The sequence below is a fragment of the Carya illinoinensis genome, chromosome 3 (assembly GCF_018687715.1).
Source record: "Carya illinoinensis cultivar Pawnee chromosome 3, C.illinoinensisPawnee_v1, whole genome shotgun sequence".
In the NCBI taxonomy this organism is placed as follows: Eukaryota; Viridiplantae; Streptophyta; class Magnoliopsida; order Fagales; family Juglandaceae; genus Carya; species Carya illinoinensis.
Genome location: NC_056754.1, coordinates 14,126,172 through 14,187,119, shown reverse-complemented (window position 1 = coordinate 14,187,119; position 60,948 = coordinate 14,126,172). Strand labels below are relative to the sequence as shown.

The 60,948-nt window shown below is 34.2% G+C and overlaps 1 long non-coding RNA gene and 1 pseudogene across 1 annotated transcript; one reads left to right on the top strand and one right to left on the bottom strand.

Annotated features, from left to right (window-relative positions):
- The first annotated feature begins 994 nt into the window (after positions 1–994).
- LOC122304525 lies at positions 995–37,140 on the top strand (annotated as a pseudogene).
- LOC122303393 lies at positions 18,590–19,137 on the bottom strand. The gene is made up of 2 exons (XR_006240662.1): positions 18,891–19,137; positions 18,590–18,798 (listed from the first exon to the last, which is right to left on the bottom strand). It is a non-coding gene; the product is annotated as an uncharacterized LOC122303393 (long non-coding RNA).
- Positions 37,141–60,948: the final 23,808 nt, after the last annotated feature.

The following is a 60,948-nucleotide window of genomic DNA, read 5'->3' as shown; positions in this document are numbered from 1 at the left end:
CCCCCGAATGGTAGATCTTGTTACAGGACCTGAAGGAGGATCAGGAGCTGATCAACTAGACACAGTCGACTGAACGGCGGTGCGTCGTTAATATTAATATAGTAGTTAAATTACTACTTGTACGATGGAGTTGCTCTCCAGTACTTTTGGATCATAACTATTTTGGACTAGTGCTGTGATCTTAGTTATTCAATGGATTTTTATATATGAAGTATGTTTTAAGTATTTGAGATATTTTTAGTTTGGTGCATAGTATTGTTAAAGAAAAAAAATTATCCGCTGCGAATATTACATAATGTTAGATGCATGTTAGGAATATTGCATCTTATATGTCATGAACGGGGGCAGGTAACCTTGTATTGCATGTCTCGACGTTTCAAATGTCCGACCGATCCCAAACGGAATTTGGGGGCGTCACAGTTGGTCATGAATGGAGGCTCTGGTTAGACAGCAGAGGAACTCGTCTCATGCCATGTTTGATGTGGGGCTTCAAACATTCAGTTTGAGTTTGATTTTCTGGAAGTTTTTATTTTTGGTTGTTGGGTATCAATTTCACTAAATTTCTCGTCATTTTGATATGATTTTATGGATCTTTTGGATGTTGTTATTTTTGGTTGATAGATATGACTTTGAATGAATTTCTCCTCAGTGTCAGTTTGGTGTATACGAATTGGATGAGTCTCAGTTCTGCTTGTTGCACTGAATGATTGTTATTGTCTTATTGAAGTGAAAAAAATGGGAAGATATATTGTTCACTGTTTGGGGAATTTTTTTTCCTTCGTATATGTATATGTTTAGGTAATTCTTTTTTCATCGTCGTTGCATTTCATTTTTTGTGGTTGTTCACAAATTTAGATATCAAACCCATTGGTAGTAACTAATCAAACTCTGTTCTTTCTTGTTTCTTTTTGAGTAAAAATACTCAAATTAATGGTTTTCTAGATTCTGTTGGATGAACAGAAATACAGAGGACTTCTTGCCAAGTGCACGAGAAGCAATTACAAAACTCACAAATTGAATGAAAGTATTGCAAATAAAAAGTAAAGACAATTAAGAACAAATGAATGTGCTAGGTCTCTGTTATATCTGTACCAACACCGAACGACGTGGTTTTATTTGCCTCATTACATTTAAAAGCCGTCCACTTTCGATGATTTTCCAAACAAATCCCACATGGCGACTTTGTGTGGGACTTGTGTGTATCATTTTGTGGTGCCATGAACATCTTTGATCCTCCGTACCTTTGGAGTTCTTAGTGGACATGAAGACCGGCTCACAGACCCAAACCACTGATCCTAGTCCCAACCCCATCCCCAACAATCCAAACAACTGGAACCCTGGACCTAACCGGAGCGCAACAATATCGGGCTCTTCCCCGGTTTGGCCCACCATTGACAGTCTGCTAGGCCTGTTGGAGTAAGATTTGGTCAGCTATGCGAGGAGGTTCTATAAGTTCGGATTCACGATGTTGCCTTGGCTTTGGGCATTCAATTGCTTCTACTTCTAGCCTGTTCTCCTCCACGCTTGCACCTTTCCCCTCATCCGCCATTGTATTTCTCTTTCTTCTCTCGGTTGTTGTTGTTGTTTTTATTTTTTTATTTTGTGTTTTCGAATTATTTTTTGTTACTGAGCATGAATTTAGGAAGGGAGTAAAATAACAATTTAGACTTTGGGGGCGCATTCTTGGAAGGAGTTAGTTTTCAATTTTCAAGTTCTTCTTGTTGACATCTATGGCTATGTGACGTTATGGTTCCTGGTACTAGATCAGGTTGGTGTCTATGAAAAGTCTTTAGCTTGGTATTGATGATTAGTCGGCATAGAGATTTTAAAAAAATTTATGGAATATGTTGTCTAGATGACTAACACAAGAGGGGGGTGAATTGAGTTGTATTTAAAAAAATAACAATTATAAATCAAATATACAATATAAAATATAAAAAAAATACGAAATGGCAATAAATATAAAGAGTAAGGGTAAGAGAGAAGAAAACTCAGTATGTTAACGAGGTTCGGTCCTACTGCCTACGTCCTCACCTCAAGCTACCCTTTGAGGATCCCCAAATTTACTATTCAATCTCTTTCAGGTGGAGATAGAAACCTATTACACCTTTGAACAACACCGCTATAAAGGATCTGTGTAGAACACCCTCTATACTTGCAATCACTTTACACGTAGTGATTCAACTATTCCTTGTGTAGAACACTTTCTACACGCACAAGGGTTATACATACCCTTTTACTGATACAAGAGCTGATAGTGGATAGGTTATCAGAAAACACTCCTCAATGAGTGAAATAAGAACAATACAGCATAAACTATATCTCTCAAAATGAACAAGGGTTAAAGCTCAATGCTTAGAGAAGAGAGAATAAAAGTTTTGAATGAATGTTGTATGCTTTTGGTGTTGTAAATGTGAAACTCTCAAATAATCTATTTATAGGCATATGAGATTTCATATTCAAATTTAAAAAGATGCACATGTCAAAAACAATATCATTCACTTTTCAAAAATTTCAAACCTAATCTTTTTACTTTTTCCATATGACAAAAGGAGCACACTTTACTTTTTAAAATTTTTCAAACAAAATCATCTACCTTTTCCATAAGTCAAAAAAAGTATCAATCACTTTTGAAAATATTCAAATAAAGCATGCACATGTGAAAGATGACCATCAATCATCTTTAATATTTTCAAAGTTCAAACCTTTAATCATGTCATGCACATGTGAAATATGACAATCAATCATCTTTCAAAATTTTCAAATTTAATTTTCAAAATATTCATACACATATGGAAAAATTATTTTAATACTTTATGATAAAATATTAATTTTGAGCCTTAATCCTAATTTTGAATTTTTAAGAGATTTACAATATTACTCTATGACTTTAATGTGAACTTGTTCCCTTCTTGCTTATGCTTGGTTCCTTGATGTGCTTGATTACATTGTGTAGACAACTTGAGCTTGAGATTCCTTTATTCTTTGAATTTATTTGTTATCATCAAAATCCATGTGTACATATATAATTATACGAAACTTGAAATATTGGGTTCAACAATCTCCCCCTTTTTGATGATGACAAATACTTGATGGAACCTGAAACCTGTATTAATACTTAAGTTCTATATGAGAATGTGCGTTAGTTTTTCAAGCAAAAGTATAAATATAATTCAAAGCATAAATAACAAGTTTAGTAATTCAAACAATGTTAATGTTCTAGTTTAAAACTTCTCCCCCTTTTGGCATCATTAAAAAGGTTCCGCAACAAGTAAATGGACTGAAAAAAACAGTGTGTTAGTAGAAACTGTAGATAGTTAAAAAATTAGAGCCGCCCGTGACCCGACAAGTGTGGCTGGAGATTTGAACAATCGTCTGATGTTGTTGACAAACAAGATTGAGAGTTCTGAGTTACTATAAAAAAATGATCATTTTCACTCATTTGATACCTTATAAAATCAGTCTTAAAGTTCATCCAATTCGCATAAAATCTTATTCTCATCTCTATAACTCACATTTGCATTCCTTTAACATTCTAGATTTAAGCTTTCAATTCTTTTTTCAATGGCTCATTTTTCTAACATTTCTCTAGATCCATCCATGAGGTATTCTATACCTCAACCTCTTGTCCTTTCTATAGCTGCCATTAGTGTCATGTTGCAGTAAGAAAATAATAATTTGGCTAATAAGTCAGATTTTGATGCTATTTACGACTTGGTGAGTCTCGGGACTCGCTACTCATCTTCTATTGTTGCTTTTTCCCAGCGGCTACAAGTCAGAAACTATAAGGTTAAAAAGCTTAAAGAACAAATTATTGTACTTCGAATTTCAGATTCTCACACAAGGGAAGGAATCCTTCAGCAGAAGAATAAACAGTTGAAATCTTTATTGGATTTTTCATTCCACTTGCCAGTTCCCATGGATAGGAATGTCATGATATTGTATGAAGAGAATGAGCGTCTCAAACATGAGGCTAAGAACTTCAAGTTTATGTAAAAGTATTTAAAAAATCTCTCTAATTTTTATTGACTCTGGTGTGTCTTTTAAGAGATATTCATAGCATGCATCATACATATTTCTCTTCTAATCATACATACTCTATCTTCTGGTAAAGGTTTTGTGAAAATATCTGCTAACTGATTGTGTGTGTTTGTGAACTCTAGTACTATATCGCCTTTCTGCACATGATCTTGAAGAAAATAATATCTTAATTATTTCAATATGTTTAGTTCTAGAATGTTGTATTGGGTTTTTTGAAAGATTTATAGCACTTGTATTATCACATTTGAGTGGAATGTGATTACTGAGTTTAAAATTTTCAAGTTGTTGCTTTATGTAAAGAACTTGAGTACAACAACTACCCACAACAACATATTCTGCCTCAGCAGTAGATAGTGCAACATAATTTTATTTTTTACTAAACCAGGAAACTAGTGCATGACCTAAGAAATAACATGCTCAACTAGTGCTTTTTCGATCTATTTTATAACCAACATAATCTGTATCTGTGTAGCTGATTATATCGAAAGATGTGTACTTAGGGTACCATAACCTTAAGTTAATTGAACCACTAAGATATCTAAGAATGTGCTTAACTGCAATTAAATGATATTTTTTTGGAGATGATTGAAAGTGTGCACATAAGCACACGCTAAACATAATATCTAATTTACTAGCTGTCAAATATAATAAGCTACCAATCATTCCTCAATATACCTTCGAGTCAACTGGCTTACCGGTTTCATCTTTATCAATTTTAATGGATGAGCTCATTGGTGTTCCAATTTCCTTAGCACCTTCAATCTCAAACTTTTTCAGTAATTCCTTAATATATTTTGATTGATTGATAAATGTCTCACTTTTTGCTTATTTAATTTGCAATCCGAGAAAGAATGTAGAACACTTTATACACGCACAAGGGTTATACATACCATTTTACTGATACAAGAGCTGATAGTGGGTAGGTTATCAGAAAACACTCATCAATGAGTGAAATAAGAACAATACAGCGTAAACTATATCTCTCAAAATGAATAATGGTTAAGGATCAATGCTTAGAGAAGAGAAAATGAAAGTTTTGAATGAATGTTGTATGCTATTGGAGTTGTAAATGTGAAGTTCTCAAATGATCTATTTATAGGCATATAAGACTTCATATTCAAATTTAAAAAGATTCACATGTCAAAGACAACATCATTCACTTTTCAAAAATTTCAAACCTAATCGTTTTACTTTTTACATATGACAAAAGGAGCACACTTTACTTTTCAAAAATTTCAAATCTATTCTTTTTATTTTTTGCATATGACAAAAGAAGCACACTTTACTTTTCAAAATTTTCAAACAAAATCATCTACTTTTTACATAAGTAAAAAAAAAATCAATCATTTTTTAAAATATTTAAATAAAGCATTTACATGTGAAAGATGACAATCAATCATCTTTAATATTTTCAAATTTCAAACCTTTAATCATGTCATGCATATGTGAAAGATGACACTCAATCATCTTTCAAAATTTTCAAATTTAATTTTCAAAATATTCATGCACATGTGGAAAAAGTATTTTAATGCTTTATGATAAAATATTGATTTTGAATCTTAATCCTAATTTCTAATTTTTAAGAGATTTACAACATTACTCTATGACTTTAATGTAAACTTGTTCCCTTCTTGCTTATGCTTGGTTCCTTGATGTGCTTGATTCCATTGTGTAGACAACTTGAGCCTGAGACTCTTTTATTCTTTGAATTTATTTGTTATCATTAAAATCCATGTGTAGATATATAATTATCTGAAACTTGAAACCTTGAGTTTAACAGAATATATATTGCACATTTCATAGCAACTATACTTTTGGTGAGCCAACCTTAGATGAAGGAAAGGACTCGTATGGTTTGACCTAATTGGTGAAATGCGGTTTGCCCATTGGGGATTATTGATGTGTTTGGTGCTTGTTGGTGATCCACCTATTGTTGAAGTGGATCAAACTTTTGGTTTCAGTAATGGCATGAAGTTGAAATCTATAATACTTGTTAGTTGTTAGTTCAGGAAAATACTTCCAAGGAGGGTGTTGAATTAAGATTTCACTCCTACCTACAATTATTTATTTATTGGGGACCTCAAAGCACTACAAGAAAAAGCACTTTTTCCGGTGATTTTAAATAGCTGCAAAAAATTAAAAATTCACCGACAAATCTATTTACCAGCGATTATATAATCGCCAGATAATCGCCGTTACTATTAAGCCACTTTATCTATACTGCAGCGAAATTCTAAAATCGCCGCAGAATGTTCACTATTTGGCAGTGATTTTATACTCGCCGCCAAATAGTTAAAATATTAGAACTACATACCGGCGTTTCTGGAAACGCCGGTAAATAATTTAACGGCGATCAATAAAACGCCGGAAAATATATTATTTAGATACCGGCGTTTTCAGAATCGCCGCGAAATTATTTGACGGCGAATTATTTATCGCCGGAATATATTTCTAAAACAGATAAATTATATACCGGCGTTTACGAAATCGCTGTTAAATCAATAGGCAGCGATTTCTCAAACGCCGGTATAAATCACCAAACGATATTTTAGATACCGGCATTTTCCAAATCGCCGGAATATTAATTGGCGGCGTTTTAGAAATTGCCGTTAAATGATTTTACAGCGATTTGTTTAACGCCGGTGTCTATAGCAAGATTATGAAGTTATTTACCGGCGTTTTAAGAATCGCCGCTAGTTTATTTAACAGCGATTTATAAAACGCCGGGAAATAAATTTCCGAACAGTAATCTATGTTCCGGCGATTTCGTAAACGCCGCGAAATAACTTACCCGTTTTTAACGTATAGAACGGCGATAAATAATTCGCTGTTAAATAATGTAACGGCGAGTATAAAAACGCCGGTATCTAAAATATCGTTTGGTGATTTATATCCCGGCGTTTGAGAAATCACTGGAAGTTGATATAGCAGCGATGTCCTAATCGCTGGGTGTTAAAATAGTGGCATTAAACTATTTACCAGTGATTTTAATATCGCCGGAAATTGAATTACCAGCAATTTTTTTTTTGCAATTTTATTTATTCTGCTTTATAAGTTTTTGGCGGCGATTGAAAAATCGCTGGAAAATCCTAAAAATCAGAAATTTTAATAGCCCAGTATTCCTACAAAGGTCTCATTTAAATGAGACGAATGAGTTCTCATTTAAATGACACCTAATAAGAATACTGGGTCTCATTTTTCACTCATTAATTATGAAAATCAAATATTTTCCCTTCATTCATCCAAATGTACCTGATTGATATGAGTAGCTAATTAATTATCCATACATCAACAAATTTATCAAATATCATTTCTTTTGACCTGAAGTCGTCAATGAGACCAAAGTCATATATATTTTTACACTGGGTGGTGCATTATGTTGATCATATCAAGTACAAGCTGAGCTACATATTATGTGAAGAGATTAATCATCACTAATATTAATATAGTTCAAGCCTCTACTACATCCAAAATCAAAGAGCTACCAAGTTGTCTGTTGGTGCCTTCAGTGCACGCCAATGAACAACACTTAAGTTTTGAAGAATGTTCCCATTTGTTTAAAATAAGCGAAACAAAGACAAACTCATAAGCACCCTATATGACATAAATAGTTCTTTCTTGCAAAAAACTATAGTACAAATCTCTTAAATATCGATAAGTTGGAATATGACTGAACACTGAAGGCATATATCGATAAATAAAGTAGAAACTCTCAATTAAACTATTTGGGATGGAAGTACCTCAGAAACCTCAGAACTCTTACTTTCAATAATTCACACCATATTAAAAGCCTCATTCAAAATGTCATTAGGGGGCTTTGATATTGTATAGTTACCTAAAATTAAATTGTTTGGTCGATTTGAAATATGAGACTTACACTATGGACTGAGATGATCTTATTTAGGAGTTAGATTCCGTTTTTGCCCTTTTCTCCTCTGCTAGGGTTTTGCATTCTGCTTCACGTAAGGCTGCATGGTAGCCGCTGAAAACGTAGGTCGACGTTTCGTGGATCTCGTCTCAGCGGTGCCCCAGCCGCTTCCTGAGTTGTCTGTGGCTCACCGTCTGCCAAAGAGTAAGGATGGGGAATTGTTTTTTCAGTTTTCTAAGGAGAAAATCTCACGTTCGGCAGAACCGTTCAGGTTCTCTATTGTTCTGAAGTTCTTGAGGCAACGTCCTTCCTTGGATGCGATTCGGTCGTTCATTCGAAGTCGCTGGAGCCTAGATGGTTCTCCGGTGGTATCTACTATGAGGCGCCCAAGAAATGTATTTATTCGTATGTCTTCGGAGGAGGATTTCCTGAAGGCTTTGTCACGGGAGGCTTGCGATATTGATGGTATCCCTTACCGAGTCTTCCACTGGACACCAGAATTTAAGGAAGATGAAGAACCTTCCATTGTTCCGGTCTGGATTGTCTTACCAGGTTTGCCCCCAAACTTTTTTCATGAATCTTTTCTGAAAATATTTACAGCTCCGATTGGTAGATTTATTAGAAGAGATAACCCCACTCGGTGTGCAACTCGAACCGATGGAGCCCGAATATGTGTGGAGATGGATATCGCTAAGGCTCCTTTATCTCACTTCTGGATTGGGACCCTTGGGATGGTGAATAGCCGTAAGTAAGAAATTGTTTATGAAACTCTGCCAGCGTTCTGTTCTACGTGTAAAATACAGGGGCATAATGTGAGGACCTGCCGTGCTGGGAAAAAGAAATCTGAAACTCAAGTTTGGGTTCGGCAACCAAATCCCGTTATGGAGGAACCGAAAGATATTTCTAATCCTTCAGTTAACGTCGAGACAACAGATGTAGAGACGTTGGTACCAACAGAAAATTGTGATACAGGGGACCCGGCTTCATCGATTCGAATTGATGAGATAGAAGTGGAAAATGATAAAGGAGAGGATCCGTCACCTGAGAACGTTACAGAGAATGGTTTGCCATTGGAGTCTTCTCTTATGGAGGACGCATCTATGGGAATTCCTATAAGCTCAAGGGGGGCGGAGGTGGCCAATAACAACTCGGGTGATGGTGTTGATCTGACTAATGAAATCGTCAAAGAGCAGAGGCAAGATGTACACATTCAGGAGGATGTTTTTTACGTGGAAGAAGGTTCAAGGTCTGATCCGGAACCAGAATTACATGTTGATATTTTTCCACAGGACAAGGAATACCATACGGAAACAGAGGGGGATGTTGTGAAGAGGAAGTATACTAAAAGACAGTTTGAGAAAGTTAGAAGCTCCTCTCGGGTTCCCACTCGAGCCACTAAGTTCTCTCTATGATCAGTCCTCTTTTGGTTTGGAATATACGAGGGATTGGTACGTCGAAAAGTCGTTTAAATCAGCTCCTGGTCAAGTATAAGCCAAAGATGGTAGTCTTGATAGAACCGTTTCAGACCTTTGTTAAAGCTCAAAAATATATGCGGGCTTTTCGTTTTGATCATGTTATCTTCAATGAAGCGTCAGGTGGGAAAATCTGGATTTTCTGGATGAATGATATGGATGTTCAAGTCTCCCGTATGAGTTCGCAGTTTATTTCCTTACGTATAGCGGAGGGTCCCTTCCATTTTCTGGGCTGTTTTATTTACGCCAAATGCAATATGATGGAGAGACGGAATTTATGGGAAGAGTTACGTTTGTCTAGCACTGGTACAGAGCCTTGTTTGTTCGCCGGTGACTTTAATATTATTCGGTCTGAGCTGGAACGGAAGGGAGGTAGACCACGACCTCGGCTAGCCATGGACGATTTTAATAGTTGGATTCATCTGGGCGGCTTGATCGACGTGAAATCACAGGGAGGTAAGTTTTCTTGGTGTAATGGTCAACGAGGTTTCTCTAGAAGTTGGGCTAAATTGGACCGGGTGCTCATTGATCCTAACCTTCTTACTAAATGTCCCAACGTGACTTGTTCGTATCTGCCGAGGACCACTTCCGATCACTGTCCTATGTACATAGAGTTTCGAAAGGATCCTTTTTCCTATGGCCCCTCTCCATTTCGGTTCCAGCAAATGTGGGTGGAGCATCCCGACTTTATGGAGTTTGTTCAGAATGTTTGGGCTGCTCCTACTGTTGGTACAGGTCTGTTTAAACTTGCTAATAAACTTAAAAAGTTAAAAGTGGCTTTTCGGGAATGGAACAAGACAGTTTTTGGGAGGACAAATGTTCAGATTGATGCCCTTGAAAAGAAAGTTGAGGAACTTGAGGGTAGTCTTCAAAGGGATTGGAATGAAGATGTCGAGAGAGAGCTTGTTTCTTCCACTGTTGAGTTGTCATCTTGGAGGCGTAGAGAAGATACTAGATTGGCTCAAATGGCTAAGCTAAAGTGGAAAATGGAAGGAGACCGAAACACTAAATTTTTTCATGTTTGTTTAGCTAGTAAAAGGAACAAGAGAATTCAAGAGATGAGAACGTTGAATGGGGTAGAGTATTCTTCACCTGAAGACATTCATCAAGGTGCCGTTAATTATTTTTCTGGTTTTCTTCAAAATACCAACCAGTCAAGAGAGCTTCCGGATTTATCTTACTTAATATCCCCGGTTATTGATGAAGCGGATAGTATCCATATCTGTCGCATTCCTTCTCTGGATGAAGTTCATGAGGCTCTTTCTTCTATTCCTATAAATAGTTCACCAGGGTCGGATGGTTTTGGTGCGGGTTTCTTTAAAAGCTGCTGGGAGGTAGTGAAGATGGATGTCTTGTCTGCTATTTCAAAATTTTTTATCTCTAAATCTCTTCCGAGGTTCTATACGGCTTCTTTTATTGTGATCATTCCGAAGATGGATTCGCCTTCAGGGTTCGACAAATTTAGGCCTATCAGTCTTTGTTCGGTTTTCTATAAAATATACTCCAAAATTATTGTTAATCGTCTTACTGGCCTTCTTCCCAAGATGATTTCTCTTGAGCAAGGCGCTTTTATTCCTGAGCGTAGTATTTTTGAAAATATCAGTCTTACTCAGGAAATGGTCCATTCTCTTAACAAGCAATCTCATGGTGGTAATATCATGCTCAAAGTTGATATGGCTAAAGCGTATGATCGAGTGGATTGGAATTTTTTGTTGGAGGTGCTTCGTTGCTTTGGTTTTCCTCCTTCTTTCTGTGATTTAATTCATGCTTGTATTTCCAATATTTGGTATTCAGTGATGCTTAATGGTACGACAAAAGGATTCTTTCAAGGGGGTCGTGGTCTTCGTCAGGGGGATCCTCTCTCTCCTTATCTTTTTATTATTGTTCAAGAGGTCCTTTCGAGACTCTTGAAACATAGTGTGGCAGAAAAAAGGATTGGTCAATTTTCTCAAGCCCGAGGTACTCCCCTGATTTCTCATCTTATGTACGCTGATGACATTGTGATTTTTTTGAATGGCAGCAAGAATTCTATTAGGGAGCTATTACGGGTTTTTGAGAAGTATGAAAATTGGTCAGGGCATATGATCAATAAAGATAAAACTTCTATGTTCTTTTCTCGAAAAATCTCGCTGGCCCGTAAGAGAGCTCTCAAGCGGATGACAGGGTTTTCAGAAGGATCTTTTCCCTTTAAGTACTTAGGAGTTCCTATTGTTTTGGGGCGTCTCAAGCAAGGGCATTTGGAGGAGATGGTGAATAAAGTCTAGAAAAAAATTAGTGGCTGGAAAATGAAGATTCTCTCCTCGGGTGGTCGTCTGATTCTCCTTAGACATGTTCTTTCTAGTATGGCTTTACATTTGTTTGCTGTTTTGCAGGTTCCCAAATCTATTATCCAAGTCCTTAATCGTCTGATGAGCACCTTCTTTTGGGGTGAGGCGAATGGGAAAGGTAAAAAAAAAAAGGGTGGCTTGGACTAATATCTGTAAGCCAGTTGAGGAAGGTGGTCTGGGGTTGCGCAATTTGGATGATATGCAAAAAGCCTTGCACATGCGGTTTGCTTGGAATTTAATTCAAGGTAAATCTTTATGGGCAAGATTCTTTAAAGAAAAATATGTGGGATCTTCTCCGTGGTCCCTTCTTGACACCAAAAAAGGTACAAGGTTTTGGAAAATGATCGTTAAAAGTATTCCCAATATTCTCAATAATTCCAAGTGGCGTATTAGGGATGGGAACATTTTATTTTGGTATGATAAATGGAGGGAAGATGGTCCTTTAATTGATGATTTCCATATTGTGGGAAACCCGCTGCTTCAAATTAAGGATTGTAAAATGTCGAATAGCTGGGATGTAGATTTATTGACTAATTTAGTGGGTCAGAATAATGTGGATAACATAATTGAGGCTTTGGCTCGTTGTAAGGGGGGATCGGATGTGTTGATATGGACGAAGCATGATAGTGGTAATTTCAATACTAAATCGGCTTGGGATTGTATTCGAGTTCGAGGGTCTAGCATGGAATGGCATTCTTGGGTGTGGCATAAATCCCTTCCCCTTAAAATCTCTATTGCTATGTGGAAAGCTTGGAATATGGCTTTGAGTGTTGATGATCGTCTTCGTCGGATTGGTATTCCTATAGTTTCTCGTTGTGACTGTTGTGACAAAGGCAGTTATGAAGATCAAAACCATGTCTTGTTTGAAGGGGTCTTTGCTGCAAAGATTTGGCACTATTGTGGTACTATTTTTGGTCTTCCTATTGGTCGCTCCTGGATGGAGACAGTGAAAGCCTGGTTTCGACGTGCTTCTTCTTCTTCTCAAGTGGGGCGTTTGGTCGGTTTTCTTCCTTCCATCATTACTTGGCAACTCTGGCAAAGAAGATGTACGGCCCGTATAGAGGGGCGTTTTGAGCCTTTCAACTCGGTTTGGCATGCTATTAAATCCTGGATGACTTCTGTGTGTCAAGACATGAATAAGGTTAATACTTGCTCTCGGTATGATCTGGATATCTTGCAGGCTTTACAGATTCTGGCTTTGGCTCCAGTTAGACCTCATTTTCAGCTTGTGTCTTGGAAAAAACCTGTTCACGGGTGGTTCAAGTTGAATACAGATGGCAGTAGCCTTGGTAATCCAGGTTCTTCAGGGGTGGGTGGGATTATTAGAAATGATCGCGGTCATTTGGTTCATGCTTTTTCTTCTCATATTGATTTTGGTTCTAATAATAGAGCCGAATTGTTAGCTCTTCTGCAAGGTCTCAAAGCCTATAAACATTTGGGTATTCACTTGGTAGAAATTGAATTAGATTCTCAAGTGGTTATCTCGTGGTGGAATAGGAGGAGATGTGGTGTCTGGTATTTGGAGGATTTCTGGGAAGATATTCTTGATATTACTAACTCTATGGTTTGCGTGTTTCGGCATGTTTATAGAGAGGGCAATAAAGTTGCAGACTGGTTGGCTAAGAGAGGTGCTGCTGGTCACCATTCGGTTTGGAATGTTATTGGGGATATGCCTAGGATTCCTAGAGGTTTAATTTGTTTGGATAAATTGGGTTTACCTTCGTTGCGTTGAAGTCATCGGGTAGTGCTGGTTTGGTAAGGTTATTTCCTTTTTGTTTTATTTTTCTCCTGTGCTAATGTTTTTTTATTGCAGGTGGTTTCTGCTTTTTGGTTTGTTCCTTGTTGTCGTGTTTTTTTCTAGTTAGAGGCTTATAGGTTTTTTTTGATACCTGGTTTTGGGTTTTATTTGGTTTTATTTGTAACCCCAGGTGTCGGTCTGTAACCACGGTTTTCCTCCGCCATAAGTGAGGGTTTCTTAATAAAATTGGGACGGGGTCACTAATGGACAGGTGATCTTCGGCTCTTCTTAAAAAAAAAAAAAAAAAAAAAAAAAAAAAAAAGAAGAAGAGACTTACACTGTGCTAGTGTTGCCTATATTTGTGAAGCTGTTTTCCTGAATTATATATTTTTTATGGTATAGTGCTCAGCTCATATGAATAAATAAATTGCACTCCCCACCCTTCAAAGATTGTACAACAGAGAATTATTTACCTTAGTCTACAGTGATTTGTCACCTTGCCACAAGCTCACATTTTGAGAAAAATGTGGCATAAGCAGATTACAATAATTTCCGGGCATTTACACAGCCATCTCCATCAAAGACAGATGCAAGATTTGATTCTCTTCCACATCCAATTTCTGTATTAACAGCAAGACCAGCCTTATGGAACCCCTAAGTAACCTGCAGTTCAAACAGAGTATGTTTCAGTTTCTGTTGAAATATAGCTAAACTGCAGAATAGCCTCCAAATTTATATTTTTAGTGCAGGCCTTAAAATCACATCTTAGATACTATATTGTTTCCTTTCACAAAGTCTCCAATATATAAATATATTATTGAAACCAAGAGGCTAAAGACTCAATTTTGGCGTTGAGTTACAAGAAGTACACAACCTGATCCATTAAAAAACAACTAACTCTCAGAACATAGTCACATATGTCAACAATCTCTCTCATTTCAACTTAAAGCCCCCTTCTTCAAAAAAAAAAATAAGAAATTGTTTAATAATCTTTCTTGCAATTTAGTTCACCTGTCCATCACCAATCATTAACTCAAAACAACCAAATGTAATCCAATCGCAAACCATCTTCTCTTAATTTTTGCAGCAAAGCCAGTTATGAATTGAAACTCACTGATATCGCTGTCGTCGTCCTCGTCACCATTGACACCCTACAAGCAATATTAACATTAATATTGATGACCTGAAACAGAAACAAATATCAATGGAAATGCCACAGCCTGTTTAATGCTTATGCTCGCTCAAACAAAATCTAAAAATATAAGCAGTGCCTTAACGTGTTTAATGTTTCAGTGTTATGTATAATACAATAACAAAACAAAAACAAAAGCAACCTATATTTTAACTCATGCATGATAAAGCACTCAAAAGTTTTCCTACAACTCAAGTGAAACCTATAGCACTCTCACTAAGAGAATATATTTGGAGTATAAATCTGACAATGAAAAAAAACTTTTGAGGATAACTCCTTGACAATGATCAGCATGGTCCAGAAATTCTAAAGCAATGCGGCCAGCCCCATCTCTTACCCCAAGAAGGATCAACTCATCAACTAACTGTTTAACAAAATAAATTTAAGTCTCAATGGGAACTCCATAATTCATATAGACTAGAGAAGGAGTGTGCAAAGACACATGATAATCAAGAATCAACCTCCACTTCCAAAGTTGGTTCACTACAATTAACACATCATCATATGAACATTGGTTGTCTTTTAATTCCTTCACTTTCGCCTCAAGCTCTATTTCACATGTGGTTTCCACAGATTCAGAAGGTTCTGTAATGACTCTGGGAAAGCACAAACCTTGAGATCAAAGACAGGTAGCCATTCTTCTTCATCTGGCTCCCCAACACCAGAGTTTACATCAAGCGGAACAACATCCCTCTGCTTGTGAATTGCAGAGGGACGGGATTTCTTTGGTCATCATTATTTTCTCCTTGATAAGAGTAGGACAGAAATAAAATTTAAGGACCCATTTCCATCCTCATTTCTTTATTTGATAAGTAAAATTTTATTAAACCACATAATTTAACTAGCTCAAGTACACAATAAGTATACAAGAGAAAAACGCCTAATTACAAACTCAAGTGGAAATGAGCACAAGTCATTTAGACTATCTCCATTACAATAATTTATTTATTTTTTTATAGGTTCCATCCATTACAATAATCGAAGCCCAAAACAACAAAGTATGATTTAAGAAGTCTTTAATCCCTCCCACAGAGCATTCTAAATTGTCAAAACAGTGCCCATTCCTCTCATTCCAAATACAACATTCCAACTAAGAGGTACTATCTTCCAAACATTGCATTTATTCCCTTTCCAACATGCCAGGAGGTTCACCACCCTCTTAATCATCACCCAAGCAATGCCAAAAAGTTATCAAAAACCTTATCCCACAAAGCCTTCGACACATCACAATGGAGAAGAAGGTGATCCGCTGAATAACCACCCATTTTGCACATGAAACACCAGTCCATTACAGTAACAGGTTGCTTTCTCAATTTATCCATCCTCATTTATTTTCAACAAAATAGTTATTAGTTCACCAAAGAAGGGGAAAAAAGGGACCAAAATCATTAGAATCCCATTAATTTTTTGTCTCCTCGACTAAAAACAGGTAACAACACAAGATAAGTATATCCTTCATTCAAGAACATCATAAAGTGAGCAGCATAGAAACAACGAATCAAAAAGCATGGTGAAAAGCTTAGCATCAAGCACCAGCTCAAATTTGTAGTTCTTAATTTCTTTCCATCTATCCCTTTTTTCCCTTCAATTATCTTTAAATATTAAAGATAATATTTAAAGATATTAAATTAAACTGCTATAAAAAGAATTGCAAACCAACCTTCATCCATAGTAAGTTCAAAGGACGCTGCATCGTCAGTCTTCTTTTGTGCCCCATTGATGACATCATGGTTGCTGGACTTTTACAATCTCATGCTTACATCACTTACGATGATATTTCAAAGCTCCATATCTGGAAAAAATATATATTGTTATCTAGTAAAACAAATTTTTTACTAATACAACTTGGAGACATCATAAAATATTCTGATGTCTTAACAATTTAAAATGTGAGCAGCAAATAGTGAACAACCGATTAACAATAAAAATCAGTTGTCCACAAACAACTTGATATATATTAAATTGGATAAGATATATATCTAGTTACATTCAAGTACACTGGACTATAATAATACTCGGATATGCCTGTTAGTTATCAGTAAGTAACACAAATTATCACTTACTTATAACATGTCAATGGCTGACCAAAGATTTGGGGACAAAATTTTAATGGCTGTTGTTTTGCAATCACCCCTAAAATTCACCTATATAAAGAAATGTGACCTATATAGGTTAAACTGTTTTGTTGGTTGCTTCCGTGTCCTTCTGATTGTCAACTGGAACATCATGCTAGCATATCTCAGGAAATTTTATTTTGATCGCTAAAATCCTATATTTCTCTAAAACTTTTGAGGCCTTCCCTACAGAAAAATCCCCCAGCCAAGTAATTGGGCTATGCCTATGTACTTGTCTTAGTATAAATTTCTTATAAATTTTTTTAGCATATAATCAAAGGGCTATAAAGAAATCTGTGTTACCTATTTTATTTGTCTTAAAATTTATATTTCTTATCTATAAAGAAAGGGCTAGACCAACAAATAAACTTAAAATTAATTAGTGTGCAGAAAATTCACATTTAAATCCTTAAAACTAGGGTTGTGGCCAACTCGGCCAATTGAAGATTTGTATTTAGAGAGTACTTACCTCTAAATTTTGAAGTCTTTCGAAATTGCCAATCCATGAGGAACCGAAACCATTGAATAAATATCAATGTGTCTTGGAGTGTTAACCATTTCCTCAAAAACTTCTCACGATCCAATCGTCGGGCCAAACCTTCTCTATATCCCCAGTGTTGACATATACCCCTTAATATATATATATATATAGTAATATATATATAGATATATTGTCCAGCTGTCTTTTTGACTAACAAAAAAGCACCCAAAATGTCAAAAAACACTCGACCCCCCCTTATGGGTCGGGGGAATCATTACACTGAGTCTGGCGATATGACTCAGTGAATGTGGGATGATCCTTAAAGAAAGCTTGCAGCAGCCTGTCATTTTGAATCGCATGCTGCCTAAGAGCTTGCACCTCTGATCTCACTTCATCCAGCTGACTCTTATAGTCTTCGGCATCTTTCTTATGTTGTTCAGCATCTTTCTTGTATCTTTCAATCTCAGACTGGTAGCATTGCATTTTAGCTTGGTCACGTTGTCTACTTGACTCGGGGATGACCATCTCCCCGAGTCCTCGTGCATATCCAGGTCGATGTCCGAGGACCTCCCTAAAGACCGTCGCTGCTGCCTCACCACTTCGTTCCTCTGGTTCTAGGCCATCCAATCTACCTTGCATCTCCTTCTACACAAATGCAAAACCTTGGAGATTATTAACAATCTACACAACCTTATGCTCTTATTTATTATTATCAGAAATAAACATAGATCAAGTAGCCAGGACTATAAGTACAACTACTATTGTACTAGTACTAGGACTAGTGTACTACTCACGTAAGTATCTTCAGTAGCATCTGTCACAAACTTATTCTTTTTCTTCGACCAGCGTGTCTCCTTATAGAAGTCCACCAAATTTCCATTCTCAGCGCGCTACATGTGTGACATATGAAGATTCAAAATATGTTTGAAGTTTGGAAAATTAATTTATTGTGATTGTCATTTGCAAATTAATCTCAATATTATTAAAATGACACCACTACCCAATCAATTAGGAAATAATATTGGGAAAAAAAAGGAATCTAATTTGGTTGGATTTGATGACAATATTTATTGTGGCCTATGAGTTCGGATATTTGGACAAGTGTAGTGAAGTGTAGCTATTTATATAGGGCGGCATCCTCATACCTTTTGCTCAAGTATTTGGACGAATGATTTACGTCCCGAGGTGTGATTAATTGCCTGCTTCTTTCGGTTCTCCCGGTTCTGGAATGACATTTTCTGTGATGCACGCACACCCAATGTTAGCAATAATAAACAACCGGATTTGCCTCAACTATATTGCTCCATTATTTAATGGAATGATTTATGGTTTATATAGTTGAAGAGCATATATACCTTAAAGGCATCACTGCCCCACCTGCCACACAACTTGACCCATACAAGTGGGTCCACCAAGCTTGTGCCATTAGCTAAAGCTTCTTCATGGCTTCCAAAGGATTGATAAATCTTGTGCAAGTCATGATGGAAGGAGTTGAAGCGCTTATGAAGTGCCTTCGTCACCGTCAACCGGTGGTTTTCCCGTTCCCAGTCTAACACGAAGTCAGCCTACAATAATCGGTGAATTAGTATATGTGCTACGGTTATACTAGATAACACACTTCCATAGTAACATTTCACTAGTAACACATAAAACTTACCCGAACACGGTCAATTAGCTCCTCTTTCATGGCTTGTGGGACATCAGTCCATCGCGCATAACTCATGTCACAATATTGTTTAACAATCCATGATACACGTGTTGTGAACATAGAAGCATGATCACAACAAGGGGCAGTCTCACCATCGTTTATCTTTAAAAGTACTTTCCCGTTCTTTCTCACCTTCTCAAACTCAATGCATCGAGCGGGCCCACGTTTTCATTTCCTCTGTTGCTGTGTTAATACGGGCTCCGTGGGGGCGTCTGTGGCTGTATTGCAAAATGATCAACAGAGGATTAGTGCATGTAATTATAAATTACATGAACTCTTACAAATGGGTTTAAATATGTCAACCCATTAAATATGTATTGAAAAAACACCCACCAGTTTCGGGTATGCATGAGTCTTCCAATGGGGCATGTTCTCTAGTAGGTGATTGTTCCCGCACTGGTGAGGGTTCTCGAATAGGCGCTGGTGTGGGAATTGGGCTGGTGGATGGTGGGGGGCTTGGGGGCTGTGTGGAATCATCCGAGGACTCTTGATTACACTCCTCAGGGCTATGATATGAGGATATTTTCGCTCCCCGTGGTCGGTTGTGGCGAGCCGAGTACGGTACATGGCACCTTGCACGAATACCTCGGATTCTCCCTCCGCCTCTAGAACTGGGTCCCGCTCGGTCACCTACATGTGTATGAGTTATGAGGATTGTAATAAAAATCAATATCATTCCATAAAATAATCTGAATGTCACAGACAGGATTCGAATAACTCCAAATATCCTACATTTTTATTTACTTTTGGCTAGACTAACCCTTACATTATGAGCATAATATAGACATGAAATGAATAACTTATCGATCAAACATATATACCTTGATAATTAATAGTGCTCCTCATGCCTCCAGCGTCAAGATGGGATTGCATGATTAATTGTGCAGCTTGAAGATGGCAACACAGTTTTGTTTTCTTGTAACCTAACCAAGAATATAATCAAACACATCATAAGTCAAACAAGTTTATTAGGTATTAAACATAAGAAAACACTGATGTTATGTTCTACATATTAGTTCAGTCCTAGAATTGGCACATCTGATACTTGATGGTTTTAAGCAAGTAAAACAGAAATTGGTATTTCATACAAATGAATATTGACTTGTCTATGAACTAGCACCAATTTGGAATAGGTAAATGAATGTACCAACCTCGAGCCATGTTTAGTTTCTAGCTTTTGATTATAAATCTGACATAGACTCTTCGTCTGTTGATAGGTCATCCTCATCTGAATATTCCCCTTCACTATCCGCATTTCCAGAACCAGAAGTAAAAATCTCATCATTAATAAACCCGGATGAAGATGCCATTTGATCATCACTAGCCATGACTTCTCGTGCATCAATATGGATAGGTGGTATATCAAGCCTATCAATTGGAGTTGACACTGGATTTTCATTATCACTCTGCACTGGTTCATAATAATATGATGACTCATTTTCTTGATCGGCCTCATTAGTATTTGATTCGCCATCATTAATATCTTCTATAGTAATTGACACTAACGGAATGTTGTATACATTCCTATTTGTATAGTTCTGCACAACACCCCAATTCCCTTTCGCCTTTAAATCTCTTATGTAGAAACATTGATCAGCCTGACAGGCCAACACGAATGGTTCATCCTTATACCAAGTCTTGTTCATGTTGACACTAATCATATGGTCATCCACCCGCACCCCTCGTTTTTTATCACCAACGTCAAACCAATCACATTGAAATAGGTACACCCGACGCCACTCCATGTAGCGTAACTCTATGATATTATTAATAACACCGTAAAAGCCGGCGTTATTCGTGTCCTCGTCCCCAGTCACCAACACCCCAGAATTTTGTGTACGACGGCGAAGTTCACGCTGCTTCGTATGAAACCTTTTTCCATTTATTATGCTTGCAGCATATGATGCAACCCAACGGTCAGGCCCGCAAGCTAACGCATAAAGATCATTGGACACATCATGTGGATTCTTGATACGATGTTCCTGGATCTATACCAAAATTGTTGAAAATTCACAACGTATATTTTCATCGTTAAAAAACATATCAAGGAAACCTATATGTTCTCAGTACGTAGATAAGGTTGGAAAATAACTTACACGGTGCTTGAACCAAGTTGGAAAGTCAGCTTGATGCGTGCGATCGATGCAATTTGAGTGTTGTACCTTACATTTCTCGTAGTGTTCCCTACATATGGAGCACGAAATCGATGAGCAAAATATTTGAAGTTATGGGCATTGAATGTATAAAATTTTGTATATGGCGAAATGGAAGTAGATGATCAGGTAAATTAGTTGATTCTTACTGTATATAGGGTCCAATCTCCGGACAATTGTTGAGCACATACCAGCTGGCTACCTTAAAGAGTTTGTCTTCTAATTGCACATTAGAAGCTATACCCAAGGGACGGACTTTCTGGTTGAAAATTCGGAATCCATCTATAGTTCCCTCTTCGTCAGCATCAATGTTTCGGTCCATTCGATTGAACTTCGTCTCAACATCTTGGAGGTATATGGAGCAAAATGTCAGGCATTCAGCGTGAATGTAGGCCTCGGCTATTGAACCTTCTGGTCGGGCTTTATTCTTAAATGGACCTTGGCTTTGAATTTGCCGAGATATCTCTCAAATGGGTACATCCACCTATATTGTACTGGACCCCCAAGTATGGCCTCACGGGGCAAATGAACAGCTAGGTGGACCATGACATCGAAAAAAGATGGAGGGAATATCATCTCCAATTTGCATAGAATGGTCACGATATCAGTTTGGAGCTGGGTCAGGCGATTCACATCCAGTGTTCGAGTGCACAACTCTTTGAAGAAAGTGCTAAGTTCAGTCAAAGCCAAGGCAATGTCACTTCTTAAAAACCCCCCAGTAGCAATTGGGAGTAGTCTATGAAGGAAAACGTGACAGTCGTGGCTTTTCATCCCACTGATTTTGCAATCACGTAGAGAAACACAATTCGAGATATTGGAAGAGAACCCATCTGGAAATTTGATATCGGACAGCCACTCACAAAATTTTTTCCTTTCATCTCCGTGTAATGTGTACAGTGCATGTGGCATTGTTACATGATCACCTTCACGCCTCAAATGTAATTCTTTTCTATAGCCATAAATCTCAAGGTCACGCCTTGATTTGATATTATCCTTAGTTTTTCCTGGACTGTTCATTAAAGTGAATAAGATGTTTTCAGCAATATTCTTCTCAATATGCATAACATCTAAATTATGCCGAAGTCGAAGTGTTGACCAATAAGGTAACGTGAAGAATATGCTAGACTTTGTCCAGTTCAGCTCTTCAGTAGTACGTTTTCTCTTCCTACGAGATTTGCTAAATTGAACATCCTCAATCATCTGCAATTGACCTAGAATATCGTATCCTCCTATTTCCCTTGGTGGCATGCGATGATCTTCCTTGCCATTGAACAACCCTTTCCTCTTTCTCCACATGTGATCAGGTGGTAAGAAACGACGATGTCCCATATAACAATGTTTTCGGCTGTATTTCAACCAATTGGAGTCTGTGTCAGCATTACAAGACGGACAAGCTAATTTCCCCTTTGTTGACCAACCAGAAAGATTCCCGTAGGCAGGGAAGTCATTTATTGTCCACAACAATGCAGCATGCAACATAAACGTCTCCTTAGTTGCTGCATCATATGTAGGGATCCCATATTCCCAAAGTTCAAGCAATTCATCGAGTAACGGCTGCAAGTAAACATCAATCTCATTCCCTGGTGACTTTGGACCAGGAATAATCAAAGATGTCATAAAGAATTGATCTTTCATGCATGACCACGGCGGCAAGTTATATGGGATAAGGATCACTGGCCAAATGCTATGAGGTTTTGCCAAGTTGTTGAAGGGAGTGAAACCGTCATAGGCCAAACCGAGCCGAACATTGCGAGGATCCACAGCGAACCAACTATGATGTTCATCAAATTTCTTCCAACACTCAGAGTCAGCCGGATGTCTCAGGCTGCTATCGACTATCGGTTGTTGATCTTTATGCCATCTCATATCACCTGCTATCTTCGTAGACATAAAGAGACGCTGCAATCTTGGTTTCAATGGAAAATGGCGCAACACTTTTTGAGGTATAACTCGTGATCCGTGTGTATTTGGCATCCACCTCGAAGCCTTACATACAGGGCATTCATTAAGAGAGGCATTTTCCTTCCAGAATAAGATGCAGTCGTTGGGGCATGCATGGATTTTGTGATAATTGAAACCCAACCCGCGCTCCAAAGACTTTGACTCCTCATATGATTGTGGCAAGAGTGTATCAGGGAAGGCAGACCGCAGTAGATCAAGTAGCATGTCAAATGATTTAATTGACCATCCATTGATTGATTTGATGTGTAATAACTTGACAATGAATGACAACTTCGTGAATTTTGTACACCCCTCAAAAAGAGGACGTCGGGCATCCTCTAGTAGCTTGTCAAAAGTAGTTGCTGGTGAATCTTCAGGTACTGGTGGCATATTTGGCACAACAGTGTTGTCTTGGGCCACATCAATAAAGGTCCCTGCTCGGATGTCATCCAACATATGCTGCATGTCATCTATGTAATCATCTTCTGGTATAACCTCGTCACCAATATCATCGTCACTGTCGTACGAGGTTGTCTCCTCCTCCCCCATGAAATATCCACTGCGTGTAATTTGGATTGATCCCTTTGATAAACAAATGCGTTTCCATCTCAAATATAGGCAGCCACAGATTGTTCAGGCATGTATGGCATGGACACCGAATTCGATCCCGTCCACAAGCATGATTTCGTGCTTGTGTGAGGAAATTTTTAACACCCTCGGCATATACAGGTGATAAGAGTCTATTGGGCTCGTTCATCCAACTTTTATCCATCTAAGACAAGTAATATGGTGGGCAAGAGATTTCGATAAACAAAACTCCGTCAACTTCCCTAACATTTATTACCAGGGGATGCTAAAGGACACAGTCTTCATTTATAGTCATGTATGGTTCAAGGATAATTGACAGTCTAAATAGAAATGAACCAGATGAAGATAATCAAGCAATTGGGCAGTTAAAAATCTAAATGGGTCTTGTTTATGACATTGTTGTTATCACATGTCAAGGGTGGTATTGGATAAGTTGCCATCTGCATTAAGGTCAGTTAAAAAGTGTGAATAATGCTAGCTACGTAGTCTGTAGTTGTACATATAGGGGTTTTTTTTTTTAAAAATTCATGGAATGACATTTTTCCATGAATATAGTATATTCATGGCTGGTCAACCCTTAAGCTATGGCCAACACTACCGTGTATACACAAAATAATTAGTAATAGATAATAAGATAAAGTATTAACAAATGACAATTTAGATCAAGCCATGAAGTAAGATAATTCATCACATGTCAATACTAAGAAAATACATGTGGAAATGTGATAGTATAAACTATCTGAAACAACTACATGTCCACCACCCTCACGAGTAGGGATATACCGATATGTATATATATATATATATATATATGTATAACTATATATATATATATCTGTATATGTATAGTAATACATATCCTGGAACTTTTATAAACTATCATAAGTAATGAGTACAACTGTGAAACAATCCCTATATGAGAACTACAGGCCAATTCCCTTTCAAATTTGAGAAGCTTATTCGTTGTAGATAGAGAATTATGAGAAGAATTGACAACGTAGGTACCCCAATGTCAGTTATAACAAGGAAGCATGGTTCTATTTATTTCACAAAGGCAGCATACATCCATATATGAAATTAGAGTTCGTGGAAACGAAAGTAAAATGAGGAACTAGCAGATGCACATGCTGGCGTTACCTTCAATAACCAGTAGACTATGTTCAGTTTCGGCTCACCCCTGGTTGAAATGGATCAACAAATGACAATTCTCAAAGGCTCAATGAACGCCTTGTAGCCTCAAAAGCACTCGACGTCCAATTGCACCCTACAAGGGAAAATCCAAGTCATTTTCAGTTTCAAGGCGAACCAAAATATATTTATCACTTCATTCATAGGAAAAAAATACACTAGAAAACTATAGACAAAGATTGTTGTTATCACAATATGGACTACATAAACCAAGTTGGGAAAATCATCTGCCATTAATTTCCTTACCTACTCTTCACTTGGGGAAAATAAACAATGAATTTACAACCTCAACCCATTTAACTTTCTGTCCATACATTCAGCAGTAAGCCAAATGTTTAAAACTCCTTATAGGATATCATGGTAAAGGAATTGTGTGAGGAAATTAATAGCATGCTTGTTGTCCACTAAAGGACATTGAGTTTTAAACATTCCAGATTCATGATGAAAAGGACTATAAGAATGTTCTAATGATTGGAAATTAACATTATTATGTATGAAACAAAAGTAGAGAAAACACTTCTGTTTTACCTGTCAAAGATTTTTGGGAAATTTTTACTAGCTGGCTATTTGGATGCTCAATGAGATACGTGTCATGCATACTCTCTGGTTCTGACTGCTGAAACCTGATTCTAATAGCTATCTTTTGAGGTTTTCTAGCTTGTTATGGTTTTGTATTAAATGCCCTAATTTTTATTCTGAAGTGGGTAGTATAAGCATGTCTCTGTATTGTGGATCAAATTCGCATTTGATCACTGAGTATTATTCTCTTAACCAGTATTGCTTTTCTGTATGTTTCTTTTTCCCTCAATAACTACCTCCTTATTATGGTTATAACTTGTAATTTCTACATTCTATGATGATACCTCACCCTCCGGATATTTTATTCTTGTTTTTATAGTGTAGATGGTTATGTGCAGAGCTGTTTAGATCTGTAATTGCTGTAATTATAAAGCCATCTTGCGACAGCACTTATATTGATCTTAAAGGTTAATGTCCTTAAGCATTAGATTCGTGATGGACAAAATTGTTTTAGAGGCAAAAGGGTACTTGAGGTAATTCATTTAAAGAGGGAATTCCATGAGTAGCTATTTCATGCTTCAATGTTATTACATTCCTTGACCTGTCAAAAAGTTAACAAAAAAAAAAAAAATCATTCATTTCTTACATGTTTTTAATGTTCTGAAGCTTGAAGATTTTTTATCCCAAAAGTAACTGTTGTTTTAGGAGGAGGTTTTATTTTTATTTTTTTCCTGGGTAACATTCAGTCCTAATCCGGAAAATAATTTAAAGTATTTCTTCCATGGTGTTTTCTTACGGCAAAACATATGTATCAGTTGGGATTGTCTTATTCATGAACACATGCAAAGAAGCATGGTTACATTAATTCAATGTTCATGTATATATAGACAAGTAATCCAAATATGATTCTAAATGATGCTTAGTTTTTTATTTGGACTTCTTTTTCAATATTATTATTGTATGAAAGCTTATTACTTGCACTTATGCAATTGATAAGCACTTATTACTTGAATAAGTGCAAGTAATAAGCTTTCATACAATAATAATATTGATCTTAGAGGTTACTTGGACTTCTTTTTCAACATCTTGCGACAGCACTTATATTGATCTTAAAGGTTAATGTCCTTAAGCATGGTTACATTAACTTCCTTCACGTATGCGCTGTTGTTAATCGTATTTGATGTTAATATAGCAAAACTCTCCGATTCTTGCAGCTCGGCTGCAGTTATGGACTTCCTGGGATTTCCTGTATATGCTTGTAGGTAAATCCTATTTGTTGATCAAGACTGTGATCTTTACTTTTGCTGAATCTTGTTTATACATCTGCCTAGAAGTGCTTTAAAAAGGAGTAATTTTCGTTGTTTTGTCTCTCTCTCTTCTTCCAGCCATCACTTCTAAAATATTCAAATCATATTGCTGATTTGAATAAAGAAAAAAACTGATTTGAGGTTAGCTGATTATGAACCTTCTATACTACAGCTGAAAAACTTTCTATTTTGATGCTTAGTTTTCAATACAAGTTTGGGTTTTAACTATACTTAGGACCCATTTGCAGATGTGATATGTACTTAGTTTGATGCTTAATTTGGGTTTTAACTAATACTTAGAACCCATGTGCAGAAAACTATATGTGCTTAGTTTGATGACAAAGCCATTTTAAGCTGCAATTCATTTATAACAATTTTCTTATAAGCATGCTACACAACAGACATTTGTGTCTGGCTTTTTGCCCATTATTTTAACAGGCTTCGACTCACCTATATTATCCTTCATACTAAACCAATTCCAAATATCAAAGCAACCATTACAAGTAGGCCAAAAGTTGAAGTTTAAATAATGTAAAGCTTTGTTGAACATATTTGTAGTTGTAGAAAGAAAGATGAATCAAAATAGAAAGAAGAAGAGAAGCCAATGTATTTTATTTTGGAGGCAGGTAATGAAAAAATGCAAAGAAAAGAAAGAAAGAAAGTTATACACAGAACAAGACATCATGCAGATATTGGGAGAAAGTATTGATGCTTTTAAAAGATGGAGAGAAAGACATATTAATATTAAATCCATGAAGATTACGAATATAACTTGCATTTTGTCAGTAAAATTCACACGCCAATAGTTGTTAGTTGTGAACAACTTAGGTCCTTAACATTGTAGCCACACGTTTCCATTCTTAGAAGTCTAAAAACCAGTATCAAAGGTCAATTATGCTACAATAATTCTATCCATGAACATGCAGAAAAATAACCTGCAGTTCAATCCATATACCTGAACTGCCCACATATATGAGGGAGCTTGGGGACTTGAAGCCAAGAACCCATGTGGAGGTATAGGAGTGAAGAAGGAAATGAGAAAATCAAACCAATGAAAGAAGGAAACAAGCAAACAAACACAAGCTCATGAACATTAACCTAATTATTTGGGAACATGAGGGGTGTAAATCTCTGAAGTACCAAAAACAGAGTGCATAGCAAAATATTCACCACAATCATTATGACAGCTAGGTGCTTTAGTACTAAGCAATTCTCTTAAACATCCCTCATTTAACCTCAGTCTTCTCAACTACATAAACCAAGCATACTAAAGTTGAAGAAAACATGAGAAGAAACGTCTTGTGTTTGTGAAACTATAGCATAACCAGCAAGAGTAGCTCAAGGTTTCCCAAAAATTGCAATTGAACACCCTAGTATGTTAAAAATCCTTGGTTGATAACCCAAGGCTAGAATAATTGAAGAAAATAGTTGAAAAAATACAATCTCATCTCCAACCAGGTTTAACACATATAGATAAAGGGTTAAACATAGTCAAAAAATGATTCAAACCCAAGAAAAGGCAATCTTATATCCAATCAATTATATATCATCTGAATGTAATCCAAATTTTAATGGCAGCTGGCTATATACATATATATAAACAAACTCTAGCTGAAAGTGATCACTTAATGTGTTAATTCACTCACCAAAAAATTAAGTCTTCCAGATTGGTGAGACAATTTGTGACATCAAAGTAAAGCCTATGGATCTAAGTTGCTCCTCAATCAATCAAGTAAATCAAATATATATGAGTTATGCGATGTGGTAAGAAAGGTGTGGCACAAATCCCTAAAATAAATGAAGTTATTTTTATCAGGAAATGAAGAAATAGGAGCTGTTGATTCTTAAAGAGGCAAGAACCACTTGCAAAGGTAACCACTGGTTTTAAGTTACCTAGTTTAAAGTCATACATGATAGATTATCTGATCATATTAGGCTATATAATATAAAGTTGGCTCCTGCAGCAGTCCAGAATATATAAATTTGATCTCCACGACTGGAAGCATGATGCATGCATGGGATCATCGATTAATAGTTATGTACATATATTTATGACCAAAACGTATACACATATCAAGTGAAATTTGGTATGGCACAAAAATGAGGTATTTAACGTGGCTAGAGGTTTAAGCATCAATTAAAGTGGCCAGATACTATATTGTTGGTCTGTTGTATATGTTGTTTAATATAATTTGCGGTTAGATGTATTATTGTGAGCTGCGTGAGTTATTGTACATCTTTAAGTCTGATGAAGTTCATTTATTGTTTAGCTAGAGATATATCTTTGACAATATTGACATTCAATCATGTCAAGTCAACTACACAAAGTTAGAGTTCAGAATTCTAGTGGAATCAAATATTAGAATCCTAGCTGTTAGCATAAATCTTTCCATTTATTGTAGATTGCATTCTAGCATCATTAACAGCAAGACCGTATATATGTATTAGTTATATTCAATTGGTTCTCTCTATTGAATATGTCTTATTCAATAGATTAGAAAGGCAATAACAGTTTTGAGCCTATGATATAAGAGAGGAGAAAAGTTTAAAATCCTTTCCCCTCTCATTGCGTTTGATGATAAGAGAGGGAAAAATATACAAATTCAACCAACATCACAGTAAAACAAATTTCAAACATAATTACCTAGTTTTACCCGGATGAATCACGGCAGAATGTGCTCAAAGATGCAAAGGGCCCCGAATACTGACATTCAATTGCTGCGATGAAAACCAAATGCAAAGTAAAATGATCAGATTTTATTTCTTAGTGCAAGCAGATAATAATTTATGAAATATTAATAAAGCAGATGAAAAATGAATTTTCTGATCCATACAATCAATCTGATTATCATTCAAAATTAATCATAAACCAATTACATAACCACCAAATCAAGATGAAGCAAAATAAAATTAAATACCCACAAAGGGGGTCAAGAAAAATGAATGGAAAATACATGGAGTGTAACTTATAATGAGTTTCCACATTTAGACATGTTTGGCATTTCATGTTCACGAGGATGTTGCTTAAAATTAATTCCTCCACTTCTTGCATCCAATCTTTAGCGTGCAATTAGCAAAAGGACGTACTGCACTGGTTTAAAGATTACAATAATTTGCATCGCCCTGGATTTAATTAAAAAAATATTTAAATTAATCATAGATAGAAAGAAAATATAATAAAGATTTGTAATCAGATTAAATCATATGGATAAAGCTCACTATGAGAAAAGTTTCTGATGCTCCCACAAATATGAATTCTTTTTAGTGGCATTAAGAATCATATTTGTGGGAAAAATTCTAAACCCAGCAAATTTATTCCTTCGTAATCGCTTGTAAGATATAAGTTGATAAATAAGAAATATATTTATCCCACAAAAGGCCAAAGTCGTGGGAAAATGGGAAACACCAAAAATAATAATAAAAACTTGTCTAATATAAGACTAAAAATATATATACAAACCTTGGAGATTCAAATTGACACTAATAACAATTTCATTGAAAAATAACTAAAATTGTACTAACATGTTTACAAGAAAAACTCCTAATGAGAACCCATGAGCAAGAAAGAGTTTAGTGCAGCATGCTTTGGCACTAAGAGAGCAATATTCAAGTGGAAATGAAATATGTTGTAACTAACCTAATTAAGAATAGTAGACAAGTCAGATTTAGATAAAAAGAATTGATATTCATTTATTTAAGTTGAGAATAGCTAAAAGTAAATTAGCAATTTCCTTATCTATTACTAAGCAATCTCTAATTGATCCTATTACTAGTAATAAGCAATTCTTTTGCTAATAAGAAGGTTGGAAGAATGTTGAAATTTTCAATAACCATTCCATGCATCCAACAAGTTGCACTTCAGTGCATGTGAACGTGACTCAAGTTTCATACCAGAGTATATAACTGAGTTAGACTAGCTCTAGGACTCATCCAAATCTATGGAAGAGAAAAATATAGTAGGTATAGTTATAAGCAAACCTCATTGTCCAGATGTTCACGAGCCTTTGACACTTGGGGTTCTGTCCAGTTTTCAGATTGGGATGGCTACCAATCTGAAAACAAAAGTAACAAAAAAAAAAAATTACAAGGAGAGAAATGATCAGAGAATGAACAATTGCATCGTCTTGGATTTTATAACATAAAAATATATATTTACAATCATAGATAGGAAGAAAATATATCAAAAGATACTCCCATGAAATAAAATATATGATTTAACGTTCAATGAAGATGGAAAAAGCTGGAATAATTTAACATTCTAGGAACATGTGTTGCCTATCCCTTGATCAAATATTGTTCAACACGTGCTCATACAAATTGTAAATTTGTAAGTTAGAATGTATTCCATCTATGAAGAGTACTAATGAAGATGGATAATTTATACTAAACTCACTTCAAAACATAAATCTATATAATAAAAATGTGTATATATATATATATTGTTTCAGAGCTCGAAACAGAGAAAACAACTATATATGTATATAGTTGCTGGTGCATTATTTTTCTTGCAGTGAGATGGGAAAATTTTTATATTTCTCTCTTTTTCTTTCATGCTTATAAGAAAAGTATAAGGATAAAAGTATTGAACAGGTAGAGTGCAGTAAATGAAAGAAGGAAATTCTATTTGGTTGGATTCTCTTGTCATCCTCTATACATCCAAACAAGTAACCTATATATTTCTTAAAACCAGTAGGTGACAAAATTAAACTCCTATATCTGGCATCAAAGAATAAAACAAAAGATAATAAAGCCAAAAGTTCAGCTTTATGTACATTCTGCACAAACACAGTAGGCTAAGGGATGAGACGCTCTCTCCATCTTAGATTTTCAGTTTCCATTTAAGCTTTTCATCAAAACCTTCAAACTTGTGCTCCTTTGAGGATTGTATTTATGTGATTTTCTCACTTTGTTTTTATTAATTTCCTAGTCTCAGTTTGGTCTTTCGCAATTTGTTCTAATGCACGAGGTTCTCATTGATAGCAATTCTATGTTCTTTTTTGGGGTTGTGTAATATAAATTTTTTACTTTCCAACCTTGTCAAGAAAATAGATGGCTTCTAGGCTCCTGGAGATTATTGGACCTAATTGTTAACGCCAATTAGCGTTGCTGGATTGTTCTTTATGTAACAATTAATTAAATTTGCGGTTAGATGGTTTATTGTGCAAAAAGCTTGATTTATTGTACATCTCTAAGTCTGGTCTGACTTCATTTAGTGTTCAGCTAGAGAAATTATTTTTAAAGGAAATCATACAATCAAGAATCAACTCAATTACACAAAGTCCAAGTTGGGAGTTCTTTAATGCCAAGTTTAGAATCCTAGCTGTTACAATAAACTTTTCCAAACAATTGTGAATTGTATTATTGCCAAATTTTACAGCAAACCGTACATATGTAATTGTTTCCTAAAATAGGTTCTGTGATTGTATATGTCCTATTCAATAGTCAATAAAAAGACTTTACAGTTATGAGCCTATGAGCCTATAGTCAATAAAATCTTTTCCCCTCTCACTGCGTTTGATGACAGAATTGAGAAAAATATACAAATTCAACCAACATCACAATCCATCCAATTTGAAACATACTTACCAATCTAGGTTCCAGAATTACTAATAGGATGTGCATGTTGATGCAAATGGCTACGAATCCTTAGTCTTCAATTGCTGCGATGAAAACCAAATGCAAAGTGAAATGGGGCGATTTTATTAACAAGAAAGAAACAGAGCATAATTTATGAATTCCTAATAAACCAGATGAAATATGTGTTTTCTTATCCATACAATCAATCTGCCAAGCTTGAAAAATTAATCACAAGCAAATTACATAACTACCACTCAAGACCAGCAAAATTAAATTAAAAACCCACAAAGGGGGTAGATGTAGAATGATTTGAGGAAGAAAGGTGGGAGCTTTGGGGTTGGGAGGTCAACGAGAGAGGACTGTAAATGTTAATTTTGGGGGTCTTAACAGTAAGTGAGGAGGAGGGACTTACGAGTTTGGCCTCGGCTGCATTAAGGCGTCTCCATCTCTAAGCAGCTTCAATGGCTTCTCTTTGCCTTGAGTGGTGCTGCGTCAACGAGAAACGATTGGACTTCCCCTTGCTGAGAAGGTCATGTGCAAACGAGGGTCTTCTGATCTTGTTGAATTTTTGAGACTGTGAAAGCAGAATTACAAAGAACAGAAAGGAGAAGGCAGTGTGGGGAAATGATGAGTGGAAAATGGGCCAAAATGAGGCGGGGTTTCAGTCACCTGAGCTTGCCGGCGACGAGCTTGGTCACTATTGGTGCTCTGGTTCCAAGTGCCGAAGGTGGTCGTGTGTAGATTAGGGCGGGGGAAATAAGTTGGGGGGAAACTTAGAAGTGATTTTGGCGCCCTTCCCTCCTAAGTCGACACTAAATCAAATGGATGTCGAAAATAATAAAAGTTGCGGCGCGGATTGTCGTTGTAAAAGCCTCTTATAATCGCCGCTGAAAAGCTTTTAATTAGAAGGCGCCAGCTTATTTTTAGAACTGCTCGGCGTGTTTCTAATCGCAGCCAAATGTATATATATGGCAGCGTTTTATTTTGCGGCGATTATAAACTCGCCGGGAAAAATATGATTTCTTGTAGTGAAGGTGCCAGTTGCATTGTAACACTGAGTCTAGTATTATGCGAAAGGTGATGATAACCATTACCTAAGTTCCTCTACATCTGCGTTCCCACCCTGCACAACCCCCCTCCATCCCAACACCCCCCCAACCCCCCACCACAACCAAAAGAAAATAAAAACAAGAATTGAAAACTAAATAGTAATCCCCTCCAATGCATCAATAACTAGATATTAACAGTAAGTGTCTTTGACAGTAACACCTTGTCTCAGCCATACCTATCTTATTGTGTTTTGGACTAGTGATGAGTTGCTTTTATCCATTAAGGTGGTTAAGTTATTGCAGTTTGGTAAAAAAGAGATCTTCTGTCATTATTTGATGAATATAAAGATTCCATTTACTATCAATGCTCATTCACCTTCATTTAGTGGGGTTTAGATTGGATATCAAGTTGTTAAACCTTTCACCACAGCACAAGTGGCCGTCCTCTTAAGTAGAAATTGGTCTGTTGCACTCTCATTGTGAACGTAAGAAACATTTAACCTGCAATCACTAACTTCATTGTAATTGAGCTCATTTCGGCAAAGCTAGGACTGATCATTTTATGTGTAGGGTTTTGCATCAAACATTAAAGGAAATGGAATTCCCCACAATTCAATACTTAGCTTTGGCTTGTTTTATTCTACATTAGAGCATCCTATCTTTTATCCTATTGCAAGCGTAAGCAAATCCATAGGAAAGCCAAATTCAGAAAAAGCCTTTTTTTGCGAGCATGTGTTTTCATTCGAATTTTAAATGCTGTAGTGTTTTTCTGTTTCCCTTCTATTGGATCATTTCTTAAGCATGCGCATGTACTGAAATTCAATATAATTTATGTATTCCTTTTTCCTGCCGGACACATATGTCTATTACCCACATCCATCCAACTGAAATATACCTTTTACAACACATTCCAAGCAACTTGGTTATACAAAAACTGCCAAGGTCTTTTGGACCAGGTGGCATAAGGCCCTGATCTCTAAATGGAAGAACAGGTTCGAACCCCCCTACCCCATGTATTGAAAAAAAAAAGTTATACAAAAACTGCTATTTTATTTACGTTTCTTTCCTTTTTTTCGTTTCGTTGACACTTCTACGTCATATTTCCTATTTGGTTGTATTAATAAACATTACATCTTGTAGATGTTATCAGATTAGTAGTTGGGTTAGCTGTATTCACAGCTATTTTTTCGTCATGGGCCCTTACTTTTGCAATTGGAGGGGAGCGTCTCTTCGGACCTGTTTGGGATCAACTTGTAATGTACAATCTCGCTGAGAGATTAGGCTTGACTGGCCCTCTTCTCGTGAATTTCATCGGTCACACAGTTTGCATTAGCCTTTTTTTCCCTTTTTTGTTGGGTATTACAATTTACAGGTGTTCCTCTGGCTCTATTTTGAACACATGATTCATGTATATATGTTCTGATTGAGGCTTTCTAGAACCTTTTTGTTATGAAGTTGATATTGAAAGCCTTATTTTACCGCAAGTAATGTCCTTATAACTGCACTATCGTATTTGTCGGCCCTATCGTATTTATATGACGTTATATTACTTATAATATAACGTAGTAATTATAAACTTCGGTCATATTTACTCGGCTATTGGATATATGTTGATTTGTGAATTTGGAATGCTTGATATTGAGCTCCCAACGAAAGAGGATACATAGAACTTGTAATACAAAGAGCCACAAAAACTCTCATACAAGTTTTTGTTTTTCGGTTTTTTCGTTTCTATTTTGTGCAGATTTATTCAATTAAAAACTTTTTATCATGCATACTCTAATTCTACAGCTGGGATTTTAGTTGAAGCCAAGACATGAGACAATCATAGTTTAATCTCTCTACTCCATATCAAAATTTATTCTTCATTGCATCCAACAGCCAAACCAGAGACAATCGAGTCATACCCGTCGCAGGAGTGGATCAATGCAAATTGAGGCCTAAAGTGAAATTAAACTAAGTCATTCGTAATTATAAAACAATAAAATATAAGTTATTATATGGAATATTTTCAAAATTTTTAATAAAATGAAATTTTATTTAAAATCTTTAAATAAATTTTTTTTGAATTTATATTTAATACAATAACTTAAAATGAGGCTTCAATGTAAATTTTATACCTCAACTTAGCAAGATCTTAAAAAATTATTTACAATATAAATAATTCATTGTATTAAATATTAAATTTAGCATTTTAGAGCCTTGCACATTTTGAAAAATATAAAATTTATTAGAAATTTTATTTAATAAAATGGTTTTTATTTTTATTTTTTAAAAAATTTTAAAAAAATACCTTATTTTAAATTTTAGAAGCCTTACATAGGGTGGAGATTGGCCTTACCATTGAGCTGGCCCTGACCCATCAGAGCAGGGCATGATCACCTTCCAACTCCACAGATTGCTTTCCCAGCATCCCCAAATTTGCCTAGTTAGTTGCCTTAACAAACCGTTTGTTGATCATCCGCTAGCTGTCCAATCGATAAAGATTAAACAAATTGTCTGACTCTTCTGGAGATAAAACGTTGCCCTAGGCAAAACTTTCCCTCCCCTCCATCTGGACAACTCTTCATAACTAACATGCTCCTTTTGTGAATGCATGCAGCGTACCCAACCGTTCATGAATATTCTCACTATATATTATAGTATAGAAATTAAGCTAGCATAGAAATTGCTAGAAGTACTTGGAGATTGGATGAATATCGTTGAATTCAATTATTTCTTCTCCTTTTTATTTTCTTTTGTATATACTGTTCTGTTCTCTCCAAAAATAAAAAATAAAAAGATGATTTTTTGTGGTTAATATTAAAAAGGTGGTACAAAATCGATAGAAAAGATGCATGTGCCATATCTCTGTTATATTTGTACCAACACCGAACGACTTGGTTTTATTTGCCTCATTACATTTAAAGGCCATCCAGCGGTATGTGGGATACATGACCATTGATGAAAAGCAGCAGAGAGCTCTCTTTTACTACTTTGTTGAAGCAGAAACAGAGTGAGCTTCCAAACCTCTAGTTCTTTAGTTGAACGGAGGGTAAACATGGCTACAGATCCTGGGAGAGAAGGAGGACAGAGAGAGAGAGGGAGGGAGGCAGGGGTGGGGCTCGATGGGAGGGAGGGAGGGAGGGGAGGGAGTGAGTGGTTTCCTGAGGGAGGGGGAGGGAGGGGGGGCTCGACGGGAGTTGGAAAAAAAAATTATTCCTCTGCATGCAGTCACACGTTTGGTAATATGTGGTGTGTACGTGGCACACCTCGATTGGTGGCCGTTATTTGGGAGAAATTGGTTAAACCGGCCTGAAGTTATTCTCATACATCAATTCAAATACATCAACGTAACAAGGCAATAATACGGCATTATATATATAACTTAATTTAAAACAAAGAAAGGATACAGATCATAACCCAAACAAAAGAAAAAGGTCAAAAAAACAAAAAACAAACACAAGCATAGGATATCGCTAGGAGAACGAAGCGTAGTACTAGAACCGTAAGGAAACACACTAATTCCACGGTTAAAATTTCAAGGATAAGGATGCCTGCAACCCCGGTCGTAATTAGTACATGGTTTCTGTTTTTTACTAGGTTTAACATTAGTAGTGCAATATTGAACGGTATCTTGGGGTTTCCCACAAGTCTTAGCGGCTGGGTGATTAGGATCGCCGGTGCCGCTAGTCCCTTTTTGAACACCATCAAGAATCCGACTTACATAGGGGTTCATCAGGAACCCCAACTCCAACTCCAAGTCCTCCTCGATAAGGCATTCATCGAGGCGGCCGTCACTACATCGGAAACTGGTATTGCTCTTAGCAAGGACAGCAGGACTACAACAGTATGCGTTAAGGAGCATCATGATCATCAGCAGCAGCAACATTGCTAGGAATGCAGGAGTAGCTGGTCTCCCTCCCTTAGGATTACACATGACCTCCATTTCAGTATTCCTTGATCTTTATTCACTCCAGCATGTAGCTGATCTCCCTCCCTAGCCTTCTCCACTCACTCACAGTACACACTCTGTGAACATGGAGAGGGTAGAGTACTTATATATATAGTTGAATAAAGAAAAAGTGATGATGAGCAGATGACGAATTACGGGATGCGTCACAAAAGCATATATATTAGTAATTTTATTTGGTTTACTAAGGCTAACACATCCCACGCGCTTAAAATCTTGATTTTGGTTGAATAATAACAGAAGGTTAATTGTTTACGTTGGCCTTTTCGGAGGAAGATCAGCCAACAGCAAATTGGTTATTGTCATTGTGTGTTCAAAATTCAGATTAGTAACAAAGTGAAAGCGGATAATTAAGGACGTCTCTCGCTACAATAATTTAGCTCTAACAAATGGGTCCGGCTTGGCTTGTGTACCACCGCTTTTGGTCTGGACCCCTTTATTTATGCCAAAAGATAAAGTGCTATTCTTATTTTTTTAGAGTTTTGCTACGTACAAACACAGTCGCGTACTAATTTGTATACTAATACTGATTTATTCATACTTAAAATTTAAATTAACATTATTTTCAATAAAATCTACTTTTTAACTAATCACATCACATTAGTGCACAGATTAGTATACAATTATGCTTGTAACTATATTTTTCCATTTATTTAAGCTATTATAGATAAAATAAAAAAATTATGATTTTTTTTTAAGAATAATGACCATTTCTGTAGAAGTACTAGAATTAGATATTTTATAATTGGTACGTTTTGGTGTATCATTTTAAAATATTCATCTTCTATAAGTTTAGAATGCTTAAGTTGTCACTTGGACAGTGATTTGAGATAAAAAGTAAAAGTTGAATAAAATATTATTTTTTAATATTATTATTATTTTTTAATTTGAAAAAAATTTAATTATTTATTATATTTTATGACAAAATTTAAAAAAGATGTAATGATAAAATGAGTGAGATAAAATAAGATAAGGTAAAATATTTTTCCTATCTAAATGGAGCAGTCTATAGTAAATTTTCTTAAAAAAGAGTGAATCCATTGAAAAAAAGTGAAATGATTATAAATATTTAACATATAATTATATATATATATACACACACATTCTCGAAAGCATTTTATAGATGTGTTAGGGTGCGTATACGTAAAGTTTGGTCATTTTTTAATCTTATAGAAAAATAAAATATAATAAAAAGTGGTACATTTAGAAGCCCTACATGGAGGTTTTTTTTTTTTTTAAGAGCTTTGTTACTAATAAGTCTCACACACCATACATTTTATTTATTTTTTACTTTTTTAAATTTTTTAAATTTATTTTTAGATTTATTTTTTTAAATTAATTAAATTTTTCTACTCATTATCCATATGTCAAATATTTAATAAAAATAAAAAAAAATAAAAAAAAAATATGTAGTGTATGTTGTATGGATTTATGTTTAAAATTTATCTTTTTTTAATATTTTTAAATAATTTTTTTAAAAAAAATATTTATAATATTATTAAAAAATACTTCTTTATTTATTAAAAAAAACTGTCGGTAACCCATCGAAAACCATACGTAAGAGAAGCATTTCTTTATAATATTTAGTTTTGTCTTTTTATTTGTACTAGTCTGAGTAGTCGGCCCATGCTTTATGCCTTTTCGGACACTCAAATCCATCGTAAGATATTATGGGGGTAAAGTAAGAACGACCCAAGATGAGTGACTTTCTTAATTATTAAATAAAAAAAATATTAAAAATTTAAAAAATTAAAAAAAAAATAATAAAATAGTGATAAAGCTACGTTATTTTGAAATGAATATAAGTACGAGAACGACGACTCAGGCCAGGTTTGGTTAATGAGCCTTCTAAACTCATCTCTTGTGGTGTAGGAATTTTACAATTCCAACACATAAAAGATTAGTTTTTTTGTTGAACTTAATTCATCTTAAATAATATCGTGTATAAAGCAAAATTTAGGTGTACTGACAAAAGTAACACAGCCAGAAAAGCAAACCTCATCCGACCTCCTCCTGAAATATATTATTTTTTTACTATTTAAATATATTATTTAAATATATTTATTAATAATATTTAATCATTATAAATGCTATATAATAATTGATAGAATCTACAATTATTAAATTTAGAAAAAAAAGTTAAAATCATCTCATTTTATTTTAAAATTCAAACACATCAATTTTAAAAAATCAACGCATCTCATCTTAACTTATTATCAAAACCTCTCATTCAGTTAAAAGTCTGGTTTGATACCAAAGTCTTCTAACTTATCTCACTTATTTAATTTTATTATTATATATATATTTTTAAATTTTTATATAAAATATAATAAATAATTATTTTTTTAATTTTAAAATAATAAAAATATTAAAAAATAATATTTTATTTAATTTTATGAATTCAAATCAACTTATCTCATTTTAAATTACTATCTAAAATCTCTCTGACTCAAGAGCTTTGCAACCAAAAAACTGCAAACAATTCCGAGACTGGCTAGAATCTGGCCAAAATACAATCAATTCCGAGACTGGTTAGAATCTGGCCAAAATATGAAAATCCATCTGGAATAGACTGGAACAAGTAGAAAATGGCCAAAACTTAACCCGGAACGGAATACCTATCTAAGCGGTACCGGTTACTGTTCCGACATAAAAAATTCACGACGGAACGTATGGAAATAAAAATAGTGGTGTACAAACCAATCTCTTTACAAATTGGGACCAAACTTTCTTTAAGCTACAGTGTTAACAATTTGATTGGGACATTTTATATATCTCAGAATTCTAAGAATAATAGTAAAATGATATTTGAATAAAAGTAAAAAAAAATTGAATTAAGATGTTTTATTGAGTTACAAATTCACACTAATTTCGTACGGAAAACAAAGAGCGTCACTCTTGAATAAACCACTAACCATGGACGCCATCCTCAATTCAATTTAAAAAAAAAAAAAAAAAGACTGAAATGAAAAGCGGGAGTTATATAACAGATTTAAAAACTGGGCAATAAAGAGAATAAAGACCCAAATTAATATAAGAAAGGGTTTCCAGTAACTAGAAACATTAACACATGAGCCAGTAAGAACTTAAGTGACAAAATTAAAGAGAAAAAAAATTCAAACAGCTTGATTGAAAAACGGACGATAATGAGCAATTAAAATTGAGCAACGTTCAGCCACTTTAAAAAAATATTGAACAACTGAAATGTCATTAAATACAACCAATTGAAATGGATGAAGGTTAAGCCAGTTAATGAAAAACTGACGATTAAAAAACAACGTTAAACCCCACAATGATCAAACATAAATTTTCTTTTAAAAAAAAAAATGGTAGCTAATTCTGTAGTCATTATAGGATGATATTGCTTAGTAGAGCTATAAACGTAGAGTAACGCTTGAACCATTAAAACTATTAACAGATATTTTTATAATTTTATATTGTAGTTATGACACGTTAAGAAAGATAAAGTTATAATTATACCCTTTTACTTAAAAGTAAAATTATTAGAATTTTAATTTTGATATTTTTATTGTTTATATTGTAATTTTGGACTTGTAGTTAGTTTTATAATTTTTATAGATATTGTGATTTTAAAATTTATAAAAAATTATGTTAAATTTAATTAAGTCAAAGAGATTAATTTCAGGCATATTCAACTCATTTATATAAACAGTTTGAAACAGGTTGTATTGTTTCGTGTCAACCTATTTAGTAATATTCATTAATGGGTCAAAACGGATTGACACGATATGACGTGTTATGTTAATGGGTCGTGTTAGGGTTTGAGGTTTTGACACGATAAACTTAACGGATCAGATTAGGATTTACCTATATAATATAATATACATGCTTTGATACGATACGAATACGATCCGTTAACACGATTTGACACTTCTAATTTAAAATTTCGGAGTGAGGATGTGGGTGGAGGGTTGGGACAGAAAGAGTTTGAGTTGCTTCTAGTTTCTGAGTTCTGGGGCTCACTACTCATTGCCTTGGTCACCTTGATCAACAATTATCTTCTTTTATTAGACCAGTTGAGTATTACTTTCTGCTTCTTCTTTATTTTTTTGAGAAAATTATTACTTTCTGCTATGAGCTAAAAGAAACTAGTTGTTTGGAAGTGGAGGCTTTTAAGAAAACAGTCAACGGCAATGGCCAGTTTAGCTTCTGTACAAAGATTTAAACGATCAATGAATAAATAGAGTAATTAATGCTCAGAAAGGAGATGAAGAGAGCTTGGCTCATGAGGAAACTTCAGGAAGAGAATGGAGAACGTGCAGCTCATGCTTGAGCATTTAAGGTCCTCTTTCTTTTTGCAAGACCTATGGAAGAATGGGGTCCACAAACGAAATGGCTCACTTTGCAAAGAATGGGGTCCCTTTCTCTGATACCACGCAACCCCCATTAAATGAAGCCTACCCCAGCGACAAACAAAGAATCGACGATCTTCAACTTGAAGATAACTGCGTCGCACCCTCGAAGTGGGAAATCAAAAGTGAAATGGGGTTCATTGCTTTGCCTTTTGTTTTCGTTTTTTTTTTTTTTTTTAATAATAGCTGATGTGGCATGACTGACTGCATGGCGACTGTACCGTGCAACTGTGTATAAAAGAGCTGAAACTCTATAAATGATATTTATACTTCTAGAGTCTATTAACATAATGTAATGTTTTTAAAAATAATAAATAAATATGAGATTTATATAAAAAATATTAATTTTTAAATAATAAATCTTATTTTTTTAAAAAAAATTAAACAACACTTGCACATTATATATTTATATCTAATTTTAGATTTGACGTAATAATAAGTTAAAGAATAAAAAATATAACTTTTCTTTTGACATAAATAAAGGGGTTCAACTAGTAACCAAGCCGGACTCATTTGTCGGAAGTAAATTATCGAAGCTAAAGACGTTACCCACGTTCACTTTCTAATTAGCTACAGACCTTATCCACGTTCACTTTCTATTAAAGTGAGACCTTACCCACGTTTACTTCTGACAAATGGGTTCGGCTTGGTTACTTGCTTTTGGTTGGACCCCTTTATTTATGTCAAAAAGAATAGTTTTATTCTTGATCCTTTAACCTATTATCACGTCAAATGATTAAAATATATTTATGAATTTTATTTAAAAATATTAAAGAATAAATCTCACATTATATTTAAACAAATTCTTGAACATATTTATGAGATTAGAGTAAACTTTTTTCTTTTAACTGATTTTAAGATATGAGTTAGGCTCATAAATTTTTTTATAATATCAGAGTTAGGTTATAGACCGGTTTTATAACATGAGTTAGACTCATAAACTTTTTCATGATATCAGATCATACCACTAGACGAATAGGAGTTCATACTATTTATTCCGTGACAAGGACAAAAAAAAAATATAAATCTGCATGTGAAGAAGGGTGTTAAGAAATAAATCTCACATTACTCCTAAACAAAGTCATGTATATATTTATAAGATTACAATAAATTTCTCTCTTTAAACTAATTTTAAGAAATGAATTATATTCATAAATTTCTTGAAGGAACAGTATCCAAACCAAATTTATTTACAAAAAAAATTGTCGGTAGCCCCTCGAAAACTCATAAGTTGATGATGCTACGTCCACAAAGAATTTTTACATATACCGATCACTCCAAAACTTTGTTTTTAAATTTCTTTTTCTTTCACCATTTTTTAAAATTATTTAGATATTTTTAAAAATAAAAAACGATGTATTTATTTAAAAATGTTTACTTAATCACTAAGTAAAAATTAATTTTTTTAAAAAAAAAATTCGGTAGATGATTTCGGTGTGTATCTTCTTTTTAATATAGTTTTGTCTTTTTATTTCTACTATGACTAGTCTGGTCATGGCTTCTGCTTTTTCGGACACTCAAGTCCATCAGAAGATATACTGGGGGTAAAGTGGAGCACTATTTTTGTATTATATTATCTAAAACATAAAAATTATTTGAAAAATTATTCTAAGAAAGAGTTTTATTTAATTATGTAAAAAGAATTATAAAATAAAATTAATTACAATAACCCGATATATGTAGTGGATACTATTTATCTGGTAAAAACTTATAATTATTCTAAAAAGGAGTTTTTATCAAATTATATAAAAAGAATTATCAAATACAATTAACTACAATAACTCATTACATGTAATGGGTACTGTTCATCCTAAAATTTTTTCATTATTATTTATATTTCATTTTCTTTTATTTTGATTTTTACCATATGAGCAAGTTCATTTATTGTTCACCATTTAAGATGCATATATTTCAATTTCTGCTAACAAATATCTTGGAAATATTTTTATACTAATTTTTTCATATTTTGATTTTATTTTTAATTTTTATATATATTTTATTTTAAAGTTCATAAAAGTTGTAATAATTAGATAATAATTAGATAAAAAAAAGTTAAAAATTTAAAAGGAAAAAGTGTTAGGTGTTTCAAAAGAAAATAATGAAAAATTTTAATATTTTTATTTTTTAATTCATCTCATTATCCAAACGAAACTAATTCTCCCTGACTTGATCTTGTTTGATTCGAATGATCATACTGAAAAGAAATAATAGTGAAGGGAGGGAAAGGAGAATGCGTAGTGGCACAAAGCCTAGATAATAACGGCACGAGGAGTAATCAAGAACCATAAAACAATTAATCCGGGGTCTAAAGCCAAGAATTAACTCACTCCTGGTAGCATATTAGTAACTTTATTCTTTCCTTTACGATGGTTAATCACATCCCACAGTCCTAAAATCTTGTTTCTGGTTGAATGATAACACAAGCTTAATAGTTTATGGGCCTTTTCGGCGGAGAAGCCGATGGCAAATTGTCGGCAAAAAAGGCGTTGTCACGTGAGCTCAGAATCTACTTTATAAATGATATTTATAATTTTAAAATGTATAAATACAGTATAATCTAATGATGAATAAATATATTGTCTATACAAAAAAATATTAATTTTTTAATAATAAATCTTATTTTTTTAAAAAAAATTAAACAATATTTACACACTATACATCTATATCTAATTTTAGATTAGACGAAATAATAGGTTAAAAGAATCAAGAATATAACTTTTCTTTTGGCATAAATAAAGGGGTTCAACTAGCAAGCAAGCCGGATCCATTTGTCGGAAATAACAGCTTTGCTACATACAGTCGTCACATATAGTTGATGTGCAATCGATTGTATAGAATGAATAAAAAAAATTATAAAAAAATTTATTTATATTCAAGGAGACCTACATGAATTATAAAAAGTTATAAAAATAATTTTTTTTTATGTAGGTCTCGTATTAATTTTTTTTACAATTGACTACACGCAGACTGCATCTTTAGACTGTAAAAAGTATTTCTCCTTTATTAAAGTTAAGACTTTACCCACGTTTACTTCTGACAAATGGGTTCGGCTTGTTTACTCGCTTTTGGTTGGACCCCTTTATTTATGCTAAAAGAAAAGTTTTATTCTTGATTCTTTAACTTATTATCACGTCAAATGATTAAAATATATTTATAAATTTTATTTAAAAATATTAAAAGAATAAATCTTAAATTGTATGAAAATAAATTCTTGAGCATATTTATAAAATTAAAACAAAATTATTTCTTTAAATTAATTTTAAAAAAATATCATCAAATTGTAAAATCGCTTCATAAACATATTATAAATTATTTTATAATACCATAATTAGGTTATGAATAGATTTTATGAAATGAGTTAAGTTTATAAATTTTTTCATGATATTAATGATATTAGATCTGACAACAGGATGAATAGAAATTTATAATAAAGATAAAAAAATATTAATTTATACAGGAGAAAAGATATTAAAAAATAAATTTTACATTATTTCTAAACAAGATCACGAGCATGTCTATAAGATTGCAATAAATTTTTCTGTTTAAACTGATTTTAATAGAAGAATTATTCCATAAATTTCTTCAAGAAACGGTACCAAACCAAATTTATTTACAAATTGGAACCAAATTTAATCATTAAAACAAAACTGTCGGCACTCGGCAGTCCCCTCGAAAAAGCCAAACGTTAGTAGCATTTCTTTTTCATATAGTTTTGTCTTTTTCTCTGTACTAGTCTGGGTAGTCTGGTCATGGCCTGCGCTTTTTCGGACACTCAAATCTGTCAGAAGATATCATGGGGTAAAGTGGAGCACTACTTTTGTATCATATAAAGGGTCAGTCGGTAAATACAATCAGTATATAATTAATTGTATAGAATAAATAAAAAAAATTATAAAAATATTTTTTTTATAATTATATAAAATAAATAAAAAAAATTTATAAAAATAATTTTTTTATCATATAAGTCTCATATTAATTTATTTTTTTTTAAATAATTACACATCGATTATATTTATCTATTACACAAATTATTTCTCTTATATAAAACATATAAATTATTTGAAGAATTATATAAATGGAATTGTAAAATATAATTAATTACGATAACCCGTTTTATGTAAGGAATACTGTTTATCTGTTAAAAACTTGGAATTATTCTAAAAAGCAGTTTGATCAAATTATGTAAAAAGAATTATAAAATACAATTAACTACATTAACCCATTATATGGTACTGTTTATCCTGTAAATGTTTTTTGTATATATATATTTTATTTATGTTTTCATTTTCTTTTATTTTGATCTTAACCATATAAGCAAGTTTTTTTACTGTTCATCATTTAAAATACATATATTTCATTTTTTTTAAAAATATCTTGAAAATATTTTTAAACTAATTTTTTCATATTTTGATTTTATTTGTAATTTTTATGTATATTTTATTTTGAAGTTCGTAAAAATTATAATGATTAAATAATAATTAAATAAAAAATTTAAAAATTTAAAATAAAAAAGTGTTAGATGTTTGAGAAGTAAATAGTGAGAATTTTTTTTTTTAATTCATTTTATTATCCAAATAGAACTCTCCATGACTTGGTCTTATTTGGTTCGAATGATCATACTGAAAAGAAATAATAGTGAAGGGAGGGAAGGAGAATGAGTAGTGGCACAAAGCCTGGATAATAATGGCACGAGGAGTCGATCGAGAACCGTTAAACAGTTAATTCGGGGTCTAAAGCTAAGATTTTTGGTGCTAGTGTAAACTGGTGTTGGCTCTTAGCATGGACAGCAGCACCACAACAATATGCGTTCAGGAGCATCGAGATCATCGTCTACAGCATTGCTAGGAGTGAAGGAGTAGCTGTTCTCCCTCCCTTTGGATTTATTACACACCTCCATTTCAGTATTCCTTAATCTTTGAAAATACATAATAATATAATAAAAATTATTATATAATTAACACTTCAAACGAAATCTGTTTGGACTAAAATACGAAAATTTCATTCTCTACAAAGAGATTCAAGTCATCTATAATATAAAAAGTTCCAAATTAATCAGTGTAATAAAACTCCTCTTGATGCTCTTCCAAGATGCAACAACTCAACCCATCGTTATATATCTTGAACCAAATAGCACTTTAAAAAAAAAAAAAAAACGTTACAAAAACTCTATTTATTAAAAAAAATACAAACATTAACTCACTCTTGGGACCATATTAGTAACTTTATTCTTTCCTTTACGATGGCTAATCAGATCCCACATTCTTAAAATCTTGTTTCTGGTTGAATGATAACATAAGCTTAATACTTTATGGGCGGCCCTTTCGGAGGAGAAGCCAATGGCAAATTGTCGGCAAAAAAAAGTAGTAGTCATTGTGGGTTCAGAATTCAATTTACAAATGATATTTACATTTCTAAAATCTACCAACTTAAAGTAATCTTTTTAAAAATAATGAATACTTACGGAATTAATATAAAAATATTAATTTTTAATAATAAATTTTATTTTATTTTTTAAAATTACACGACAATTATATATTACACATTGATATATAATTTTAAATTTAACGTAATAATAGGTTAAAGAATCAAGAATGTAACTTTTCTTTTGGCATAAATAAAAGAGTTCAACTTCAACCAAAGGCCAGTAATCAAGCCGGACCCATTTTGGCATAACCTTTCTTCTGACAAATGGGTTCGGCTTGGCTACTTGCTTTTGGTTGGACCGCTTTATTTATGTCAAAAAAAAATTTTATTCTTGATTCTTTAATCTATTATCACGTCAAATGATAAAAATATATTTATGAATTTTATTTAAAAATGTTAAAAACTAAAACTCATATTACATATAAACAAACTCTTTAGCATATTTATAAATAATAGTGAAGGGAGGGAAGGAGAATGAGAAGTGGCATAAGGCCTGGATAATAATGGCACGAGGAGTCGATCGAGAACCACAAAACAATTAATCCGGGGTCTAAAGCTAAGATTTTTGGTGCTATTGTAAACTGGTGTTGGCTCTTAGCAAGGACAGCTGCACCACAACAATATGCGTTAAGGAGCATCATGATCATCGTCTGCAGCATAGGAATGGAGTAGCTGTTCTCCCTCCTTTGTAGCATTGGTTTATGTATATGCATACGTAAAATTATATTTTTTAGAGATTTAATTTATCATAAGTAAAACTCTCACACTTATGAAAATTTGAGACAAAATAATAAGAAAATATTAACTTTTATTATTTTTTTACCTTTTTTTTAATAGAGTTTGCAATTTCCATATATTAGGTTAATACATACAATTAGAATCTGTGAGAAAGAGGTGCACGAGTTTGACATTCAATATGTAAAATATGGGTAAAATGATTTTTAGACAGTGAATGAGTAAAATATGTCGTAAAATATGTAAAGGTAAAATATATAAAAAGAGGGTGGGTGGAGAGAGAAAATAAGTAAAATATGTTTTGAAGAGTGATTAGTAGGTCTTCAAATATGTAAATATACTGTTTATAATTATGTAAATATTTAAAGATGTATAATTCAATATAGATAAATTTAGACTCGTATTATGTAAATATGACTTTGCATATACATATACATATACCAATGTGGATGCTCTTAGGATTATTACACTCTTCCATTTCAATATTCTTTAATCTTAACTGGTGGTGAAAATACATAATAATATAATAAAAATTATAATAAAATTAACATTGAAACGAAATCAATTTAGATTGAGGTACGAAAATCTCACTCTCTGTAAATAGATTCAAGCCATCTGTGATATAGAAAATTTTAAATTAACTAGTGTAGTAAAACTAATCTTGACACTCCGATATAACAACTCAACTGATAATTGTATAACTCGAATTAATTCTATACAAATAGTTGAGTCCAAAGCTTCAGTAGTGAAAACACCTTACCTTTTTTTCTTTTTCTTTATTTAATTATATTTCTTCCTAAAAAGCTACACAATAGTTTGATACGGAAAAGAAAAAGCGTCACTCTGGAATAAACCACTAACTATGGACGCCAACCTCAATTTAATATAAGAAAAAAACTCATTAGGCATTAACAAATGAGCTAGTAAGAAATTAAGTGACAAAATTAAAGAGAAAATATTAAAACAGCTCGATTGAAAAACGGACGATAATGAGCAATTAAAATTGAGCAACGTTCAACCACTTAAAAGATATATGTTAATGACTATCCTCAATTTCAAAATGGCTCCGTAATATATAGCACTTAAAAAAAAAAGGGTTATAAAAACTCTATTTATTAAAAAATAAAAAATACGAACATTAACTCACTCCTGGTAGCATATTAGTAACTTTATTCTTTCCCTTACGATGGCTGATCACATCCCACAGTCTTAAAATCTTGTTTCTGGTTGAATAATAGCAGAAGCTTGCTAGTTTATGGGCCTTTTCGGCGGGTAAGCCGATGGCAAATTGTCGGCCAAAAAAAGTAGTTGTCATTATGGGTTCAGAATTCAATTTAGAAATAATATTTATAGTGTTTGAATTAAGCATAAATACTGTATAATTTTTTAAAAAAAAAATAATAAATATAAATTTATATAAATAAATAATTTTTTAATAATAAACTTCAACTTTTTAATAATAAACTCAACAAATTAATCTAACATTACTTCTCACTTTAATTAGAAAGTGAACGTGGGTAACAATTCTGACTCCAATAATTTATTTCTGACAAATGGATCCGGCTTGGTTGCTCGCATTTTAGTTCGAGCGCTTTATTTATGCCGAAAGACAAGTTATATTCTTAAACCTCGTGTAACTGATTCGGTTGGGTTTTTTTAAGATATATTTTAAAATTAAATTGAAATATATCAGTTTTGAAATTTAAAAATTCATACTATATTGATTATATTTTTAAATTGGTACTTCATAGGGATGTTCAATCGGGTTTCGGACCGGGTATACCTGGGTCGGAACCCGGGTTCAAAATCCGGACCGGGTTCGGGCCCATTTATACCCGGGTTATGACCCGGTCTGAAACCTAAATTAATCCGAATTTTTACAATCTAGAAATCTGGGTTCCGGATTAAACCCGGATTTTTTCTTTTGTAATGAAACCTTTCTGTTATTAATTTTTTTATGTTGAAAATATGATAACAAAAATCCAATATTTATTGCAATTTTTTCAAGAAATATTGTTGAAATGCAAAATTTTTTTGTTATATAAAAGTTTATATTTTTTATATCATTGTCCATGATGATAAAAATATCAACTAATTATAATTAACACATACATATCAGCTAATGCTATAAACAATTAATTAACCTAAAAAGAAAAATAAAAAATCCACTACATATTACATTGTTTGAACTGATTTGTTTAGAACATTACAAAATACATACATTGCTTTAATTAAACTCCAATACACAACAACAAAGATGAACTAATTTGATAAGAACATTCCTGCTACGACTACACCCAAAGGACTACAAAAATTGACATTGCTCTTCAAAAGCCCAATAATAGTAGAGAAAGATGTAGTCTCAAAATGTTGAAATGAATCTTTAAACCTGCAAAAGAACACAAAACATCCTCAAATCTTAAGAGAATTCTTCAGCATGCTGCATCTTGAAATATCCTACAGATCATGATCATCATGACAATACAAAAATCTAATATTTGAAAGGAATATGATGTTTCTATACTCGAGAATGATAGCTGCTTTTCATGTATTATCATAATCTCAGCTGATCACATGTCACTAAATCAGAGAGGGAACTAATCTCACTTGTGGGAATTACATCCCTTTGAAAGAGATAAAAATTCAATAATAATAAATAGGAAAGTCCTTATTTAAGGGGGAGCTTGGGAGGAGGCCCATGTGCATACCAAATTTTCAGCAGAAACAATTGCAGGAAGGCAGACAACTTACCCAACACGCTAGGTGCTTAGTTGCTGCATCACAGTAGTTGTGGGAGTATGCTTGGTTCACTGGGTGCACAATGCTTCCCAGACATATAACTTTTGACCTTAATTAAACAAAAAATCAGTCACTAGAACAGAGAACATATGAAAAGATGAAGAAACGAAAGGATATTCCTTTACCAGTGGAGCAGTCAACACCAATGTACCCTTTATCGCATTCATAAAGCCCATTAGAGAGACATTTGCCATAACCATTACAATTGTTGGGGCAAGAGCCTGCAAAAAGTTATACCCAGGTTATACCCAGCAGAAACAGAGAACAGAATTCAGCACCACGAACAAGGAAGAGTTTATATGTAATCATTTCTCTTTTTATGATCACAAAGAATTGCTAGCCATCTAATTAATACAAAGATAACTCGGAAGATCTTTGCCAAGGAAGAAAACAGGGGCGGGGAGAATGCACACAGTAAAAGAAGGTTATAAATCAACCCATATATCCAACAGTAAAATGAATTACAACGTGCTAGCAGTAAAATTCTTAAAAACCAGCCACTATGCAGTTAGAAAATCTTGTTATACTGGCCAGTGAGAGAATCCTTGAGATTTGAATAAAGACCATAAAGCGAGTACTGATGAAGTTTTTCCACTTCATACCATGAGTTGAGAGCTGAGAGGTGCTTATCTGTACCAGAGAATGCTAATTGTATCCCAAGACTGCAATCTACAGTGGATCCATGGTTCTTGCAGCTGGATGTTTTGATTGCACAATGCTGATTGTTGAGACAGACAAAGTTAGTGTTTCTTGAACATTTAGAGCAGCCATCCCTTTTTCAATACAAGTTTTGCAGCCTGCCCTTTTGAAACTCAAGCACCTGCACCACAAAATTTAATGGGTTTATATTTTTTCCAAGTATGTGAAGGAAAATTCAGATCTAAAAGAGTGAATGAAAGTTGGATCTCCTTACAAGAGTAAAGCTGGTTACAGTGTATGAACTATTTGCAACAAATGTAGGAACGGACCTTGCAGCATATTTCTGACCTTGCAGCATATTTGGGAGTTAGCACTTGAGACAGGCAAAAAAAAAAAGAAAAAAGAAAAAGTCTCAAACAACGCCAAAGTTCAAATTATTATGATCCACAAAGTAGTGAAAGAATTTGACGCTTGTTATGAAATCAAATCAAAGAAAAATTCTAAAACTCAAACACAATATGGCTAAGGAAGCGTCTGAACTCTACATACTGGAAAATAAGAGGGACTCACTATAAAAACTTGACTGGCACCGTAAGTTCCTAGTAAAGGATGAAAACAGAGAACTTCAAATTACATTTTTTTATGAGTAGCAAAAAAAATAACATTTTCCTCGAAGAGAGAGGAGGGCTTGATATTTCTAAATGAAGCATTGCGAGATTTGAAATGAAACATAATTCTCTGGCACAAAATCAAGGTTGAGTTACATAACCCAACACAACCCTAGTAATATTTACATATCAAACCCATTATAAGACCCTGTTTCTAGCACAAAATTAAGGGCGTGGAATAAGATCGGAATCCTAAAGTCTAAACACAACCCTAGTAATATTTACATATCAAACCCATTATAAACCCTAATGCTATCAGCAGTTTAAGCTAAACAAACACATTACAGAAGCATCTACTTACATATATCGGCACGAGGATGACGACGAGGCACGAGGATGAAGACGGCGGCTAGAGTTTCGGAGAGACTCAGAGAAGGACGATGACTATGGTTTCGGAGAGACTGAGAGAGGGTTCAGCGCGAGAGAGGTAGGAGACGGGTTCAGCACGAGTGAGGTGGGTTCAGAGGGTAGGGTTTTTTTTTTTTCACTTTATATACACCCGGTTAACCGGGTTTCGTATTATAACCTGGGTATCATAACCGGGTCCAGACCAGGTCGTACGGTCATATGAATGCGGGTTTCGGCCCGGGTCAAATCCGGGCCGAAACCCATAACCGGGAACCCGGTTATCCGGGTTCCGATCCGGACCGGATGAACAGTCCTAGTACTTCATGTTTTATCGGTTTAAATCTGGTTGGGTCTAGTTTTTTCGATATATTATATAGTATATATATTATAGTATATAATAATATAGTAATAATATATTATAGTATGTTATAATATATATTATAATTATATTATAGATTATAGTGATATATTATAATATAGTATATTATAATATATAATAATATAGTATTAGTATAACTACCAATACAATATAGACTATAGTGATAATATATAATTATTTATATAGGATTTTAAAATTTAATATTATATTAATTAATAATTTATCATATAATACAAAATTATTTTATATATAATTATAAATATTATATATAAAAATTATATATAATATAAAAATCATATAAAAAATTAAAATATATATTTATACATATATATATATATATATATGAACCGGTCTGGTTCGATGTTAGAAAAAAGAAAACTGGAACGAACCGATTTTGACCCATACACTCTATTTTTTTTTCACCCCTACTCTTATCATGTCAAATGATTAAAACAATATTTATGAATTTTATTTAGAAACAGTGTCCAAACCAATTTATTTACAAATTGGAACTAAAATTTCTTTTAAGTATAGTACCAACAATTTGATTTGGACACTTAAAATATCTTAAAATTTTTAAAATAATAGTAAAACTGTTTGATTTAAGATGTTTTATTGAGTTTTGAAAAAAGAGAGAAAAAATTGAATAAAACTTTATAAAAAAAAAAAAATTATTTAAATATAATTTTTGTTTTGAAATTTGAAAAAGTTGTATTGGATTTTATATACGTTTTGTTTTGATGTCTATAAAAGTTATAATGATTAAGCAATGATTAGGTGAAACAGTTAAATATTCAAAATTGAAAAATGTTATATGTTAAAAAAGAAAATTGTGAGAAGTTTCGAAATTAATTTATCTCGATCTCATTATCCAAATAGAACTAATTCCATGACATGGTCTTTGTTTGGTATAAATGATCATATTGAAAAGAAATAATAATGAGGGGAGGGAAGGAGAGTGAATACTGGCACAAAGCCTGGTGTTATGGACGTGTTTTACAGCTTCTCACACACGATTATCTACAACTAAAGAAGTATGTGGCTTGGGGGTTTAGGAAATACCTCTGATGCTTAAATCAGTAATAACAACGAAGAATTCGTCTCTAGCCAATAAATCAAATGGATTTCATTGTCATAGAGTAAGATTCTTTGACAGTAATACAATACATTGTCTTAGCCATACCAATCTTCTAGTGTTTTGGACTAGGGATGAATTGCTTTTATCAATTAAGGTGGTTAAGTAATTGCACTTTGGTAAAAAAGAGATCTTGTGTCATTATTTGATGAATAAAAAATGATTCCATTTACTATTAGTGCTCATTCACATTCATTTATAAGTGGGGTTTAGATTTGTAAATGGTATGGCAATTAACATTATAAATTATTATACTTTGTTAATTTGACCTCTCTTGTTTCTATGTGTTACGATTGGATAAATGAAATGAAGCTTCTGGATTAATGAAGCCTCATGACCAGCACGTGACTCGTAAGCTACTTCAAACCGAGGCCAAGTCTAAGCCGTAGGATTAGTACACGTGGAGCCATCTGTCATGACCTATATATGTATCGCTTTAGCCGTCTGTTTAACCTAATTCATTTTGTATTCTATTTTGGCCGATTGAGAGAAGGGGGGTTCGAGAGAGAGAACAGAGAGGGGGAAACTAGGGTTTCATTTTGGGAAGAAAGAGTCTAAATGAGTGCTCTGTAATATAAGAGCGTTTCTGAGGCTTCTCTGTGATGGACAATGATATCAATAAAGCTCTGAGGCCCATTTCTGCCGTGGACATAGACCATTAGGGTCGAACCACGTAAATCGGTTGTATTGTTCTCTCTTGCATTATCTTTGTTTTATTTCTCTATTTTCTTGATGATTAATATTGCTATTATTTGATTCCTTGGTTATTATCTGGATATGTTTGGATATTAGGGTTTAATCACAATCTGTTGGTTCGTTGGTTCTGTTCTGGTTAAATCAGTATTTACATTCAATGTCATTACATGTTATACAATATATATATATATATATGCTGAAAAGATTATTCTGAACATATCTGTATAGAGTCTTGCATTCGATTTTGAATCTTTAGTATAAACTGAGTGTTGTACAAAGGAGAGACTCGGGCATATATCTTAACAAGTGGTATCTAGAGCCTAGGTCGATGGGGACCATGAGATTTGACATAGAAAAATTCATGGGGGATAATGATTTTGGGTTATGGAGAATGAAGATGAGGGCACTCCTAGTCTAGCATGGACTTCAAGATGCCCTCTTGGGTGAAAAAAAGAGAGGTTCCTCTTTAAAAGAGGAAGACAAGGAGATTGTCAAAGATGACATTCTCCAGAAAGCACACAGTGCCCTAATCCTCTCTCTCGGGGATAAAGTCCCATGAGAGAGGTGGCTAGTGAGGACACTGCTACAGGAATTTGGTTGAAACTAGAGAATTTCTACATGACAAAATCCCTAGCAAATAGGCTACACAAAAAAACCAAACTCTATACCTTTAAGATGACCCCGGGAACACAAATAGGATAGCATCTAGATGAGTTTAATAAAATCATTCTAGACCTAGCTAATATTGATATTAAGGTGGAGGATGAGGATCAAGCAATCCTCTTGATGAGTTCTCTGGACTCATCATATCAGAACCTGAAAGAAACCCTAATGTATGGTAGAGACTCATTAACACTAGATGAAGTACAATCTGTACTTCATACTAGGGAATTACAAAATAAAGGAGAAGCAAAACAAGATCATGGGGAAGGGCTATCTGTTAGGGGTAGAACAGAAAAGAGAGAAAGAAAAGGCAAGGGTGAAGCTAAGAAATCTAGGTCTAAATCAAAAGGAAAACATTTTAAATGTTTTCATTGTCACAAGGAATGGCATTTAAAAAAGAACTGTCCTGATAGAAAAAATAACCTAGGAAATAAGACCAAGGAGGTAGGGGATGCCTCTGTGATATTAGATGGCTATGAGAGTGCTGAGGTACTCATTGTGAGTGAAGTTGACTCTAAAACAGAGTGGATAATGGACTCTAGTTGCTCTTTTCATATGTGTCCTGTTAGAGATTGGTTTGAAACATTCTCTGAGTTAAAGGAGGGGCATGTAATCCTAGGAAACAATAAGTCCTGCAAAATCATGGGTATAGGGTCAGTTATACTGAAGTTACATGATGGCACTGAAAGAATATTGAAGGAGGTCAGGTTTATACCTGAGTTGAAGAGAAATTTAATTTCTCTTGGTACGCTTGATTTATCAGGCTACACCTTCAAGTCTGAAGCAGGAGTACTTAGGGTCACTAAAGGTTCCTTACTTATTATGAAAGGGGTTATTAAAAATGGGTTGTATACCTTGCTTGGAAAAACTATAGTTGGGGAGGCTTCTTCAGTACAGAACACTGTAGAGAATAAATCTGTCTTGTGGCATAGGAGGCTTGGACATGTAAGCCAAAGGGGAATTTTAGAGTTACAGAAACAAGGGTTACTGAATGAACAAAACCTAGGAAATTTGCCTTTCTGTGAAGATTGCATCTATGGAAAGGCAAAGAGGGTTAGTTTAAGGTCAGCAACCCACAACACTAAGCAAACCCTAGACTATGTCCACTCTGACTTATGGGGACCTGCTAGAGTAAATTCACATAGTGGAGGGAGCTATTTTCTATCCTTAGTAGATGATTACTCTAGGAAGGTCTGGATTTATATTCTGAAGAACAAGAGTGACACTTTTGAAAAGTTCAAGGAGTGGAAATCCCTAGTTGAAAACCAAGTAGGTAGGAAACTAAAAACTCTAAGGACTGATAATGGTTTAGAATTTCTTTCAAATGAGTTTAACCTATTTTGTCAAAAAGAAGGAATCCTTAGGCATAAGACTGTGAGGGAAACTCCACAACAAAATGGCTTGGCTGAGAGAATGAACAGAACCATCCTACAAAGGGTTAGGTGTCTATTGTCTAATTCAAGGCTGCCCAAAACCTTTTGGACAGAAGCTGCCACTACAACAGTACACCTCATAAATAGATGTCCATCCCCTGCCATAGGATTTAAAACCCCACAGGAGTTATGGTCTGGAAAACCTCCTAGATATGACTACTTAAGAGTTTTTGGATGTGTAGCTTATGCACACTCAAAAACTGATAAACTGGAACCTAGGGCACTTAAGTGCATTTTTATAGAATATCCTGAAGGGGTTAAGGGATACAAACTCTGGGTAGATGGACCTGGCAGACATAGGTGTATTGTGAGCAGAGATGTGACATTTAATGAGTCACACATGGCTCGGGTACAAGAACCACAATTAATCAATGATAAGGACAAGCCCATAGAGGGATCTCAGATTGAGGTGGAGCAGGTTAAGACCCAACCTGAACCTGTAACTGGTGATGACAGTGACTCTAAGGATCAAACTTCAGAGGACACAAGTCAAGGTGGAGCCAGATCTTGGAATCTGGCTAGAGATAGACAGAGGAGGGTGATTAAACCACCTCAAAGGTTTGGACAGGCTGATCTTACATCTTTTGCCTTGACAGTGGTTGATGATGTTGTTTACCAAGAACCTAGGTCTTATAAAGAGGCTATATCTAGTAAAGACTCATCTAAGTGGCTTTTAGCCATGCATGAGGAGATGGAGTCACTTAATAAGAATCAAACATGGGTACTGGTACCTAAACCTCAAGGAGTTAGACTCATAGGATCCAAGTGGATTTTTAAGAAGAAAGATGGCATACCAGGGATAGAAGGGACCAGATACAAGGCTAGGCTTGTAGCAAAAGGCTTTACACAAAGGGAGGGAATTGATTTTAATGAAATTTTCTCACCTGTGGTGAAACACAGCTCAATCAGATTACTACTAGTGTATACAGCATTTGAAAACTTACATTTAGAACAATTAGATGTTAAAACAACTTTTCTACATAGAGAACTTGAAGAAGAAATTTATATGCAACCCCCTGAAGGCTTTACTGATAAAATAAAAAATAATCATGTGTGCTTACTTAAAAAATCTTTATATGGCCTTAAACAATCTCCTAGACAATGGTATAAGAGGTTTGACACACATGATTAGTAATAATTTTAAAAGGAGTTGCTATGATAGCTGTGTATATTACAAGGAAGAAAAGAATATATGATATATCTTTTACTTTATGTAGATGATATGCTGATAGCTTGTAAAGACACTAATCTAATTGATGAAGTTAAATGTATGTTGAAATCTAAATTTGAAATGAAAGAATTGGGCCTTGCTAAGAAAATATTAGGAATGGAAATTGAAGGGATAGAAATGAAAAGACTTTATACTTGTCCCAGAAAACTTACATTTCTAAAGTTCTGAAGAGATTTGGTATGAATCTTTTGAAACCTGTTAACACACCTTTAGGTCAACACTTTAAACTTTCAGTAGATCAGGCTGCTAAAACAGATTCTGATATTGAGTTTATGCAACATATTCCCTATGCTAGTATGGTAGGGAGCATAATGTATGCAATGGTCTGTTCTAGACCTGACCTGACCTATGCAGTAAGCATGGTTAGTAGGTTTATGGGGAACCCAGGTAAACCTCATTGGCAAGCTATTAAGTGGGTGCTAAGGTACCTAGTTGGCACTACTAACCTAGGACTCAGTTTTGGTAAGGGTGTTGAGAAGGGATGTGAGTTAATTGGTTTTGTAGACTCTGATTTTGCAGAAAATATAGACATTAGGAAATCCTTAACTGGATATGTGTTTACTGCTTTTGGAGGGGCTGTAAGCTGGAAGTCACACTTACAATCTGTTGTGGCCTTGTCCACAACAGAGGCTGAATATATAGCATTAACAGAAGCAATAAAAGAGGTCATGTGGTTAAAGGGCATTGCAAATGAGTTAAGTATTTACAATGGTAATATTTCTGTGCATTGTGATAACCAGAGTACACTTCACTTAGCTAAGAATCAAGTTTACCATGAAAGGTCTAAACATATTGACATAAGGCTTCATTTTGTTAGGGATGTTATAGAGTCTAAGGTTGTGGGTATGGAGAAGGTCTCAACTGAGGATAATCCCTCAGATATGATGACCAAGTCACTCCCAAAGTCTAAGTTCAGACACTGTCTGAACTTAATTGGTTTGGAGTCTAGAGTCTGGCCCCACTAGGGGGAAAGTTGCAGGAATAGGCCAATGATGAGGATTGAAAATTTGGCAAAATAGATGTCTTGCCAAAGTGGAGATTTGTAAATGGTATGGCAATTAACATTTATAAATTATTATACTTTGTTAATCTGACCTCTCTTGTTTCTATGTGTTACGATTGGATGAATGAAATGAAGCTTCTGGATTAATGAAGCCTCATGACCAGCACGTGACTTGTAAGCTACTTCAAACCGAGGCCAAGTCTGAGTCGTAGGATCAGTACACGTGGAGCCATCTGTCATGACCTATATATGTATCGCTTCAACCGTCTGTTTAACCTAATTCATTTTGTATTCTGTTTCGGCCGATTGAGAGAAGGGGGGGTTTGAGAGAGAGAACAGAGAGGGGGAAACTAGGGTTTCATTTTGGGAAGAAAATCTTCGATTTTCTTGAGTCTAAATGAGTGCTCTGTAATCTAAGAGAGTTTCTGAGGCTTCTCTGTGATGGACAATGATATCAATAAAACTCTGAGGCCCATTCCTGCCGTGGATGTAGACCATTAGGGTCAAACCACGTAAATCGGTTATGTTGTTCTCTCTTACATTATCTTTGCTTTATTTCTCTATTTTCTTGATGATTAATATTGCTATTATTTGATTCCTTGGTTATTATCTAGATCTGTTTGGATATTAGGGTTTAATCACAATCTATTGGTTCGTTGGTTCTGTTCTGATTAAATTAGTATTTACATTCAATGTCATTACATGTTATACAATTTATATATATATATATATATGTTGAAAAGATTATTCTGAACATATCTGTATAGAGTCTTGCATTCGGTTTTGAATCTTTAGTATAAACTGAGTGTTGTACAAAGGAGAGACTCGGGCATATATCTTAACAAGATTAGATGTCATGTTGTTCAACCTTTCACCACAGCAAAAGTGGCTACCCTCTTGCACTCTCATTAGAAGAAAAGAAAAAAAAAAAAAAGAAAGAAGAAGTAAGAAACATTTAACCTGCAATCACTAACTTTCATGGTAGTTGTGCTCATTTTGGCGAAGATAGGACTGGTCATTCTATGTGTAGGGTTTTGCATCAAACATTAAAGGAAATGGAATTCCCCACAATTCATTACTTAGCTCTGGCTTGTTTTATTCTACATTAGAGCATCTTGTATTTTATACTATTGCAAGCATAAGCAAATCCATAGGAAAGCCGAGTTAAAAAAAAAAAAAAGCCTTTTTTTGCGAGCATGTGTTTTCACTCGAATTTTGTGATTTAAAAAAGACGTTGATTTGGAAAAAATTAAAAAATGTTAAAAAATTAATATGTATTTTTTTAATAAAGAATAAATATGTAAATTATAGTTAAAATTAAAATAAATAAAAGATTAAAATCAATATTTTAATAGAATAATGATAGATTTGTCAAATTTATTATTTGGTGTTATGAAAAGTGACTAGCTAAAATTTGAAAAAGTAAATTTTTTTAATCAATTTTTGGCCATAATTTATTGAGGTCACTATTAATGCTCTTGACTATTTAAGTATCCATTGCTTAAGGCGACTAGGCTTGGAGAATGTGTTCCTCAGTTGGTTGATTCAGTGTTTTTTTGTCCCCTCCCCCCTTCTATTGGATCATTTCTTAAGCATGCGCATCTACTGAACTTCAATATAATTTATGTATTCTTTTTTCCAGTAGGACGCATATCTATTTCCCACATCCATCTAATTGAAATATTGCTTTTACAACACATTCCAAGCAACTCGGTTATACAAAAACTGCCAAGGTACTTTGGGCCAGATGGGATAAGGCATCATCTTCAAATGGGAGAACATTCGAACCCCAACCCCATGGATTAAAAAATAATAATAAAAAAAAGTTATATAAAAACTGTTATAAACTATCTTGAATTGTATGACCACATTTATCTAGTCGTCAAGTGCATAGTGCTAGCATAGTGCCAGTATAGTACTACATAGTAACTGGCATAGTAAATGACCGACATAACACAGTGCATAGTGCCAACATAGTACTGCATAGTAACTGGCATAGTGAATGGCCGACATAGCACAGTGCATAGTACCAGCATAGTAACTAGCATAGTGAATGGCCGACATATGCACAGTGCCAGCATAGTACTGCATAGTAAGCTAGCATAGTTCCCTTTGTACGCCTATATATATCGTTGAATTCTTTAAGAAATTCATAAGTTTCATAACTTCTCTGAGCTCTATCTCTCTCTCTCTCTCCTTTTAGAAAG